Raw genomic sequence first — 72089 nt, 5'->3', positions numbered from 1 at the left:
GTGGGAGAGGCCAGAGGGGCTCTGTTTAGGGCTTGGTAGTTGGGATGAATAGTATCCATGCCCTTGTTTGGTCCTGAGCCTTGTCCTGAGCCTTTGCTCAAATTTCTCTTGGCAATTGTGGACTAGTTGTTGTGCCTCTGCTACTAGGTGTTGCTTTTCAATAGCAGGGTCGGGTATTTGTTATGACCCACTTGGTTTGAGTTTTGCTTGTGCGACTGTAACCCACTTGCATTGCCCTTTTTTGCACGACAAGGGTTGGTAGGATCTAGTACTGATTAGGGTGTCCAAAAGATGTTGAAGTGGATACAATAGCCGTGTCCTCATCAAACCCGCTCTAGATGATAACTTTGTCCAATCCCTTCCCTACTTTAAATGCCCCTATGTGGCCCTTGTGTTTAGACTGGGCTGTGATTGCTTTATCCTTCTTTGCTTGTTTCTGGAGTTTCTGGGCCCATTCAAAGATACCGAGGACACTTGGCCTCTCTCAATGCTCAGTAGATTAATGTTGTTCTTAGCATCCAGGGCCGTCCTAGGAGTTCGTCTCATGGGTCATTCCTTTAGAGGTGGTCTACCCCATAGCCCGAACACAACAGGGCATTCGAGTTAGTAGCGGTTGTTGCAGGTAGGGCCCCTCGATCATTCTTATAGGGATAGTCCTTCAGGAAGTGAGGTCCATTTGGGAACAAATGGGGTCTCAAAAGGGCCTCATAAGGAATGGATTAGGGGAGGATTATGAAACTTAATCTCATCCAACCGTCAAGTGATTTTGCAAAGCTAGAGGTGGTTTTGCAAGGAATAAAGAGGGAGGGGGGGAAAAAACGTCCAGTAGGTTATAAATATATATAAGTGGTTAGCTTATATGTACATATGATAGCTTGGTGGTAAGGGTCCAAGGTGGGGGCTACATGGTGCAGTTTCAAATCTTGTCAGGTGCTTTTACATTTTTTAGAGGGTGGCGGGTCTGGTGGGCCCCTTCCCCACATTTTGAATTTTGGGGACACATGGCAGCACACAATTCTCCCTCCCCACTCTTGGTGGTTTTCTTTCCCAAATCCATGGTATTCTTTCCCCCTTTTTCAAATTGAAACCACCTATGACCTAAGCATAGTAAATGCCACATGCCACCTCAATATACCATTGCCCCACACCTTCCTTTCATTGGTACACCTCAAATCCCTCTCTTATCCCTTGAAATCAGGAAGCACTAATTGGAGGCCCTTTTGAGACCCCAAATCTCCCCTAATGCTTGGTACTTATAGTAAGCTACCGGTTGGTTAATTATCGCCTTGTAGGGACACTCACTAGCTGGGGGTGGACCTTTATACGCTACGGTTCAATGTATTCATGTCCCGAGCTCATTGCATGCTAGGAGCCGTTTGATACACTGAGATGTATTGTTCACCTTGCATGATATAATGACTTATCTAGCTGTGTTGCTACACGAAACTCTTGTATGGTGAGGAATCGGATGTCGGAATGGCATAGTCTGACTCCTCCCACTCCCTGGGCGGCGGCTCCTCAACAATCACTTGGTTTATAGGGGTGATTCGAGGTGGTGGGGGTTGAGGGCCTAACATGAGTGGGGACAATGGGAGGTTCTCATCCCTATATATTCCCTTGGTTGGCCGAGGGGGCTCCTTGTATAGCTAGTTGGCCCTGATTATATTGATTTGGTGGTGCGGGTAAGGTCAAGATCTATCTCTATTGCTACATCCACTAGGTAATAATTGATTTGGTGGTGCGGGTAAGGTCAGGGTCTACGCCTATTGATACATCCACTAGGGAATAATGTTGGGGTACCGGCATTGAGGTCTCTCATGATTTCCCCATCTAGCTCAATGGGCATAGTAGAGTGCCAGCCTAGCCTTAAGGTAGGGACACTCATTTGTTGGGTGGTTGCTCGTACAGAGTCCACACCGCACATTGTCTCTCCTAGGGAACAAGTGAGGATTTCTTGGGCCTTCTATTGTCAATCCTCCCTTAAGTTTTTGGGCCACTTGGTTTAAGAGATCAGTGGCCACCTCATCTAGGTTCGCTCCCTTGACAAGTATAGCTACCTCCTTGGCTTCACCCGTACTAATGGTTGCTTGTATGAGACACATTAGATGGAGCTACCGGTGGATTTTTTTATTAATCCCTGGTTTAAGAGATCAGTGGCCACCTCATCTAGGTTCGCTCCCTTGACAAGTATAGCTGCCTCCTTGGCTTCACCCGTACTAATGGTTGCTTGTATGAGACACATTGGATGGAGCTACTAGTGGATTTTTTTATTGATCCTTGTCCTTCATATTGTCATCTAAGAGTACAACAGTTTTGCTACACAACTCAAACAATGTGGGTTCAAGGTGAAAAGGTGATCATGCAACTTCACATCCCTTAACTTAATGAGGCAATAATCATTCATTTCTCATCCTCTCATGAGGCTCGCAGTAGTGGGTTTTGAAGTGTTTGATCCTTGCGATGGGGTTGGCATAGTGCCATAGTTGGGTGGTTTGGGAGGTTGATTCTAAAAGGCCGTGGGCTGTGTAGGCATTGTATTAGTAAACCCTAGCCCAATTGACCCTAGAGCTAGCATTTGTGGTGGGCTTGGTTGTATGGATGCATTGGTAAGGGCCTAGGCATAGGCATATTCACATTAGGAAGTGGCCCATAGGGTACAGCCATGGGGTAAGGATGCCCTCTGGAGCTTCCACCCAAGCTAGGTACTAAGGGGGTGGAAAGCCATCGTGCACAGAATCATGTTTCTCCTAAAGTCTAGTTGTTTATTTCCCTGCCTTTAGGATTAGTGGGTCAAAATCTAGGTACCTTGGGCTCAAATGTTCAGGTGAAGGATGGTTCTCCTTTATAGAACTGGACATGGGGCCATGAGGTTAGAGAGTGATTTCCTCATCCTCGAGGCTGTGGTTGAGGGTGTGAAGATGTTAAGAGACCACGCTCAACATCATGTGATTACATGTGCATAGCACTAACACATATAGAGTGCTATAAAGGAAAGGGTTAGATGCCCTAACCCTAACCCTAAATGGGTTTGTATATATTCTACATTTTCAACTAAATCTAGTGTACAGTTAGTCATTTGTGGTGTGCTCTCTAGCTGTGCCCTCTCTCCTCATCTCCACTCTTCTCCTCTCCCCTCTTCATATTTTTGTCATGGTATCAGAGCATCTTTGTCTTCCGCTGAGACATGGTGATCCTTGTGTGAGAGAGTGATTGAGAGATTGAAAGCAATTGAGAGTTCTTTCATTCCGTTGATGAAAGAGAATTTCCGTCGATTCTTATGAGAGAAATTTTCGTCCATTTTCCTTAAGAGATTTCCATTCATCTCGTTGTGAGAGAGAGTTCTTTGATTGAAAGCGAGAGAGAATGCTCTTCTTCAAGAGTTTGTGAGAAAGATAGGGAGAGTTCTTCAATGAGAGAAATTTATTGAGTGTGAGAGGTTGAATTTCTGCTCTTTTTGAGGGACCACCTACTTTGCTTCTATCTACATCAAGCTCCTAACAAAAGCAATGGCCAACAACTGTCTACGAGCTATCCAACGCTCCTAGCAATGTGCTATAGCTTCAAAGCCATACGGGTAGCCAACCTCCCAATGCATAGGCTAGTGACCACCTTGCAAGCAACCCACGCTATCCTTCAACTCCAACAAGAGTAGGCTCAAGCCACCCTCCTTGTGTCTGAGAAGGAGCTCCAATAGTCCGGGGCACTACAAGTCACAGCATAAGCAACTAAGGCAGATGGAAGCTCATCTGAATGCGCAACTTGCCCAAGCCGAATAGGGTGCCCTCTGAGCAGAAGGACTAGGTCCAATAGCTTTTCACTTATTCAAGACCTCATGTTGAAGATACATGTGCCCGACGAGCGCTACCACAGTGTCAAGGCCCCGATGATTAGGGGGTTCCCACGAAATCTGCGATCAATTGTTTCCAAGGCTGCAATTCTAATGCCCTTAGCTCCCACGGTGGCTACTGGTAAGCAAGATCGGAATCCATCAACGGGTGCCTCTCCAAGCAACGCCTACTAAGGCCTTCTGCCAAAGCTCGCCTTGCCACCAAGCTCCTTGGACGACATCTGCAGCTTCAACTCTTCAACGACCACTCCACGAATGCCGACCGACTAGACTCCTTCAACACCAAGCCGCCTCACCAACAAAGCTCTTGCACACCCAATAGTCAGCAGCCCTCTATAGTGCAAGCTCCATGCAAGCCAACGCGCAATGCATTGCAACTCCAAACACCTCACATAAAGCGGCTCCTCGGGTGCCAGCCCTCTAACGACCTACACGGATCTGCGGATGGGCCTCCAAGCCTCTCCAAGCCTCTCTAGGCTTACACCATACCGACTCTGCTACCCACGCTTCAACAGTGCCTTCGATGGAAATCCGACCAGATGACAGAATCTAGAGATTTCGAAGCATTGGACAGAATCTTTGGATATTTCGTTGCTCACCTTATCTCCACGAGGTGGTCATACCCTTGACACGTGGCACCTACCACACACTCCCATGTGGCACTCATCCTACCACATAGGCTTATCTGCCACATCAGCAGGGCAAACAAGTCACTTGCCACGTGGGCCTATCCATAATGCAACATTATTAATCCAATCAGAACTGACACCTCACCTACTACATCATCTTGGCCACGTTAGCAACCCACATCATTAAGCCACATCATCAGAGATAACTCATCCGCCACATCACTTGCCACCTATCATTGCCACATCATCAGGGTTGACATGTACCCAGGTTAGGTCAACTTGACCTTGGGTTAGTTAACCTGACCATGGTTAGGTCAACCTAACCCTGGGTTAGGTCAATCAGTGCCACCTCAGCGGTCTAGTCAGCACTGACTCCCTAGAGGCACAGTTATCCCTCTGCAAGTGCACACAGTCACTACGTGTGCACCCAATTGCCACATCATCACTGCTCCACTGGCACATCCCTTGGCAGGCACACCCCTGCATGTGACCTTGAGTGCCACATCATCATTGAGCACTTTGCATCCTTTTTGCCCCTCCACCTAGATCAAGTCATATCTCTTGATCCAGGAAGAATTTGAGGGCGCTCCAAAAAGGAGAATTGTCGATTTTTTGTGCTCTATGCGCTCGTCACATCACGCGCACATTTCGACGCAAGTATCACTCACTTTTGAGCCTCGTCGACAAATCCACTTCCTTCATACACATAAGCCTCACATTGATGCTCTGACCCAACGCATAAAAAGAACCAAAGAAAAGAAATAATTTGTCGTTCTCGACGGTTGGTCTAGATCTAAATCAGAGTAGACTAGATCGCCATAAAGGAGACGCTTTGAATTTCTACAAGTGGCCAATCTAAGCCATGCCCAGAATTCTTGACTAGTTTCTACTCGGAGTCAGTCCCTACGCTCACATACAGTTTCACATCATCACATTACTTGAAACCTGACGTTCATCAGTTCAGTGAGTAGACTTCAGAGTGTTTAGAGGCATTGTCCAACTGATCAGTGGGCAGATAGCACATGATTTGATTTCACACACACATGCTATCATTGTAAAGCCTATTTGGCTATTTCACGACATTGTGCACTTTATTTTAGCCTTGTAAAGCCTCTTGGCTATTCCCGGCATCATTTGCCACAAGCCTTGTAATTCAGATTGGATTATATATTGTAGTTCTACCTTCACCGACAATTCAGATTTCACTTGCCACAGTTAGTGTTTTTGCAGTTGATTTAGACAGTGTTTTTCACGACACTTTAAGTACATTTCTTGCACCATGTCTACGACTAGCAACCTCAATCTAGAGGCATTTGCTGAGCTAGACAACTCCAATTATGGCACATGGAAATATTGAATGGAGACCATTCTTGTACTTCAGGACAAATGGGAGTATGTCGATGGATCTACACCTAGACCATTGGACGATCCAGCCAGCAGTAGCTCTACTCCACCTATTGTCACAGCACCAGCAACAGGATCTACAACAGGATCTCCAACTACATAAACAATTTTCGCACTTGTAGCAGATCCTACCATTGCCCGAGCACAAGCAGAATGGGATAAGAAAGATAAGTATGCATATCATCTGATCAAGCAGAATGTGCAAGATGTTATGCTAGGACGGTTCAATACCATCAAGACATCCAAAGAAGCATGGGATATGTTCGCATCTCTCTACGAGTTCAAGAACACTTCTAGAATTCTCACACTGAAAAACCAAATCAACCAAAGTTTTTGCACAGCAACGAAACCGGTCATGCTTACGTACTCAGGATCAAAGACTACAAAAATCAACTCATAGCAGCAGAAGAGACTATGAATCCCACAAAAATGGTTCAAGTCATCCTGAATGGACTAGGAGAGGGATTCAAGAATCTAGTCTAGAGTATTGCCATTCAGCGGCAACTTTCGAGACTGGAAGAACTTCAGTCAGTTTTACTTGGTGAAGAACTCAGGACTCAAGCCATTCATGCATGCAAAGGTTATTCTTATGATCAGGCATTCACAGCTTTAGACAGAAGCAGAGGCAGAGGCAGAGGTAGAGGTAGATCATTCCAGAGAAGTGGTCATCATCAGCAACAAATTCAGCATCAAAGTCAAAATCAGCATCACCCCATCATCCTCAGCAACATCAAAATCAGCAAAGAGGAAATCATTCTAATTAAGGAATATTCCAAGGACGAGGAAATGCATCCACCAACTTGTCAAACATCCAGTGCAACTATTGTCATAAGTTTGGACACTATGAAAGAGATTGTCGCAAGAAGCAGTACGACCAAGGCGGTCAATCCAAAAGCAATCAAGGGAATTTCCACGAAAGAGGAAATCATCGTGGTGGACATTCTAGTCATAGTCATTTTGCAAATGAACATGGGAATGTGTTTCTTGCAAACGAGAAAATGCAGAAGACTGATACAGTGTATCTGTGTATCTAGACACTGATTGCAGTTCAAAAGAGGATTTTAGTTATCAAGTCGACCAAGCAGACCAGGTGCCCACATACATGATGATCATCGCAAGAAATTGGATGTGAAGTCATGCAAATGCATCATGGTTGGCTATAGTGAAGAAAGCAAAGCATACAAGTTGTATGATTCCATCAACCGCAAGGTCATTATCTCCAGAGATGTAATCTTTGATGAGGAATCAAAATGGAAAACCTCAAATACACAGGAGATAGATGCAATGATTTCACAGTCATCTACAGAAAAGGTTAATGAAGAAGAGCAAGAATTGCCAGATACACCCCAAGCAGAGCCACATCAACTTAGATGCTCTACTAGGTAAGCAGACCTCTAGCCAGATTGACATATGCTTAAATTGGCAAAGCAATTCAGGTTGAAACTACTAACTATGCTCTTATGACTACCATCATGGCTATAGAAGAGCCAGTATACTTCAAAGATGTAGTAGACAAGCCAGAATGGCAAACTGCTATGAATGAAGAAATGGATGCTTTGTACAAGAATAATACTTGGGAATTATGCGACCTTCCACCAGGAAAAAAGGCCATAGCAAACAAATGGGTATACAAAGTGAAGTACAATCTAGATGGAAGTAATCAAAGATACAAAGCCAGACTCATTGCAAAAGGATTTGCACAACTATATAGTCAAGATTATGATGAGACTTATGCTCCAGTAGTAGCAAACATGGATTCCATATGGTTCTCGATATCACGAGCGACACTCAGCAGATGGAATGTGTACCAGCTTGATGTCAAGAATGCATTTCTCAATGGTTACCTAGACGAGGAAGTCTACATGCAACAACCAGCAGATTATGTTGAACTAGGAAAGGAGAATCAGGTTTGCCATCTTAAGAAGAGTATCTACGGCTTAAAGCAAGCACCCAGAAGTTGGTACAACAGTATCAATAAGTATTTTGCTGATTTGCGATACATGAAGTCCAATGCAGATCATACTCTCTACTACAAAGTTCAAGGGGAAGACATTACTATTGCACTTTTGTACATAGATGATCTGATTGTGACCGAAAGCAAGGATAGCTTCATCAAGAAATTGAAACAAGACTTATCTGCAGAGTTTGACATGAAAGATCTTGGACTTATGCACTATTGTCTTAGTATTGAGTTCTGGAGAGATTTAGACAGCACCTTCATGAGTCAGCTCAAATATGTTGACAGTCTCCTGAATAAGTTTCATATGGTAGATTGCAAGATTGCAGCCACTCCCATGGAATAGAGTTTGAAACTTACAAAAGATTCAGAAAAGTCTACAGTCAATGACAGGTCCTAGAGGCAGCTCATCGGATCTCTTATATATTCGACTATTACACGGCCAGATATTTGTTATGCAGTAAGATCACTAGCACTGTTTATGGCAAATCCAAAACAATCTCACTGGAATGCAACCAAAAGAGTCTTGAGATACATCAGAGGTACAAGACAATTTGGGGTAGAATACAGAGGAAGTCATCCACAGTTGCATGGATACTCTGACAGTGACTATGCCGAAGATCATGAGACTAGGAGATCCACACATGGATATGCATTTTTCCTTGGTCAAGATGTTATATCATGGTTGTCAAACAAACAGCCAACAACAATATACTGTGATAATCAAACAAACAACCAACAACAATATGTTATATCTTTGTCTTCAACTAAAGCAGAATATAGAGCACTCACTACAGGTGCATGTGAGGCTATATGGCTTAGAAGACTATTGTCAGAAACAGATTACTTTGATGAGTCAAAGCCAACAACAATATACTGTGATAATCAATCGGCTCAAGCATTGGCCAAGAATCTAGTATATCATTCTAGGACAAAGCACATTGATGTCAGAGAAGAGTGTTACTTGGTGACATCACATTGCAGCATTATGATAGCAAAGAGAATGTTGCATACATCTTTACCAAACCACTCGATAAAAAGCTTTTCGAGAAACACTGACAAGCTCTTGGTTTGACGTAGAGGAAGGACATTCCCATTAAAGGGGTGTGATGGAATGTAATGCTCAGTCCTTCTTCGATTCCTCAAAATCACCCATCCCTGTGTTGAAGCTCATTGTGTCCTCCGAGCTCGAAGAGTCTATGTGTGTGGGACCATGCACTGAATATGAGCTTAAGATTGAGATCCTATATGGAAATGACAATATGATGTTTGATGGACTAGGCAGATTGTTATTAGAGGCATTGTCTTCTAGCTCTGGGTTAAATCCTAGCACTCTATCAGACTTCAGGTGCATGTGTTGATCACTCAACCAAGGTGCTTTAGGTAGAATCAATCATTGTGCATTTTTAGGCTTAAAGCAGCAGTCGTTGTGTTAGCCTTATAGCGATGACTTATGAGTCACTACTACGTTATCAGGTTGTTGCGCTACGTTAGCCTTAAAGCAACGATTGGTTATAGCGATGACTTCTTAATGCAGCGGGTTAGAATAGCATCAACTCAGTGTGGTTGCTACGTTAACCCTTACGCAGCGGGTTGACCTTTGATTTGATGACCATGAGTTTATTTAATGCCATGTGTCAGTTAGGTGAGGTGGGTGAGGTAGGCGACTGACAGTTAGTTAACGCAATCGGTCTCGGTACATTAATGTAGCGACACATAGTCCGACTATGTCATCGATTGGTTTTTGGTGATTCTTGCAAATTTGTGAGTTTTTGTGCAAGGTTTATGAGAGGTGCTATTCTACCTAAGCTACCTTCTCAAATAAAAAGCCCACAAAAAAAAACTTCTTAAAACTGCCAAATGAGAGATTTTTCAAAGAGGTGGCTGGCAACACACTCATGCCGCTTCCCAATCTAATTGAAACTCCATTTCTTGGTGTTTTTAGTGAGATTTGACAATGCACACATGTTATCAATCACTTAGATTAACTACTGTTATGGATAAATTTGACCAAGATAAAAGGCATAAATATATGTGTGTGCTTGTATGTGTGGTAATAGTATAATAAAATATGGTGTGCATAGGGCCCAGGGTTGAGGTGGCAGGGCATGAACATGTGCCACCCTTCCACGTAAGAGGACCCATAAGGTGTGTTGTACATAATCCATGGTAGTAATATTATAAAATGTTAAGGTGGCATGATTCCTCCATGTGCCACCCCTCCACCTAGGCAGTCCCATGCCTACATTTAGTGAGATATGGACCAAGGACCATGGGAGAAGTAATATAAAATAGATGGAGATGGATATTATATTGAATTATTCCCTCCATGTAGGATAGGCCCATGTGGGGGGGGGTGTAGATAGTCAAATAATGCAAGTTAAATAATGGGGAAAGTAGGATGAGGTGGCAAGACTTCTTGTGCCAACCCTCCACTTGTCCTCCTAGATGTTTGAATGAGTTATAAAATTGGGAGGAGACCAAGGGAGTATCTTAGACTTGGGATATGGGGTTTGATTTATGTGGAAAAATGAGGCAAAGGGTTGTCGCACACAATTGAGAGTGCGTACCCACCTAGCCCACATGGGAGACTCTTCCACACACACCATGCATGTGGGAGGATGCATTTATTGGGAGAGACCCCCTCTCTTGGCTATAAAAGGAGAGGGCTATTCCTTAATGTAACACGCTCATTCTTGTAAAGCCACCTACCTAGTACTTTGATTTCCCCCCCCCATCCTTCCTTTCAAATAAATCATGACTCTCTTCCCTTGATGTCTCCATCTCTACCTTCCACCTCCCATCATGTACATACTCCTCTTCCCCCTCTCCCTTCCCCCTTGTGGCATAGTCCCTCTCTTCATTCCCACCCCTCTTAATCCTTTTTTCCCACCTATGTTAATGCTTCTTCCCTTACGTTCCCTTTTCCCCTATGGCCCTTGAGCATCGCCATGCCTCGAATTCTTTTCTAGTTAATAGAATTGGTGTGGCTGCTGGGATCGAAATCTCCATGGCTAGTGGCGTAAAATTCATTACTCCTACGACTGGGTGTAGTTCTGCAACACCTTTCGTGTGCGATTCTTTGCTTCTGCACCTCTAATTTACGTGCCTTCTGCTCGTGGTTCCTGCACATTTGTGTGTATTCTAGCTGGCAAATCTTCTAGTCGTACCAGGCGCATCTGCAAAACTGCAACACCCGCACGTCCCTTGGTTACAGCTGGCACATCTGTGCGTCGCGGATAGACCGCGACTATTTTTTTGAGTTCATGCATCTTTTGGCGCATCTGTGCGTCGCGGAGAGATCGCGATTGTTTTTCTAAGTTCTTGCATCTTCTGGCGCATCTGTGCATCGCAGACAAATCGCGATAGACTTTTTGGGCTTCTGCAAAAGATCTCGCGTCCCTATCCTCTTCTTCTTCTCTTCTCATCTCCTCTCCTCTCCTCTCTTTTTATTAAGGAGTGGGAATTGGATGCAACACCTCCTTGTTCATAAAAGGAAGACTTACCAATGGGCCAACAAATAGAAAGTGATGAAAATGTAATGATATTCTTATATGGTGAAATCTCATGAACTGTAACTCTCTAACCGTAGGGAGTTTCCTTTTGCTGTAAAAAGCAAAAGTACTTCATTTCATGTGCTCTATTCATATCTCATACTAGATCGCAGATTCTGAACTTTTTCAAGTTCACTCCTTGGATGCACGCCACACGAGGAGGGTGGATATTTATGTCACTTCTCGACGAGTTCAAGGATTTGGTGCTTGGTCCTTCGCTCATTACGGCTACCAATTGGTGAGATCTCTTTCTTGATCTTCATGTCGACCTTTAACAACTGATTGTACAATGTATTGCTCAAGGAGACGATGGTGGGATGATACACTGTGGATGATTCAAGGTGAAGAACTAGTGATACAGTGGGAGGACTTTGATTTCAATTCTACTCATTGTGCGGTGATCGAGCTACTTGCTGCATCGGAGGTAATTAAAAGGGTGACATTCTTGGAAGGGTGGGATGTGCCCCAAGCTTGGGGGGAGATTTGGCGCATCTGCTTATTAATTTCTGTGAATAAGCTTGTCTTGAATGATTTCTTCTCGATCTCACTACAAAGGTTTCTAGGGCTCGTGGTAATGTTTCGACCAAGGAATCCCTTTGTACCTAATTAATCCTTTGTGCCTCATTTTGAGCTTCAAGTTGTAATTCTTTTTTGTCTAAAGATAAACTATCAACAAAGGATTGCAAGTTTATTTGGTGCTGAACGTCTTGCTCAAGTATTGAATTCTCCCCACCCTCTCCTTCTACCTATCTTGGACTACTGAGAAACTTGGGATGTCCAGATTTTAGTCTTGGTGTGATGACATCTTGGCTCCTCCAATTTGACGGCGCATACAAACATTCGACCAAGGTTGCCGGTGTGGGTGTGAAGCTCACTTCACCAGGGGGTGAGGTGTATTGTTATAGCAAGTCTGCACCAGCAAAAGTACTTGCAACCAAGCTGAGTACTCGGCACTCATTTTTGGGCTACAAAAGGTGCAAGAACATCGCATCAAGCAACTTGAGGTGTAAGGAGATTCTCAACTCGTGTGTGAACAAGTTAGTGGAAGGTGGAAGGTGCGGAGTGAAGGCTTGGTTCCACGACATCAACAAGCATTGGAACTTTGCCAACAATTTGAAGAGGTAAAAATTCAACATATTCCTCGAGCTCAAAATTTAGTTGCTGATTTCTTCGCACGAGAAGCTTGTACTTTAATCACGCATGAAGTGAGTGGAGGCACCGCCCCAATAAAGCCGCAAGCCACGAATGAGGGTGATCATTTGTAAGGAATGCAAAGGTTGTGGTCATCATGAAACTAAGTGTTGCATATTTGATACGAGTTTACCGACTTTGGAAGATCATCAGAAAGGTCCTCAAGGACATTGCTCAAAAGAAGAATGCCAGACCGCACACCCCTTGAAGAAATAGCATTGCGATTACAAGAACTGAAAGAAGCTGAAGGTGATGTGCAAGCTCTCCAACTGTTGACATTTGTCATGGCATTCTTGTTTGCCTTGATGAACAACCTCATGCAGCGCTGCGTCTCTAACCCTCGCTTGTAAAGATAGATGCAATATCATGAGGGTTGGTCCTTTTAAGATTGTTTATGAGCTATTCTATGCTGAAGATTCTTCCCGTGTAGTATTTCACAATACACCAGTCACACCCTACCCTACCTATGTGTGCTTTGTGGATGTATCTTCACTTGATTTTCAGTTCAAGCTACCTCTTTCCATTGTTTGCCAATAGACAAGTCTCGTTTCAACTCTCTCTTTTCCATTTTCCAAGCATGGCTGACATTCCCATGTTCTATGGTCGGGTTAAGGAAAATCCAAATGAGTATCTTGTGGCCTTCAAGCACCGTTGTGTTTCTCTCAACTTTCTTACTGAAGATAGATGGCTGTTGGTTCTTCCGACATTTCTAGAGGGTTTGGCTCAAGGCAAAAGTCATTAGAAAGAAGATGTTTAGCTTGGATGGCGGTAGATTTATAGTAGTCTACAAAATCGGAGGGGAAGCTGCAAATCAGTGCAAGGGAAGTAACAGAGAAAGGGGCTCTATGGTTTATGACCTCAAAATCCCATAATTTATGTTCTAAACGAATAGAATCCAACTCAAGTTGTCGAGGAGGGAGGAGAGGGATGGCTCCTAAAAAGGCTTGGGAAATACCTTTCTATAATGAAGCAGTAAGTGGTTGGGAAGTCAAAGATGAAAGGGCCTCTTTTTCTTTGTTATCCAAGAGATCAAAATCAACCAAAGGATTAACAATATCAGGTACACTTTTGCTTTCTATAGGGATACAAGGAATGCCATTTAATTGAAAAAGTTTGTTCACAATGGAAGGAAGGGTTGAGAAATAGAAATTGAGGTCACATACATCTTGGTAGTCAACAATAGGAAGGGAAGAAAGTAGTTTCTTGAAAGCTTCTAGAAAATCAGATTGGTTCTTTTTTATGCAACCAATAAAGCAATCCAATCATTGACAGAAGCAATGGTAAAGGCAGAGGGAGTCTTTTCTAGAGAGGCTCTTTTTTCAAAGTCTAATAATTTTTTGTGGAAATCTGTCCCTTTAAAACAAGAGAGGATGCATTGAGTACCAATAGGTGGAATAGGTAAACTGACGTTAGTTGTAGAGTACCCCAACTTAACCAGGGAAGGGATCCAAATAGTCTGCATAGGAAAAGAGGGTTAGTATGATAAAAAGGGGGGAAGCAAGTTTAGGGAGAAAAATTAGTAATTAATTAATATTAATAATTACTTTAGAAATAAATATATGGTAGTAGCCCTCGACCAAGGGCTACTCGGGAAAATAATGTGTGTAAATAATTCAGTATCCCTTCATATAAATGAACCATATATTTATTTCCAAGTAATATTACCAATAATTGAAATAGGAATTTAACTTAAAAAAGAAACATATACTCCAAACATTATATTGATCCTTGCTGAAGTGCAAAAAGAATTTTAAATTGATTTTTTATGAAATCCAAAAGAGATAACAATGTATATTCAAGGGGTAGCCAAGGTAGTCATGTACTTGATAACAATTATTTGAGGACGGAAGAACTATACCTGCCAACCAACCAGGCAATAACCAAAGTTAGAACTTTACTGATTATTGAATGGGTGCAAGGTATCCAAGCATCCTTCCCTCGCTTGTTATTACTGTCACAAATAATAATCATCAAAACTACAAATACCTAGGCTAATAAATGTCATACATATGGGTTTAAAGGGATGGGTTAGAACATATAAGGAGCAAAGAGATAGAGGTCAATTTATTTAACAAAATATATTAATTTCCTAGACTTCCATAAAGGAGGCATGATAAAAGTAAAAAATTTTAAGCCTGCCATATAGGAGGAACAGAAAATAAAGGTTAGTGAAATAAATTCCTAGCCTACCATAAAGGAGGCACTATAGAAATAATGCAATTCCTAGGCCTTCCATAGAGGAGCCAAGTTAGAAAAAGTTAAAGAAATTAGGCATAATAAAATTGAAAAGTAATAGATAACTGGTCAAGGGGAAAAAAGAATTAACATTAACATAAGGTGTTGAGAATAATCAAACAAGAGAATCAAGGTTGAAATTTAATTGACAAGTGCCAAAGCTTGACCCATGCTTGTTATTGTAGTCCTTAAAAACAAATATACAATTTTTCAGGAAAATTTTGAAGAAAAGCTCATAACTGCATATCTACCATTTTTTCAAATGTGACTTGACATTACTAGAAAGATTCATTATCTCGAAGGACTAAGAAGCATGCTGTCCATTATCAATAGATCAATAAGATATAAGTGGCTATACATAGATAGAGATAAATGGGGTTTGTAAAGCCTATAGTTAGTAACTAAAGTATGGTTAGCATTAAATAAAAAAGGTTAGTATCGGGTTAGTGGGTGTAGTAAGTAAGCACTTGAGTATAATGAGAGTATGGATAGAATGTAGCATGTAAGGACATAGTCCATGAGCATCTATGCAGGCATGTGTAGACAGGAACTAAGGACAACGGTTTATGGCCATAATAAGCTTAGATCGCAATGAAAAACACACATACGAACAATGGCATACCACATACCCACCAAATGGACAATAGACAATCAATCTCTTCGTTCATCATGCAACCACATACCCGCATGCAACAACCTAGTAACCAATCTATAGTATACTTCAAAAAATCAAACCTACTTACACAAAGATATGTACACCGCCCATATGCACTATTAGCAATCAAATATGATAGAATGGTAAGAATAGAGGCAAAAAAAAACAAAGCTCTAAAGGCAAGCAACTTAGCTTCAGAGTTACGAAGTGTGAGTGTTGTGCCAAAGCCAAGAACCTAAAGCCAAGAAATCGAAGGTAGTCATACGGTAGATACGATCCCCAAAGCTTCTTGTCAACCGTTCGAAAGAATGCAGAAAAGCTTGCAAACAATAACCGAAGAGATGCTTAATGTGTAAGAATAAGATAAGTAGATATCGAGGGCGAGCAAGAATCAAGAGCACAAGGGCAAAATACCTGAGTCAATGCCATTGCATAAAGGGAGGCTACAATGCTGGTTGTGCATAGAGGGGATGGATTATAGTCCAAGCTTAGGAAGATAGGGACTAAAGGTAGCTAGAGGTAGCAATAGAAGTTGCGACAGGGGAGGATAGAGGCAAGTAGAGGGTATTTGGATAGTTAGCTCGTGAACAAGTAATGGCACGACAAAGCAGTTCCATCAACCTTATCCCATACTTAAAATGAGGGGTTAGATCAATATGAAAGCATATGGTATGTTTAAAGAGCTAAATAGATAGGGTAATTAAAGGTAACCACACTTGCACTAAGAAAACAAAAACTGTAAAGATTAATCTACTAGTAAGGAAAGATTGATCTACTAGTAAGGAAACAAAAACAAGAAGATGATTAGCAGTCTATATAAATTACAAGAAAAGGATTGAAAGGGATTAGTAAGTGAGCTAAATAGATAGGGTAATTAAAGGTAACCACACTTGCACTAAGAAAACAAAAACTGTAAAGATTAATCTACTAGTAAGGAAAGATTGATCTACTAGTAAGGAAACAAAAACAAGAAGATGATTAGCAGTCTATATAAATTACAAGAAAAGGATTGAAAGGGATTAGTAACTGTAAAGATTAATCTACTAGTAAGGAAACAAAAACAAGAAGATGATTAGCAGTCTATATAAATTACAAGAAAAGGATTGAAAGGGATTAGTAAGGGATTAATCTACTAGTAACGAAAGATTGATCTACTAGTAAGGAAACAAAAACAAGAAGATGATTAGCAGTCTATATAAATTACAAGAAAAGGATTGAAAGGGATTAGAGATGTTGACAAGCTTTTAAAATTGAATTATTAAATCATAAAGTCAACCAAAAGGTTGACAAGACCAATGATCCCTAATGAAAGGGTTACGCTATCGTGGAAAAGCAAGTAGTTGAGACGAAAAGAAGCAAAGTGAGTAAGTGAAGTCACTGCCACCTCAATCGATTATCAAAGAGTAGGCTTAACCAGCTAGGGAGCGAGCATGTAAAAAGAAAGAGCAGATAAGAGAAGCACCGGGTTGACTTATATCTCATAAGCCATGCACTATTTTAGCGTGAAAGCAGTGTAGCAGGGCAGCACGACATGCCAGCCATGCATTACGATTAGCCAATTAAGGGCAAAGAAGAAGAGTGAGTCAACCTGCATGAGAATGTTTCGCGGATCTACCAAGCAAACTAGCAAATTGAAAGCTTTATAATGGCTATGAGGAAGAAGGTCAACGACAATCAATAAATGCTACACACGAAGAGTTTTGTGCCCTATATTGTCTGCATGTAGAGACCCCGAAAGAATGCTTGCTTGTATTCAACAAATCGAATCACGTAAAGAGCTGAGAATCAACGGTTTAAGTGCCAACCACATCAACCATTACAAGGACAAAAGTAAGCAAGGATCGAGAAAGGAACCTGAGTGTTGGACATGAGTAAGGTGGAGGCTTTAAGTGCCAACCACAGTAACCATTACAAGGAGAAAAGCAAGCAAGGATCGAGAAAGGGACCTGAGTGTTGGACATGAGTAAGGTGGAGGCGAGGAGCGGAAGCATAGAGGCGGCTTGTCAAGAACACAATAATATAGTCCAAGCAAGATCGATCAACTGGAGATAAGGAAGCAAGGCAAAGCAAAGAGGTAAGAAGGTGGCAAGCGGAGGCAGGCACAAACCCGCCAGGAGTCGTAGTTTCAAACACACAAGCTGGTCGCTGATCGTCGACCAAATAGTAAGAGCACTTGAGTGGACCTGAGTGGCTGTGAATATAAAGGAGGACCGTGAAGCAAGGAGCTGAGAATATATAGAAGGTTAAGGCATTAAGAAAAGGCGACGTGTTGGCGGTGGCAATTAAGCAATCAAAGAATCGGAAGGTCATTTGTTTTAAGAACCACGAAGAAGAAGGAGAATATAACATGCAAAGCGGTAAACCTTGTATTTACTCAATGGCGGTGGAAAATGGCCAATGAGTATAGCTCATGTGTTTGTGCATTTAAACAATTATAATGGGCTGTGCATTAGGTAAGGGCATGTGGGCATGTGTGTGTGTTTCAGCATGTGTAAAAGACAATTAGTGTGCAAGTGTGTGTGTGTGTGTAAGGTTCATAAAAGAAATTTATTAAAAGTAAGCCATTAAGAAGGGAGCCTTTACAAAATTAATGAATCTTAGGTTTTAGTAATAAAAAAGTCTTCCTAGCAACTTTATGAAATTTCCAAGGACTTAGTTAAAAACGTAAGACTTAATAAGTATATTCACACATAGGAGCATTAGAATACAAATAAGGGTTAAGGGTTTAAATGCGGGGTTAGGGGAATTAGAAGGCAAAGTTATTAGAAAAATACAAAGGACAAGTTAAGGGGATTACAAGGGGTTTTTCGGCAAAAAAAAGGGGAAAAGACGATGGACATAAATGGGGGTTTAGCAAATGGGGGAGGCAATAGTAGACTACCACAACTAGATTATCCATAAAAGTTAATTAAAATGTATAGAACCTTGTATAAAATTAACACACAAAGATAAATTGTTAGGCAGTGCAAAAGGGAGGGGGTAGAAATTATTAGGCAGTGCATGAGGGAGGGGGGGGAAAACAAATTATTGTGTATTAGAAAGTAAGTGTGTGTGTGTGTGTGTGTGTGTGTGAGAGAGAGAGAGAGAGAGAGAGAGAGAGAGAGAGAGAGAGAGATCAAGGCATTAAATACTCTCTTTTTGTGAGCTTTTCTCACGAGCTTTTTTTCAATTTTCATGAATTTTGAGAGCTTTTCATTCACCTCAGAAAGAGAGAGAGAGAGAGAGGGGGGGGGGGACATGGAGTGGGGTGGGTTGAAAGTTTGGGTTGTGGTTAGGAGGAGAGAGGGGGGGGGAGGGGGGACCAGGGGAGGGGAGATAATGGAAAGGGGGAGGGACGGGCATGGGGGTAAGGTGGAGATGAAAGAAAGGAGGAGGGACGGGCGCATGGGTAAGGTGGTATGGAGAAGGGAGGGGAGGGGAGTTGGAACATATATTCATTATCATAGTGGAGAATGGAGAGGGGGAACTTATAAGGTATGCAAAGAGGAGGAGAGATAGGATGAGGAATATGAAAGCTATGTTCATCTTCCGAATGCGAAGGGAAAGGGAGAGAATGTGGGAAATTTGTTCTTTTTCAAAGTGTTTAATTTGAAAGTTTTGACCTCATATTTGGATTCCTCATCGAATTCCCGTCGTTTTGAGTACCAACATGACCATATTCCTATAAAAATTGAAAAAAATAGGGCAAAATGACAAAAACACCATTTTTTCAAATTTTATTGAAATATGGTCATGTAGGTACTCAAAATGACCGGAATTCGACAAGGAATCCAAGTATGAGGTCACCATTTTTTCAATTTTTATCGAAATATGGTCATGTAGTACTCAAAATGACCAAAATTCGACAAGGAATCCAAGTATGAGGTCAAAACTTTCAAATTATACACTTTGAAAATGAACACATCTCCCATAGTTCTTCCCTTCTAGTTTGAATATGAACATACCTTCCACAATTTTTTCCCTCCTACTCCCACTCGTATCCCCCCCCTCCTTGTGTATAATATCCACTCTTCCACCCCTCCCACATGCTATGAAAATGAACATATCCACTATCCTCTACCCCTCTTTCTAACCTCCCCATCTTTCTTATAACAAAAACATGTATGGATTTCTAAAAAAAGCTTGCAAAAACAAAGGAAATGGTAAAAAAGCTCACATTAAAAAGCTCACCAAAAGATTTTCCCCATTTATAATATATGCACTATATTTAAAAGATGATATTATAGATTAAAGAAATAAAAAAGTAAAAAAAATTATTGCTTTTTGGTTCATAAAGTTCAAGTACATATAGGGTAAATTTATCAAGAGAATTTTTGATACAAGGATAGAGAACCTAAAGACCGTGAAAGAAATATTCCATGAGATCAAGAAAGAATCATGCTACACCCTTTTTCATGTAAGAGAATCAATAATTGAAATTTATATATATATATATATAAAGCTTATATGATTACAAGAAATATACCAAAGTGCATTACTAAAGTACACAAAGAGGATTAAAGTTCAAATATAATAAATTTTAACAAAAAATAATAGTTAGATCTAGAATAATATGATGAAATGACAAACCCAAGACCATTAACAAATATATATGCTCTTGGGTGGATTATCCATGAGCCTTATAACTAAGTGTACACTTGATTGTATTATGGAAAATGTCTTGCCATATTTCACCAACTTGTAGATATGGTCTCTGGCCATGTAGACTGCAAATACTCCGAGATGGATCCACAAAAATATGTATGCATAATCCATGATAAGATGGACCAAAAAAAGACTGTGATTCCAAGACTTCGGGTGAGGTCCAAGGATAATGACTCTGCATGGCAATTATAGGTTTCACTCATTGGAATGATTACGCATGGGCACAATAGAAACACTTCTTCTTCTGCTTTCTCTTCTTAGGGTATTGTTGGAAATTAAGAGGTCGCCTCCACATTTGAAAGACTCCCTATGAGGAGAGTGTTGGGGGGGGGGGGGGTGAACTTGGGTTCTGAGAGATGGCAACATGGGCAGCATGATGGCTACCATGGGGGTAGAAATCACCATTTGAGTGAGCAGACAACTAAGGATAGACCAACAAATGACTAATGGATGGACTAACAAAAATCCATAGATATTAGCAGCCACCCCTTGGTGATTCCATTGTGTTCTCCAAGTCAATTATATAATAATTGTATATAATAAATGCTTAATGTTTTATCTTCAAATCATTGTGACTTATGGAGAATTGGACCCCCAAATGGCTAGCCCACCAGGAAGTCATCCTTCATGAAAGTGTTAGTAAAGAAGATGAACAATGCATTTTAAAAAAATGCAACTAATTCTTAAAACATAACAAAAGGATTATACATTTCAAACTTCCTCAATCTCACATAGCAACATTTCCTCATTCTCAATTTTTGGAAGTTCTATCTCTGGAATTGTAACATCTTCATGCTCATCAATGTCACCACTATGTTCTCTACTCTCCACATCATTATTTGCATCATTTTCATCTACTTCATCAGCATTATTCTCATTTTCTTCTACATCACCTCCTTGTTGTTGAATGGCATCATTATTGTCAGCCCTTGCGTCATCAAGACCTTGATCATTTATGGTTGTGTCTTCATCCTCATCCATGTATGCACCTTCAAAAATATGTTTCCCATGAGGATTTACATGTACTACATGTAGCAATTTTTTGGTTTTTGCACTACATGTAGCAATTTTTTGGTTTTTGCATCTTTGTGAAAGAATGCCTGTTGACAATGCTTAGGAAACACAGAGGGTTCATCTGATGACCGAAGTACTTTCGTAGAATCAATAGAATAAAAACCATTTTTCTCCCTTCTAATAGTTCCATTGGGACCCCTGTATATCACCCATCATGCTTTGAATAGAACAATTTTGAAAGGTCGATAGTTGACGTCTATTGTTTGCTCCAATACTCCAACATAATTCAACTCATTGCCAATTACATTCATATCTCTAGCACTTGCACGACTTTGTTGTTGAAATGATACAACAAGACCAGAGTCCATGGTTATTTGCCATTGATCAATTCTTTCAATGCAAAAGCGATGCCCAGAGGCCCACATACTACCATACACACACGTGCCTATAATAATATTTTAAGAATGTAAGTCATAACACAAAATATAAATGATCATCTAGATGCAAGTTAAAAGACAGAATGTAAATAGAGAAATGCATGAAGAAAAAATTTGACTTACATCCCAAGGAAATCTCTTGCTCCTCGCAAGTCACATGGGATCCATTAGAGTGTGCCTTGCTTATGGCATCTTGGCACCAATCTAGAGTACACTTTTCTGGAAGTATCTTTAAATTAGAAGGATGTCTAACTTGTCTTCTACCCCTTTTGCTTTATCTGAGCCTTTTTCTCTCTTGTATCATGTTCTCCTTCTCATTTGTGTAGAGGTCCATCCATTTTTGCATATTCTCTTAATTATTTAGTACAAATGTGGAAATTTGCTCTCGAATTTCACGAGACAATTTTATCTCCCTTCCTTTTCCTTGTAACACTTCACCTTCCACCTTCTCATCATCCTCATCATCCCATATTCTTGGAGATTCTCGGTCTACATTTTTCAAATATTCACAAATAGAGATTCATGAGCAAGCCATCCTTGTGCCATAGACGCTTCCGATTGTGCTTTTTGACAAACAAATCCCTTAATGACTTTCATGAATCTCTCAAAAAAAGAACATCCATTGACTAGTGACAACACCTGTAAGAGACATCTCATCCACAAAGGTGCACTAGTATATGCTCTTGTATGTTGAAAAAGCTAGTTGGAAATTCTTTTTCCATTAAACACAAGAGCTCTACACACTCCATCCTCATCCATGGGAACTCCACTGGATTCAATTCTCTTGAAACCGTCCACTTGTACAATGCACATGTTTGCTAATTAATCAAAATATAACATGGTGTAAAATAGATAAACTAGTTTATAGAGGTCATTTACTCATGCTTGCTTACCTCGCGACTGTCCCTAGGCAATAAATGACTTCACGCAAACCTTCAGTCAAGCATCTTGATTGGCCAATGGTAAAACATGCTGCCACATATTTACAACTGGTAAGAAATAGCTGAGATATACTCACTTATAAGGATTACTCAAGAATATTAACATGTTTCATATATTAAAGGACCAACCTATAATAAATTATGCCAGTCGTGGCTCTTTAAGCGAGATAATTGATCCTCATTAGTAAACATGTTCTTAAAAGATGCTCCATATCTAGTAGGTGTCCTGATGGCTACCATTCTTTCCTTGACTAGCTTATACTCATTGTTAGATAAGATCCACGGAGCTGTCTCATATGTGACTTGTTCATTGCTACCCTCTTTTGACCATAAGAAGGGTTTTGTATTAGCTAATTCAAGATCTCTTCTAGATGCTATTGTATTTGTTTCACCGATCATATGTCTCCACAAAGCTTCCCCTATGTTCTTGAACATATGCATGGGATCTATAAGATGAGCAATCTTTAAAGATCTCCAGTATGGCAAGGTATAGAAAATGGACATGTCAGGTTTCATCCCTTTTGGATTTTCTTGTGGATTTTCTTCTCTCTTTTCTTCAAAATTGGCCCACTTCTCAAACCAATATGTAGGATCTCTCCTAGGTGGGCGTTGCCTTGTTTCTCGCTTGCCATCAAAATGCGCCTATCCCTTGAGCAAAAGGGATGGTCCATTGGCAAGAACTTCCTATAATTTGGATCAACCACTTTCCTTAGGTCCTTACTATATCAACTATCCAATTCTTCGTCGCATGTTGGAAATGCATAGTGACCCTTTGTTGAGAGACCTACAAAAGAAGTTTTTCAAACAATTAAAAGGTATGCTTATCAATGGATCAATGTATATTTGCAAAGAACGATGCTACCAATGTAAAATATACCCAAGCATATGAGATAATCATGAATTGTCCATGCTAATATACCATGTAGTGTGAAATTTTGACTAGTGGAGGCTGATATGTCAGTCATATCAACACCATTCCATAGAATTCTCAACTCTTCTATTACTGGCTCCAAGGACACATCCATATTTTTTGGTTGACTTTGTCCTGAGAGCACACATATTAGAAATGAATAAGGTTAGCATCACATGTTGAGCGACGTAGATGCAAACTTATATAAATGTGCAAAAATTTGTTCATACTAGGAATCAATAAGGTTAGCAACAAATGCTCTTTTTTAATCACCATAAATGGTGGAATATTGTAATTAACAAATACAACTAGCCACGTAGACTAGTTTGTTGAGCGTGCTCCAAAAGGGTTAACTCCATCAAGAGCAAGTCCAAGCTTTACATTACGAGGCTCATTTTTGAATATTGGCCATGTTCTTTCAATATATTGAAATGCCTCACAATCAACGGGAATACGCCACATCCCATCCGTACTTCGATTCTTTGCATGCCATCCCATGTATTGTCCCAATGTTCGACATTGAAATATGTGTCGTAATCGTGATATGATTGGAAATTGCCTCAAGACTTTTCTTGGCACATTGGTGGAGCACTAACCATTGCTATCATTTTTGTAGCATGACTCTCCACATTTGGGACAGCTTGTGTTGTTCTTAAAATTTTATCTATATAAAATGCAATCATTGGGACATGCATGATAGATTTTATATTCCATTCCTAATGAAGCCATTAGTGAAGTTGCCTCCATCCTTGATATAGGTAGAGTATTGTTTTGTGGCAATATTTTTGTATGCAATAACCTACCAGATAGAGAAAAACAACTAAGTGAAAGACATAAAATCATAGTCCCTTATGTATGGATTAAGTAGCTTTTGGCTTACTTGAAGAGTGTTGATACAGATGTGCTTGTAGATTCATGATTAGAAGGCTTGCTGAAAGTCTTGATACAATTGCACCTTCATAAATTGGAGTTGTAGCTTCGTTCTTCAACTTCACAATGTCATCCACACCATTGTTTTTATTGGACTTGTAGCTTCGTTCTTCAACTTTGCAATGTCATCCACACCATTGTTTTTATTGGCATCAACATCACCAGTAAACCGATCATCAAACATATCGTTGAGTCCATCGTCATACATTTTCTCTTCTTCATTGTCCAACATTAGTTTAGGATTTATCGCACTCGATGTTAGTGATTGGTATAGTGCAAGCACCTTCTCTTTAATTAACCTAGCATGTTCCCGTGATAATTGAGAAATATGAGGTCCATGGTGAGGACTCGAGATGATATTTGCGTTGCCATCCATCTCATTATCTTCATCCTCAATCTACATATTAAACCAATTAGAAGATCAATAAAAAAGGTGTTCATAAAACCACATGGTTTCTCATATATTATGAAAAACTATGTATCTCATATTTACGTTGCCACACATCTTCTTCATTCTCAATCCACATATTATAAATGATTACCAAAAAATCAAAAATCTATTAGAATCCTATATCATGAAAAACCATCCATCTCATATTTACATTTTCGTCCATCTCATTATCTTTATCCTCAATCTACATATTAAACCTATTAGAAGACCAACCAAAAAAGTATTCATAAAATCTCATGCATACTTATATATCATGAAAAATTATCTATCTCATATTTACGTTGCCACCCATCTCAGTATCTTCATTCTCAATCCACATATTATAAATGATTACAAAACAAATAAAAAATCTATTAGAATCCTATATCATGAAAACCCATCCATCTTATATTTAAATTTCGATCCATCTCATTATTTTCATCCTCAATCTACATATTAAAACCGATCCCAAAACCAAACAAAAAACTACTCTTCTACTTGCTAAATATGTGACAAGTGCTTAAGGCCTTAGCACATGGATGGGGCTAGCATGGGTTTAGGATGGGAATCTTTTTGTCATCATTACTCCCATCTTAGACCAAGTGGTCTAGGATGAATTGGGAGTAGCCACTTTTTCTCCCATCCTAGACAATGGCCTCTAGACCTTGGCAACCAAAATGGGTTCCCCTTTTTTAGGGATTCAAAAACATGGAAGGATGACATGTGTCCTTGTCCCCACTGGTCCCCACCTCTCAAATAATTGAAATGATTCCATGTGTCCTCTTCGACCGAAACCCATCCCTAGTTCTTTTTTTATTAGCACATGATGGGATGGGAATAGGATAGAAATATGCATGGGACCACCTTTTCCCATTCCTATCCTATTTCTTCCCATGTGCTAAGTCCCTTAGTAAACTTATGTTCAAAAATAAAGATAACGAAACTTTAGTAAGGCCAAGCCATGTTCTCAGCATTGATATGTTTGCAGGGTGGCATGGTAGTGTTGATACAGTGGGTGTAGTAGCCATGGAGTTAGACAAATATTTGTAGCCTATTTGCATCAAAACATATGATGACATTTGGTCTAGATTTTCTTTGAGCAAGTTTCAAAGCATTTGTAACGACAATATATTTACTTTGTAGATTGTGGGAAGCCAATAGTATGACAATTTTTGAGTGTCAATGCCCCATTCCCCTTCCAAAGGAATCTGTAGTAAAGTGACCGACACATGGTTAGTTGCTAGGATTGAGCATGTAGCTAGAACTGAGAAACCCATGGACAGAATAGAGCAATACATTCTCAGTCCTTCCCCTCAAGCATTGAACTCATGATTTGTCTAGACACTTCTTAGAGTTCTGATGATTACCCATTTAGTAGCTCGTTGCATGACCAAACTTTATTAAGGCCCTTTACAAACCACCCATGTGTGCGCAAGCACAACGTGATGTAGGGGGATCCCGATGAGAAAAGTTTGGGTGGGGGGTTTCAGACCACCCAACGTCTGTTGTTGCTGCCAACAAAACAATATTAAATAGAAAACTTATAAATAAAAACGAGTGGTGGATAAGTAGGTGCCCAAGCTTGGCTACCCAAGAATTTCATTTTGATGGCCATACACACAGAGTTAGCGTCACATCGGCCAACATTTTTTTTGGGGGGGTTAGGAGTAAGATAAAGCGTCAAGCGATCAACGAAAGAACACCATCGAGAAACGCACCACGTGGGCTCGTTGGAGGCTCTAAGAAAACACTCCGCCAGTCATCCTCCTTCTCATGTGCTCATTGGTTGGACACATTGGTGCCACGTGTAAAGACTCGAATCTGATGTGGCATCGACTCCACCCTTTTGTGCCTCTTGGAGGCGGAGGAACATCTCATCGCTGCCGTGGCTGCCACGTTGCGGCCGGGATGGGGTGGATGAAGTGGCATAGCCTTGTGGCATAATATTCAAACTCCTCTTGCTCTTGGTTGTGGAACAACTTTGATGTCTTTTTTGTATTCCATCTTTGATCTCTTTTGTATACAAAAGGTCTCCTCTTGCCCAGGCATTGTTGAGGTTTACCATCATCGCAAACATGTTCAGGTCAGCAGGCGCGCGTTTGCTCACCTCTCGACCCTCTCCTTCTCTGCGCTCCACAGCCGTCCTGCGTAGATCCATTCACACGTCCACACCCAATGGTAACGCACCCTTTTTCGTCATTGTTAAGTTTGCAGGCGTTTCAAGTCTTACGGTAGGCTTGCCTTACCTTTCCGAAATTAGATCATGGATTGGGACACACAGCAATTCAACCTTCAAATGAACGTGCGGGTCCTCTTTTTTAGTCAGATGATTTTCTTGCGTTGCTCATTCCGACATAATTATGTGCCGTCGACAACACCTCTATTACTAGAATGGGAGAATTGCGATTAGATTGTCGGGCTTTGTGTTTTCGATAACCGGGTAAAATTTTCACAAGAATGTCGTATACGCAGTGGAGCGGGGATAATCTAATTATGGCTATAAGGTAAAAGTGTCGCTTGTTAGTAAGCCCATTGTTTTTTACCCTTAGAGTTAAAGCTAGAATTCAAAGTTGTGAACTTTCTTTCTTGTTGAAGCTTTTTGATGTCTTAACATAAAACGATCTAAAAGAAATTGCAATTGGAATTGGGTAGTACAGAAGTCAACATATTCATTACTGAAAAGGTCTTACTCAATTCTGGTATATTCTTGTCGGGTTAAGGGGTGGAAGCAGTTCACTTGAAGCCAAGAGCCAAGGGACATTTAAAAGGCAGTTACAAAGGCAACTTCGGGCCAGCCAACGAAGGAGAAATCTTCAAGCAACATTTATGAAATTATCATCGCTGGAATAAATTAGGTCATTACGAATATGAATGTCCCAGGAAGCATTGTGATACATAAGAGAATAAAATCACTGCAAGAGAGGAGACTAGTGATGCACAAATGCAACAAGAAAACGAGCTAGTTAAAGCTCTGCAATTGGTTGCAGACGGTTCAAAGCAAAGATGGTGGATCAAAGCATCCGATCATATGGCTTGTCACTTAAATCATTTCGGTGATTACATGGAGGTAGAAGATGGGTCCATACGTCTGAATGGGAGCATGTATTAGAGTCTTCAATCCGAAAGATGACTATGTGGCATGAAATATATGGCTATTTCAGTGTAAAAATCTAAAATTATTAAGCAGTGGGAAGGGTGAGTGGTTTGCCTATATGGTCATGAAGCGGCAGAGTTTGCAATGCATGCATTAGGGGCAAAACAACATAGTTTAAGATCTGATGAGCAGAAGGTGATATGACTAGAAAGCTTATGTTTTTGGTTACCGGAAAAAGGAATATTGAATGAAAGAATTTTTTAAAATCATGGGGTTGCGACCAATAGATCGTGTCAAGGACTATCTCAACCCAAAATGGGTAATTCAAAAGGCTTTCCTGAGGATTAGTACTTAGAGAAACTGCCAAACGTTGATCTGATACCACAGGATCAAGTTATCTGATAGCCTAAACACTAAGCAGAAGTCTTTGCCAGACTCGAGCAACAACCAGGTTCACTTATAGAAGATGTGTGCACAAGTATAACTCAAAGCGAGCACTCAGATTTGAAGAAATATACACCAAATTCCATATTATACTTCACCAACATGGGCCAAACTCTGTACAAAATGGATGCACCCTCCTGAGTGCCAACACCTGCAGCTCGTGCTGCACTTTATGCACCTCAGAGGGCTGCTAATGCTGCACAGGATCTCCGCCTGTCTTGTGCTCTGCCTTCAGTGGCTCTACCGTTTGAAAGGACTAAAGGCTGTGGCCCATTTTTTATAGGTGAGGGGCTGGTCTGGCCCCCACCCTTGGATCTAGCTGAGCCACACTAGAGTAGGGCCGACCAGGGAACTGCTGACCAGTCTAGCGGCCCATGATCTGCTACAGACAGCCGACCCTTCCTTAGGCCCCTGTTTTACTGGCCGACCTGCTGCTGCAGGCTGACCAGATCTAGGACCTATAAAATCATCCACAAGCCTCCTCCATCTGGCCTTTTGCTGGGCACTCTTCCAGCCCCAGCCTACTGGTGGGCAACCTGGGGCCAACCCTAGGTCGGGTTTGACCTGACCAGACTGCTGACCTGGCAGTCTGTCTTTTGCCAACCCCTACCCCTCCCTTTTACCTCATCCGGTCTGAGGAATCTGACCTATAAACAGCCTGTCTGTTATCCACAGACAGTGCTGCCACAGCAGCCTCTCCATCCCTATTTTGCCAGATCTACTGCCACCAAGTCCTCATATGGCGGCTCACAGGTGTGGCTAGCTTGGGCTGTCCAAACCACAGGATGCACCTCTTCACCGAACGGATAGAGCCTTTTCATGAAGAGCCATCTCTCTTCAAACCCCACTGTGAAAGGTCACACCTTTTCTCCCATGGGACACACTTTCATGAAGTTTCACACCTACATTTTCTGGACTTATCCCACGTGATCACACCAACTCGCTCGCGAAAGACAACACACTTTTGAATGGTTGTACCCTTTCATGGTTACATGGAAGAGGTACCTTTGCACCTCTCCTTGCTGCCTAGGAATTTGCACCGTACAGACAACCACTGCTGCCTTACAGCCTGCACAGGCCGTCATACAACACAATTGGCTGTACAACCGTGTCACATGCATCAACCCTGTCATTAGCCCTTTTAAACTGAGGCTCATCTTCTTCCGGTGTGCCATAGAAACTCCATGGATCTTCTCCTTGCTGCACATTTACCTCATCATAGGCACCTCCTCTTTGAATCACCTTGAAATGGGTTTCCCTTGCAAATATGCAGCGTATAGAGGACCTAATACCTCGATACGTGGTAGCCCCTCAATTCAGCATAGAATTCGCACCAACAAGGCCTCTTCCGGCCTCATCTCAAAGGAAAACATGAACAGGACAGGACTTCTTCTCATGGAATGCATTCTGCTTCGAGAGGCACCCAACTTCATTTCTTCCTCTGAGAGTTGAGGTTGTGTTCCATGAGACCAGATGTTACGAGGATTCTCCTCTCGGCACGAGGTACATCCAGTCTGGCCACCTCAAATTTGGGCTGCAGTTCTAGGAGGAGGGAGGTCCAAGTAAGGAGTGCCAGAAAGGCATCACCACAACCACCGGAGGGAGAGACAATTGCATTGTTGCACGAAGGAGAGAACCTGTGTTTGGTGATCGCAACTCAAGCTCACATTTTTGAGATTTACTCAAGCATCAGAAGGACAGATATATTTGCGAGATGGAAGGTGACCTAGATTTAGATAAATGTGCCTTTGTCAAGCAAAGTTTTTATAAGTTGCATCTTTGGTGTTAAGTCTATTCCAAGAATTTCATTCCAATTTCCAATGGCTTCGGGGATGCCGTTTCTAAATTTGGAGAGGGGGGTAAGCGATTGGGGATAATTACCGAATCTAGAAAGTGAAGCTGCGGAGCCACATGGTGGCAAGGAAGGTGTGGAAAGAAAAGACATGAGGGGAGCAGAAACCCCAAGACATAGTGGATGCGACGGGGAAGGTAGTAAAACTTGCAACCCCAATGAGGTGGAAGAGTGGGAGGAAAGGGATGCTGAGGCACTGTCAATGATCATTGGTATGATAGCAGATGTGGCAATCCCACTCTTTCAATTGATGGATATCTCAAAAGAAGCATGGGACATCTTGAAGGACCTGTATGAGATTAACACCTCAACCTCTAGAATCAACTGATCACCATGAGGATGGAGGATGGAGGTGTCATGCATGACTATCACATTAGAGTGAAGGTGTCATGGGTCAATTGTGAAACCTCTCAATGCTCTCTAAAGGGGAAGGGAAAGGTTGCTTTGTATAAGATTGTGGAATATTGCTTTACTCATACATTTACAAGGACGATTTAGTGACATGTACAATATTGTGAGAAGTGCAGCGGAAATGAACAGAAGAGAGAGAGAGAGAGAGAGAGAGAGAGAGAGAGAGAGAGAGAGAGAGAGAGAGAGAGAGAGAGTTTATTAAAGTCTTCGGAAGACCAATGGGTCTATGAGACTGTGAAAAACCTGATACAATGAGCTGTGGTAGTGGAGCTACTAAACGAGCATCCACACCAATGCAAAATGGCAGTACTAAGTCCTAAGTACCGCATAGTCATGTTGGTAGTCGACTATATATCACTCTCAGCATCATCATCCATCATCATCATCATCAACTACAAGACGTCAGGATGGACGAGGCAGTGGAGGCATGAGGTCGGTAATAGAGTGCTGTCGCCCCCTCAAAGGTGTAGTCCTAGCACGTCCCTTGGTCGTAGTTGTATGTCTAACCAGGGCCATTGTGACCCCTGTTGGTCGAGCTCCGACTCTAAACAAGGAGGGGATGTCCCCTAGTGTGATCTGTGTGTCAATCCTCTGTCTGAGCTGTCGGGTCACCGGCTCCGGGTCACGGTCATGTCGAGGCCTCGTCCCGCAGGGGTCTACGTGGTCTGGCTGAAAGAACTCCGTGATAGAGCTCTGAGAGGGGTCAGTCGAGGAAGAAGTCTGCCCCTGGCTTCGTGCTCGGAGTATCCTCTCGCGGTGTCTAAGTGTCTCATGAATGAAACCTGCCAAACATCGCTGGTCTGGGTAGGAGAGGAAACATACCAAAATCCCATAGCTATTTGTGAAGAGGCAGTAGAAACGCCCTCGGATCTCATAGTAAACAAGACACCTGAAGATGACATGCTCCTCTGTCTCAACCTCCTACATGTCACACAATGTGCATATGCGCCTCTCCCTGGGTAGTCACTCTGCTCTGTCGCTCTCGATACAAAGTCTGTGTGAGGAAACCCGGAACTACCCAAGAGAGATCCTCAGCGAGGGGGCTGGGTGAATTGCGAGGGGGGTAGGTGAATCTCCGTGTATCCTGGTGGGTCAATGAAACCCTCCGCTGTGATATATAAGAAGTGATCTCTGTAGAAGCCCAGCTTCACTGGAAGATCACTCGGGCCCAACGAGGTCCGGAATGTGTTTAGCTGTAGTAGATCCTCACGGCTAACCTGGTTGACAACGTGTGATAGGAGGGGAGAAAACGGAGCATCCATACTGTATTGGAATGGAGGTAGTCTGTCCATGTGGAGCCCCAGCCCCCCAAACCATCTCTGTGTGTGTGCATACTAGCACCTCTGGTCTCCCCCTGTTGCAAGTGCCATAGAAGAGGACAGTGCTAGCCATGGTAGCTTGCTACACCCAGAGGTGTAATCCCCATACTCCTTGACTTGGTACAGATACGTGATGACCTGAAATGCAGCATCTAGCTGTAATGGGGGGTGACCCAAACTTTGCCCGAAAGATCTGGTGAGGAACAGATGGCTTACCATGGATCATCCATGATAGCATGAGGACCTGTAGCCGCTCCACCCTGGCCCACTCTGTATCTGATAAGTCTGGCCCCGAACATGGATTGCCATACATCCTTGTTGGGTGGACCAAGGAGTCAAAAAGCAACCCTTTGGTCTGTGGATCCTGAAAGTGAGAGCGGAAGCACTGCCTCTCTAGTCTAGCCAATGAAGCATATCCTCTGCCCAAGCGTGCCTCCATTGTGGGTCTCATAGTGAAGCTGGGTCCGGAAAAGACGACCCCAAGATAAGTGTATGATGCAACTACCTCAACAGGTGACCCATCAAATGTGAACTGCTCCTGGCGCATAACGGGTCGAGATGTAGTATTGAAGATCATAACCTTGGTTTTACCCAGTTTGACCTTCAAATCGTGAGACTCACAAAAGGGTTGTAATGCGTCAAGGTGTCTTTGGAGCCCCTCTGCTGAGGAAGACAAGAGAACCACGTCATCTGCGTAAAGCAATATCCGGATCAGCGTGCCTGCAAGAGAGAAACCTACCTCCCCTTGTGTCTACATCATTGTCTAAAGCTCGTCAATATAGAGGCCAAACAAGGTAGGTGATAATGGGCACCCTTGTTTGACCCCGATAGTGCTCATGATCTCGTCTGTCCACCCGCCGGGACTTTGCCTGAAACTCGCTCATAGAGTGCCATGACAACCCAAATGATCTCCTGGTCGTAACCCAAATCCTGTAGGCGTCATATGAGGCGGGCTCTCGGAACCGTGTCAAATGCCTTGCGAAAATCCACAAAGCAACAATAAACTCTCTGCTTCCGTGCCCTCGCCTCCTCGATGATACATCTGAGCGTGAGAATGTGGTCCATGGTCCCATGATCACGTCTAAATCCGGACTGTCCCGTTGCTCTAAGTCCTTGACACTTTGCAAATCTGTTGACCTCAGAATTAAGCACTGATGCATAAATCTTGGACATGACATGTCCAATCATAATGGTCCTGTAGTTCTCCGGGCTCATGGGATCCCCTGCCTTGTGAATGGATGAGATAGTGTTGATGGTAGAGGTGCGTGGAAACCCCAAACAAACAGCTTCATTAAATAGCTTTGCTAAGATCGGGGCTAGGAGGTTAATTCCATATGCAATGAACTCAATGCATAGTCCCTCATGATCCTTCGCTCGGCCATTATGAAGTTTCATTACGGCATCCTTTACCCCCCCCCTAGTGAAGAGGGTGCAGGATGTGGGGCGTGGCATATGTGAGAGGTTAGGGAATGGTTGATTTGGGGTGTGCGTGCATAATCGAACCACACCTGAGTGTCAGTGAGTGGTGAGGGGGACCGCGCCTCTAGAAATCTCTGCCAAAAGTCCTTAGAGTTGTTACTGAACAGAATGTTCGGTAGCTCCTCCTCATTCCGGCGGACAAAGTCTAGTTTCTTTCTGCGTACTAGTCGATGGTAGTCGTGTAGCGTCTCTAGTTCGCTTGGAAGATTGCTTTTGGTTTCGAATCTGAGCTGAAGGCGTAAAGCCTTACACTCATCATTGTACCAGCTATTACAAGGTACGGAGCTAGGGGGGGTGGGCGGGTGGTGTGGGGGAAAACGTGGAGAGCAGCCTCGTGTAGTGAGCGGGTGACTAGGGCAGCACGGTCCTCTAAAAGGGGTATAAAGTCAATGTAGGCGATGAGTAAGTATAGACGGCCAGAGTGAGTAGGTGAGTGATCGCGATCAAAGCGTAAATCATGGTAGGTGGAGTAAGAGCTAAGCGGGGTGGAGAGTGCTGTGCGACGGGGAGTAGAAATGCTAAAGAAAAGATAGGTGTGATCAGCCCTTGGAGGGAGAGGTGCTACGGTAAAGTCAGTGATGCGAGATGTGAAGGCAGGGGATCCCATGATGTAGTCCATAACACTGGAGCTTCCCCCATTTGGAAAGCACGTGAAACCACCTGATGCGGGCCATCTGTAAAGACCATTATAAATAACGAGATCATGTATCCTCCCGAGGTCTAATAGGGCCTATCCATAGGATGTGAAAAGTCCTCGTCTGTCAGCCGAAACCCGTAGCATACCTGCCTCCTCAAGGTCAATGTTTGGAAGTAGAGTAGAATCATCCCTGAAGTCGAGGAGTGGTGCCTGATGAGCGCCTGTCCTCGTGTTGAAGTCCCCAACTAGGAGGACTTCTCCACGGCTAGAGAAGCTAACAACTGATAAAGAGAAGCAAATGGGGATGTCTCATCCTCACCTCAAATATCTCTGGCAAAGTGGGAGGTCTCAGGGGGGGAAGTAGCAAACGGCAATAAACAGATCCCGGCTATCCATGTGTTGAATCCGGATCCAGAGGAACCTGGAATGTGTATCTCTCTGCTCTACTGAGATGGCCCCCAAAAGTGTGGATCTGTAAAGGACTGCAACTCCTCTTGACCCTCGAACCCCTCTTGTATCCCTCGTCTCATCTCTGTAGGCAAACTCCCATGTATATCCTTCGACTATTGGTAGTGGGCGCTCTAGACTCTGATGTGTCTTTGTATAAAAGACTATGTCGTGACCTGTGTAGGATTTCGAGAAATTCCCTGGTTTTGACCATAAGGTACCATTATAGTTCTAGATGGTGTAGGATAGGGTCTCGGATATCTGAGTCTCATAGACCCTGCCCCCCTATGTGGGAGAGGAGATGGGTGCCCGACAGAGGCTTGTAAGGAGTTGTCCATCTCGTACTATTGCCCACTTCCCTCCTTGCGGGTCTGATCCCGTTGCTGCAACAGGAAGCACCTCTTCTCAACCTGTACGATGCAAAGCTGAGAGTCGTACCTGAGCGTCAGGGAACCGTATGATAAGGGGCTGCTCTCGGTTGGGGTTCCTCCCAACCCGCCATGCTCTCTTAATCCTGTGCTCAGTCGCCCCTAGAGTAGTGGCCACGAAGGCCATTGCATTTGCCATCAGTGTAGCCTCAATGCGTGGGATCCCCCGTACTCTGATGTTGAGAGTCTTACTGGCTTTCTGCTGCTGCTTCAAGAGGGTAGTCGAAACGGTTACCCTTGCAGGTTCCCGTTTGGCTACGTCGACCCATATGGATGTCTCCTCAATGGGAGATTGCATGCTCGCAATTTGTGCCTCCACCACTGGGGTGCTCCCTTGGACTGTGCGTATAGCAGTGACCTCCTGTCGGAGCTGTGAGATCTCCTGTTTGAGTCCTTGAATAAGATCACCCTGGTCTCGGATAGCTTGAGCCTGCTCCTGTATAAGACGCGCCTGCCCTTGGGTGAAGCGTGTGCTCCTGTGCAAAGCGTGACAGCTCCATCTCGCGCTCTTGAATGCTATGTACCTCCATCAGCAAGGTCTCCCAAGCCTCTAATGAGTCAGCTCGTCTGTGTCGTGGAAACTGAAAGGACTGTGGCATGAAAGTGTGGGGATGAGACTAGAGGCTGGGTGATGACTGGGTGAGATGGGTGCGATATGGAGATGATAGTGGCCTGGAGGAGGCGATCCCAGCAGGGTGTGGGAACGTGGGCTGACAGAGAGGAAGAGGGGAGAAAAAGGTTGAGTAGTGCGGAATAGTGTATGACCCCTCCAAAGTAGGTGTCATAATCGGAGAGGAAACTGTAGCGGGAGAAGAAGGGAGAGATGGGAGAGATGGTGCCAGTGACAACCCCTCTATCCTAGGGGAGGGTGGAGCCATCGATATCATGGGTAGGGGTATATCAGTGCTAGTGGCTGTAGCTGCGGATGTAGAGGCTGTGGATGGAAGTGGAGCTGAAACTGAGGCTGACGCTGAAGCTGAAGCTGAGGCTGAGGCTGGTGCTGAAGCTGAGGATAAGAATGTAGCTGAGATGGAAGCTGAGACTAAGGTTGAGGCTGAGGCTGACGCTGAAGCTGAAGCTGAGGCTGAGGTGGACCCCGACTTCGCTTTGCTGTCAACTCCGAGTCCACTGCGGTTGTAGCGTGTGTTCACATCTTCGAGTTTCAGTTGTGTTTGTTTCTTGTTTTTGTTATCGTCTTTCTTGGCGGCTTTATCGGTATCTTTGCCACCTTTCCCCATTTTTCCTGGTTGGTCCTGTGTTCGATGTAGGTCTTGGAGCGGGAGTGGGAGCATGAGCCAGCCCTCCCCCCAATGACGGGAGACACACCCAGTCCGGGGGGCAGAAATGGCGGGGCTGTGAGGCGGAGGGTGGAAGAGGATGGATGGATGAGGGTGGAGAGCGTAGTGGCAAGGGAGGGCTGACAGGAGAGCTGCAAGGCGGGGGAAGGGGAGCTGTGAAGGCGGGAGGGGAGGCAGTGCTGCAGGGCGGCAGCGAGCGGGCGGGCTGGAGCGGAGAGCAGCGATGGTGGGGCTGCAGGGCGGGAGGGAGCTGCACGGGCCGGAGGGGGAGCTGCGCGGGCAGAGAGCGGGGCAGGGCGGAGAAGGAGAGTAGGGTGGAGCAGCAAGGGCGGGGCTGCAGGCAGGAGCGGAGCTGCAGTGGGGGCAGCGTGCAGGAGAGGAGAGGAGGGGGCGGAGCTGCCACGGGTAGAGAGAGAGAGAGAGAGAGAGAGAGAGAGAGAGAGAGAGCACGCCTCACACTGAGAAGGAGAGAAAGGCACAAGAGAACTGCAAGTGATCCCTGGCAAAAGCCCCGCCACAACTGCGGGAAAACTTCTGCACAACAGGCTGCTCGAGAGCTCCACTGGACAGCTCAACAACCTCAACAACAGGAGGCACACAGGGGTGGATGATCTGCTCTACAACCCTGCTCCAGAACTGCTCTATTGGGCTGGCTATCCTGCTCCAGCAAGTGATACAAAACAAGGAGAAAGGGGGGCCTATACATAGGCAGCCCCCCCTCCCTAGTCAGCTGAAATAGAAGGGGGCCGACCCTCTGTAGTAGGGCCGACCAGCCTAGGTGGGCCGACCCACCACTAGGGCTGCCCACCGCCCTATAAAGGCGGCTCATCCCCCAGCCTATGGGGGGCTGCAACCAGCCAAGGTGGCCGACCTGCAGGTCGGCCCCCACCCCCTGCTCCACAGCCCTCATCTAGGGCCTATAAGAGGTGCCTATAAGGGCTGACCTGCGGCAGACAACAGGGCTGACACGCCCTCACATATCCGCACCCCTCTCGGGATCCTCCATGGCCATCGTGGCAACACATGTACCAGCAAGAGGCACTGGGTAGCCACTCAATCCTACTCTCACGGGGGGCGTGGCACACCCACGACCGAGGCCCTCACACATCTACCCTAGCCTCACATTGGGTGGACACACCCACAAGCAAGGCCTCTTTCTCTAGGTGACATCAAGAGATGTTGACCTCCAACACCCCCTCTCAGCTTCTAGATGTAATAGAGACGCCAGGGAGCTTGGTGTGCTGCTGGAACAACTGGAGGAATCCATTGTGTGATACTCTATCGCTGAAGACTGCCAGAGGTATTGTCAAAGAAGCCCCTTTTTGGCGTGAACCACCTCAGCACAATCACTGGAATCCTAGAAATTTGCTCCCAGGCCACAGGCGCTAGGTACACTCCTCAGGTACACTGGGTCATTTGGTGCAACAGTCCAGGTGCTGGTACTGATACATCACTCCAACAGAAGGTACTCCAACAATAATCTAACTGATACTGCCACCGGTGCAAGGTCTGCTTCCTTGCATGGGCGCCTGTATCTCAGAGCTAGGTAGCCCCCTTTGAAGCCCCCTCTCAAGTCCAAACTGGTACGCGATCGCCAGATCGATGAACTTCAGTGCTCCAATGACAACGGGCATATAATAACTCACAAGGATCAATCAACTGTGTCTGGGTTCCTGCATGGCAATCTGCTGACCCATCTAGATCTCCAACAGCATCAGACAATAGCTGTAGCAGAACACTAGGAGACCCCCTTTGGATCTGCCATGTCATAACATCCAAACAAAAGACATACGGGTAACAAGGAACAACTCCTCGTGGCTCGAGGTCCTACCTGAAAGCCTGCCTCGATAAATGACTTCCTTCTAGTTGCACCTGATCGGCAGGTCCCTCTGCCACAAAACAAGCAAGCAATTCTCCATCTGGATCCAGTCAACCTGCTGGCAGGACTTGCCATGTGCTGCTAGAAGGCTGGAGTATAAGTCGTCGCAGCAGTAACACTATTGGCCAACTGGGTACTGGGCCCCTCAGTGTTCCTTTGGGGACATTGCCGCCAATAATGACCTTTCTGGCCACATCGGTTACACGTATGGGATGCCTTGAGTGCTTCTCGTTTGGACCAGCAAGAGGCATTGGATAGCCACTCAGTCCTACTCTCACGGGGGGCGGGCACACCCACAAGACATGCCCTCACTCATCTACCCTAGCCTCACAGTGGGCGGGCACACCCACAAACAAGGCCCTCACTCTCTAGGTGTTATCAGGAGATGTTGACCTCCAACAAATATTGATTGTGAAAAGATGAACACATGATTAAGGGGCTAAGACGCAACAACCCCCCCCCCCCCCCCCCCCCCCCCCCCGCCCCCCCCAAAAAAAAAAAAAGAGGACATGGGAGAGGATGACTTGTAGAAGGGAAGGGCTTGAGACAGGTCCAGATTTGAGAATTCAAGCAGCATGCATGCAGCATGTGAGGCCCTGGAAGATGGCAGAGGTGCTGGCAACAGCAAGAGCATGTGGAGCAGCCTGTTTGGGGCTGCCCAGGCCTTGTAGGTAGAGTAGGACCAACGAAATCAGACAGTGCTCAGTCTACACTGACAACTCTATAGTGCTCGGTCTACGGTGACAACTCTACACGACAATAGAAAGCAACGGCAAGCAGAATGTTTGAGTGACTTTTTAAGCTTTTCTAGACCTCATGAGATCCTATAATCATTGAGGTCGATCGCAACCTAAGCAAGAGGTATGTTATGGAAACTCTATTTGTTGCTTAAGATATTTGATTATAGTCTTGCTCATATGAGACCCGTATATGGGCGATTGTAGCAAAGTACTCCATGAAACCGCACTGGATGTGGTGGGGGTTTTAGAGGTGGCTTTGTGTGATAAAGTTGGGGATGCCTAATCGAGCCTGTGTTTCGCCATGCTAGATGGTTGGAATTGTGAGTGATTCCATGTTATTAGTGATGTTGTGGATGTTATTCGTGTTGTTTGACTATTGTATGTCAAGTGTAACAAGGTTGGGATTGATTGATTCGGTGATTCGTTCAATTGATTGTTACTAATGTGATTGTGCCTGGAGTACATGTGATGGGAGATACGAGGAGGGTTAGAGACCATGCTAGGATAACAGTTGAGGTGTCATAGGAAGCACATGATATGGCCGTGGGCTAGATTTTGTAGTTGCATTTCTATTTATGCAGTGAGCAATATTTTGTTGAGAAGGCCTTGAATGCTTTTGGTAATTTTTTGTTGAGAAGGCCCTTGAATGCCTTTGGTAATCTCAAGCTCCAAGAGCTATGTTTATGGATCCCTTGTATTTGTGGACAGAGGGGTTATTTTGTCATGCTACTTTCACTCTATATATATTAGAAATACTTCACATGGGAAGGTTGAGCCGCCCATCTAGAGGAAGGAGATTGTACCCAGTTTGAGTGGCCATCTTCTTGCTATATTGCTTTGTTCTTCCAAATGGTGCTTTTGTGGAATTCCTTTGGTTTCAGTGTTTACACCCACCATTAGGTGCTGATGACATCTTTAGGGAACTCATGGTAGCTTGTCCCTGCTATGCATGATGGAGAGATGGTTTTGAACTTTGTGGGTCATTGCCACGGAATTAAAACTGCACTGCTCATTTGCTTTTTGAGGATGAGTTTGGCATGCCCCTGGATTCATCTAGATATATATAGACTTATGATGGCTACAGAAGGGTGCTTTGCGTTATCTAGGGCATTTGTGAAACTGGGGTTTAGTATTTCATGTTATAGGCTTTTGTTAATGGTATGAGGTACAGCTTAGTAAAAGCACTATAGAGCTGAGCTTAGTTCAGTCACGTAGGCTTTTGTTAATGGTATGAGGTACAGCTTAGTAAAAGCACTATAGAGCTGAGTATGTCCTGAGTATTACCAAGTTAGGGCCTCACTGGTGATGCATGGTCCCATGCACAGCCACCAGCTAAATGTTGGTTGTAGCTGGTCCTGACCCTGCAAGTTTGTTAAAGTGCGATCATATCAAAGCTTGACCTGATATACTTGTGCAACGGTTGTATACATAAAGTCCTCCCTGTTATTCTGGGAATTTGGAAAAGTTATGGACATAATCTTGCTTAAACTTTTGGGATTGCAGAATAATTTCGGGTGTAGCGTTGAGTTGTTCTTGTTCTGTGTTTCAGGTGCTCCTTCTCCATCACCAATTGAGGAGTATTCAAAAGATTGGAGCACTGGTAGGAAGCTCCTGATTTAATCTGTCATCAAATTTGTGGAACTTTCTTGAGAACAAGTTTCTTAAAATTTCGTAGATACGAGAGAACAAGTTTCTTGACTGTTTCTTGATACATGGTTGTTAATACTTGGTGGTGTTGCAGTTTTGGACAAAAGCATGAATACCCTATTTCTAACTGAGCTGCTTCGGGGCATGTCTCTGACACTGAAGTACTTTTTTGACAAGAAAGTGACGGTTCGTGTTAGCTTTATTTTTAATGTCATTTTCTTGCTAAAGCGTGCCTTCAGCAATTTCTCAGCAATTATTGATCGATGGAAAGCTTTGAAGTGCAGATCAATTACCCATTCGAAAAAGGTCCGCTAAGTCCTAGATTTCGTGGTGAACATGCTCTTCGGAGGTACCCAACTGGCGAAGAGCGTTGCATTGCCTGCAAACTATGTGAAGCGGTTAGTATTTATTGTTCTATTCCTTGTTCTCTACAAAAGTGATCTCAATTAAGGGAGCCGACGACCATGAATTGACTGTGAGAGAACTTTGCATTCATAATTTCTTGAGTGCGTTAGTGCCCTTGTCACTCAAATCATTTGGCTTGTGTCTAAGCACAGCAAGTTGATTTATTGTTTTTTTTGGGTGGGAGTATCAAAGTATTACATAAAATGAATCCTGAACATTAGGTGATGTACACTCAATGTAGCTCTTTACAGCATGTTATGGTCGGATTAAAATCCCAGATGTTCCACTTGTTCTGTAGCTTCCCAAGTGGGTTCTATTTATAGAGCTTCCATGTGCTGGATGAGGCCCTAGATGTGGCAGACCAGGCTGGCCTCATGGCGGCATAGGTGGGGGGCAGTAAGCCCGTTGGTCAGGAAGGCAGGAACCCCCGCGGGGGGGGGGGGGGGGGCAGGCTTGCTTCCTTGGCAATAAAAGGAGTTCTTTAACATGTCTCTGAGCATCCCACTCAAGTCTCTCCAAAGGCATGCATTAGCAGGAGAAGTGGCAGCCTTAGAGCCTACTGTCAATAGGCAGTTGATGATGAGACTAACATCTCAATAGAGTGGTGTTAGAAAGGAATGATGGAGCATATTGTGGGGAAGAACCTTCCACGATGCTTCTAGGTGGAGGCAGTTCACAAGGCTGTTTGTATCTTGTTAGCTTGCATGATTATGAGACTGATATTAGAGCTTCCAAGTCTTTCCTCCCAAACATTGTGAGTGATAGCAATGAGGTTTTGGAGTGATTGTGAGATGCCTGGAGTATTTGTGACTAGGGGTAGCCTCTGCATGCCTTCTCTTCCTGCTTCAACATTTGGGGATTCTAAAGCAAGGCAATTATGGATTCCTTAGAGACTTCAGGTATTGGTAAGGGCCAAGAGTTCTTTGTCCACATGGGGATCCACTACACACATGGAGGTACCATTCACACCATCCAATATGATGATCTACTATGACGGCGATGATGTAAACCATGATGAAGAATCAAGTCCCACAATGAGAGTCTCTCTTCGCATGGGTAACAACAAACCATTCTTTTGAGCCAATGAAACATGACGAAATGTTTTGTCTAGAAACATTTTGGTGAAATGTGTTGTTTGCAGATGAAATGTCTGGGTACCTGTGCACCTAGAAATTACCGCCACACAGGTCTTTTCAATCTCTCTTTTATTCTCAGCCAGCATTGGACTCCTCATTTGTGGACATTGGAGCCCGAAATTGCTCCTAATGGATTGAGTGGATGAGCCCCTTGTGTTCGAGCACACTTCTAATTAGAGGGAAGCCATGGTATGAAGAGTTACCATGCCATTCTCGAGGGGATCTTCTTGGCACATGGAGGTACCCCATCCATCCAGATATGTAGAGATTTGATCCCTCTATCCTCCTACATTGACGGATCAGGTTTGATCCACTGCTCCAAATAAAGTTTTGATTGCATCCAGGGAGTCGCCTCAGCTGCAGCAAACTCTGTACCACGTTTGGGAATCAGCTGAGCTCAATTGGGCCAAAATTGCCCGGTTTATGTGACGTAGGCGGCTAGACTTTTCTGCAGCGATCTGGACATTTATGGCCTCCATTTCTGTTCTGACTGCATATAGTTTGTCGCCTCAGCTGCTGGAATACCTGTACCAGGTTACAGTTCATCTGCCCTCTCTATTGCTTCGAGATTGGTTCTCAGGTGGTGCACTTTGGGTCTTTCTGCTTACAATCCACAAAATTTGAGGCTTCTAATCCCTAATTGCAATTTCTACTCTATTCTAGCCTGCTTATGCAGCATTCATTGAGGATTGAGCCTAATTTAGCCAGCTGTGCTGTGCATTTGCCACGAGGACAATGAATTTGCTGTCTGAGTCCTTTCAAACAGTGATTTTGCAGTGTTCCAACAGTGCTTCTATACAATGTTTTGGCAGAGAATCCACTGTTCTACAGTGTTTCTAAGTTCTAAACAGTGCTTTACACAGTGTACAAGCAGTGCTTCTAAATAGACTGCAGACTCTGTTTTTTTTAAACGGTGTGTTGGCAAGATCACAAACATGCTTGCAAGGAGGCCTGGAGGTCACTCTAGGAAACGACCTATAGGAGATCTTGAGCCTAATCCCAAGGATGATGCTGTGATTGACACTACAAGGGTGGAAGGAACAGCTCCATTCGGCATTGGCTCAATCTGAAGGAGTCCAAGAAGGCACCCTTGATCATCAGGATGTCCTTGGCAGTAGCCAACAGGGGATTACAGATGGCACCTCATTTGTGCAAGCATCTCAAGGCCAGGAGCAGATCAACAGTGGTTATCTAGACCCTATACTGCAGGGGCTCAAAGAGATGACCATGGATTAAGAAGGCAGAACTCCGTCATCACTATGAACAGAAGGCTTGATCAGCTCAGAAGAAACCAGGTTCATGAAGGGCAACAGCCCATGGAACAGGCCAGAGACGATGACTTAGATTCTGATGCTGACATCCTTGTTCAACCACTTGCAGACCCTACTGGTTTTATGTCCTCTGCAAGGAAACTCTACCGTTCTAATGGTGTGACAAATCAAAGAACCAAGAGGCTATGTTCCCAAGGGTACAACTCCTGCACAAAGATCTTATTGAGACGGCTTGGCGAATTTTTGACCACCGCCTATGTGGCTGCTCTGTGCATCCCTTCATTGGCTCCTTCGAGCTTGGTATCCATTGGGAGTGCTGGCTGCGTCTTGCTTTGTCCAGCTTCACTTTGTTCTTTGCCTTGGCCTTTGCATCCTTAGTTGCACTTTGGTTGGTCATTTTTGTAAATAGAGAATAGAACTTTCTATTAATGCTTGAAAAAACCAACCATACAAATCAGCAATAGGTGTGGCCGTGATTGTGGAAGCCAACAAACAGGGTGGGGGACTGTGCATCCAATGAATGCTTTGCTCTGCGAATACATTTACGACACCTGCAGGCCAAGCCTTGTAGAAATGCGCCTACCTCTCAGCAGTTATTCGAGCTACAAATGTGTAGATAATGTCTTGCCAAATGGCAATGAGCTCGGAGGACCTAGTGGCCTCCAATCACCCAGTTGCAATGGCAACCGAAATGTTCCAAAGAGTGATGCTGGACATCGTCTCTGAAATACTATCCTTTGGGGAAGTAACAAGATGCCATCGGGGAGTAGTCGCATCCTGATCCGAAAGACCCTGCAGGCCAAGCCTTGTAGAAACGCGCCTACCTCTTAGCGGTTATTCGAGTTACAAATGTGTAGATAATGTCTTGCCAAATGGCAACGAGCTCGGAGGACCTAGTGGCCTCCAATCACCCAGCTGCAATGGCAACCGAAATGCTCCAAGGAGTGATGCTGGAAATCCTCTCTGAAATACTATCCTTTGGGGAAGAAACAAGATGCCGTCGGGAAGTAGTCGCATCCTGTAGTCGATCCGAAAGACCCTCTATTCTTTGATTTTGTAAGCTGGTGTGTCCAAGATCGTAGTCTGCACATTGGTGGCACCTCCCATTAAGGCGCATTTGCTCACGCCATGGGCCAATAGGTAGACCCCCATGGATAACCATGCAGAAGAAATAAGTAAGCTTTCGAGGCCGACGGCTTGTCCACAAACACGACCAAAATCTGGGGATGTTCTCCTAGGGCACGTGTTGCTTGTTCCAATCTAGTCTCCCGAAGGAGCCCAAGCCGCTGCCTTCAGTTGGGGGCATACAACGAGTGCGTATCGTGCTCAACAACAAAGGCACCTCAACAACCCTCTCCAAGTGCCCTACTCTGAAAGGCCGAAACCTCACCCCCTAATCCCACTGCAGCTTGCAAAGGGACCAGCCCTCCACAACCAAAGGTGCCATTGTGACCTATCCTGCCCCAAAGTGGCTAGCCCTGGGTCGATGGTCAAGTCCTTGCCCAAACAACTCTCTACTCTGATCCTTTGCCGCTCAAGCAAGTATAGGGCCCCAACCCTAGGTCTCCGTCCGTCTTTGGCCTAGAGAAGAACTCCTAGCCCTACTTTGTAAATGCTTGGAGTGGAAGGATCGAAGGGATCGATGCAAATACTAAATCCTCAAGGGCGTTGCTATCTTAGAGAACTGTCGGTACTGTTAGTACCAAAGGGGGGGAGTTGAGACACTGTGTAAACCGTCTTTCTAAGACTGAGGAATGGTGGAGTCTATCTCTATCATTTGGGTGCCTCCCCCCCTCAAGTGAGAGAGGGCTTGTGCACATGTCTTTGTCTTTGTGGGGAGATGACTCCATGCTCCCATTGGGCCACTATCCCACTTCACCCAACCAATGTGTCCCAGCTTGGAGCCTTTTTGATCTTGGGCTAGAGAACTCTCAAACTCCTCATGACACTGAGGGGTGGCCCGAATGAGTCCCCCAGATAGACATTGCTAAACTCTATAAACTCCTCATCAACGGCGGTAAGCTCTCCCAAATGATGGGAGCCTTTGAGAAGATCCACCAATGAGACTGTTGCCACAGACCTCTTGTGCGAGTGGTGTTCTCGAGAAGCCCTCTTTAAAGTAAGAGGTTCAAGGGCTTCGAGCCTTGGGCGAGACCTCGCACTACAAGCTTGCCCAAAAGCGCTTTGCTCTACATCTTTGGGTCTATGATGCCAAGTCCTCCATGGGGCAATATCGCGACTTGCCAGGCGACCTTGCCTCTAGTGTTCGTTGTGCCGTCTGATCCTACCCACATGATGTTACACACTAAGTGTCTAAGCTGCCCCATGCAGCCCCTGTGAAAACTTCAACATGAGACTCACCCTGCGAAGGTGAATTTGGCCGAGCTGCAATACAAAAGCTTGCATCGCACACTCTTGCACAAGGGTAGTCTGCTACTCTTCTAAAATGTGAATGCCTACCTAGTAGACTAAGTACCTTGTTGTCTGACCTCTTGGGATCCAACGAAATCCAAGGGCGCCCCCGGTCCAAGATCTCCTGAACCTCCTCAGTTGCCGTGAAGAAGTTGATTGGTGTGGTTCGGTTGATCCTAGCCGTGGATGCCGTACAACACAACTCAAGGGCTCCTCAAACTCCCTCTAGACTCATTGCCGTGTCCTCCACAAAAATTGCCATGGCATTTGCAAACTCAATCCAGTAGCTCCTCCTCCTAGAGAATCGAGAACCACATCCCTAGTGAGGCGTACCACCTGGAAGTGCAGAAAATAGCCTAGAGCCTCTGCCACAAAAGAAAATGAAAAAGAGCGTTAGGGTAACCTTGCAATATAGAGCGAGAAAGGGAGAAGGCCTTCCCTGTGTGACCCCCAATGTGGCTAGCACTTCTTGTTTACAAGGCATAATCCCTCGGAATCTATTCAAGAAACCGATGCTTAGCTGTCCCAACCACGCTGTCATCTTGAACATCTGCATTCCTCATTAAGTCAAATAGTATGTGGGTCCACTGCACCTTTCACATGGATGCAAAGTTGAAGCCCTCAGAAAGGACAGGAGGGGTTCTCGATTGCACCAATGGAACCCCCCTTCCAAGGCTGTAAAATCAAGACTAGGACAAAAAGACAAGCTGGAGAGAACTCGAAAGATTCACTACAAGAAGGTACATGATTTTCCACAGTATATGGCAATAAATACATGACGTATTAGTACGGTTTGTATACAACCAGATTGTGCAACTTAGCAGAGCTAAGGAATATTAGAATTGACCAGCATTGTTCAAAGCAAATGATATCGAAGGAGCTCCACTCACCTGCATCCATCCACAAAAAAGATATGTCAGAACAAAAACCTTTTGCTGTGCCTTGTGTAGGTGGTAGCATTTTTCAACTTCTTGACAATATGTTGCTCGATCTTGTTGCAAACAAAAGGGACACCTTGCGAGAGCTTGCCTTCACAGTAGTGGTCGAGCCGCCACTCAACGCAACCTCATTCAGGACAATAGAGGGTGGGTCGTGTAGAGAGACCGCCTCGTACACATAGACAACAACACGAAATGCACACACTTGGATGTCACCTTGAAACCTCAAAACTTGTGACAGAACTCGCCTTCGTCCAAGATCTTGAGGATAATCTCCTCTAGCAGGGACTATCGTTACTCTGCGATCACTCGGAGCCGAGGAACCCCATCATCCGCTAGAACCAAAGCCATCGTAGGTGGGGACTGTAGCTTTGTACCATAGCACCCCTGATAGAAGATAAGATTTAACTGTGCTCCTTCGGGAGGCCGGGGAAACGAAGTATCACAGGAAAGAGGGCCTCATGGTGCATCAAATCCATATCAACAGATGTGGGCTGAGGAATATCGGGCTCTACTCTACGGGGACCTGAATTATGTTGGGGGAACTCAGCTAGAGAAGAAAAACTCCTCTCCCGTAGATGGTGACCTCATGAATGTGGTCACCCTCACCCTCTAGCGCCAAATCGCGCCTATATACAATCATGAACCTGACTTTGAGTGGGTGTGAGGCCAACAATGCGGCCCACCAATGCTGTCTTGGAGGGATTGAACAGAAATCTTCACCTCTTGTTTATCCTCCGGGGAAAGTGTACTGCGAATGTTTGGGGCCTCGAGGGAGCTTCCATAAGAGCCCTCTTGCCAGCCCAAAAGGAGGTCACCACCAAAATTGCATCCCTGGTTCCAAAACAAAAGCTGCACTTGCTAGCAGGAGTGAGAGGCATGGGAGCTTCAGTTGGTTGTTGAACACCACCACTTTGGGAGTTCAACAATTACAGATGCAAACGTTTCTAAGAAAGTAGATGCAACATATTTCATTCATAAAAAACTACGAAAAAGAATCTTGTAAAGTTTTCGTTTTGCCTTGTCTAGGTGAAATGTTTTGTCATAGAAACTTTTAGATTTGCTAGCCCTCCATATCGCGTCTATTGCAGCACTGCAATTGCACAAAGATTACACTTTTGGCTGAGCCTCAATGAACAAGCTGAATACATTGGGGCTGCCTCAGTTAAGAAGCTTTTAATATTGACTGTTGGATTGGGGAGGGCTGGTGTTGCGGGCATCCACACGCTAATTTCAAAGCCTGGAGGTTGTTTGACATAAACCTCTTCCAACAAGTCTCCGTTTAGGAAGGCTGTTTTAATGTCCAACTGATGAACATTCCACTCAAAATGTGCAGCCATTGCAATAACAGATCGGATGGTGGTCATCCGGGATGTAGGAGCAAAAGTCTCCTCATAATCTATGCCCTTTTTCTGAGCATAGCCTTTGGCAACCAGCCTTGCCTCGTATCTGTCAATGGGGCCATTTGGCTTCCGTTTCACCTTGAAAACCCATCGTGTACCAATGGCATGTTTACCTGGTGGCAAGTCTACGACATCTAAGTCTGATTTTTCTGAATGGACTGCAATTCATCGTGCATGGCATTCATCCAATGCACATTGTCCTTTGCTTCTTCGAATGTTGCAGGCTCTTCCTCATCGAGAAGAGTACCTGCATATGCTGATTCCACTGAATTAGCACCTTTCATGTGCCTTACTGTACTGCGAGTCCTGCCGGGTAATGGAGCATCAATCTTACTCTCCCTGAGAGTCTGTAACAACTAGTTTGGGACTGTTTTTGCTGCATGTATGTCTGCAATTTCTTGCTGAACCACTTGTTCCACTGCATGTGGAGGTGGCAAGACATCTTGTGGCTGAACTGGAGCATCGGGAGGTGGCTGTAAATTCTGATTTGCATCAGAAATATCAGCAGGGGAACCCAAGACAATGGGTAGCAACCCCTCAAAAACATCCTTTGAAGAAGAAGGCATATGAAATTCAGCCTGAGTGTGAGCTGAATTTTCTGCAAATATCACATCTCTACTGACAATGATCTTTCGTGTAGCAAGATTGTAGAGACGGTACCCCTTGCTTTCTGCTATGTACCCAACAAATATGCACTTAATTGCCTTATCTGACAACTTATGCCGAAATTCAACTGGCACATGAGCATATGCAAGGCATCCAAAGACACGGAATTGATCCACTGAAGGCTTTCTCCCATTCCAGACTTCATAGGGAGTTTTTGTTTTCAAAGCCTTAGTGGGAGCCCGATTTAAGATGTAGTTGGCACACATTAGGCCTTCAAGCCAGAATTTGTGAGGCATGTGTTTGCTTTTCAGCATACATCTGTCCATCTCCATAAGAGTTTTATTTTTCCTCTCAGCTTTGCCATTTTGCTGAGGGGTTAGCCTCACTGTGAGTTGATGCACAATACCCTTGCCTTTCAGAAAAGCATCAAAATCTGTAGACAAGTATTCCCCACCTCTATCTGTGCGCAATGTCTGTATCTTGAGTCCAGTTGCATTTTCAACCATGGCTGAAAAGTGTTTAAACACCATAAACACTTTTGATTTGCGCTTTAGCCCAAAGACCCAAGTGAAATTGGAGTAATCATCAGTAAAAGTAACAAAGTAGAGATGACCACCCAATGATGGAGTCCTCATGGGACCACAGACATCACTGTGTATAAGTGTACGGTTGGTTGGTACGGACTACGAACTGTATGATCACAGGTACGAACGACGAACTGTACGGTCATAGGTACAGACGATGAACTGTACGGCCACATGTATGGACGGCTAACTGTACGGTCGTTTGTACGCAGGAGCTATACGGAAGCAGGTACGACGACCTGCTGTACGGCGAAGTACAGGCGTACGACGCAGATACGTGCGGGCCTTCAGGCTGTACGGTGACGAAGGTGCAATACGTGCTATATGGCGCTGCAGTCTTGCTGTACGGAAGCAGGTACGACGGTCAGTGTAGGTACGGACGATCACGATCAGTACGGATAGCGCAGGTATGGCAGATCAGTACGGACAACGCAGGTACGGCAGATCAGTACGAACAGCGAGCGATTGGAGCAGGGAGATGTTGGTGGGCTGGAGCTGGAGGCAGAGAGCAGGAGTTGAAGGGAGCAGGGAGCACGGAGCTCTTGAACCTGCTCTAATACCAAATGTAAGATTGGGGAGAGAGAGAGCAAGAGAGTGAGTTGAGAGCTGAAAGCTTGAGAGCTTAGTTGCAATAGAAGAGTGTGAGAGTACAAGTGAAAAAGTGAGAGATAAGGTTTTGTCCTAGTGACAAAACCTTAGTAGTCACTAACCATAGTTAGTGGACTAACTGCAGTCAGGGGGAAAAACCTCTTAGAGAGGGAAAAGTGCCCCTAACTAGCTTATTAAATTACATTGGTCACTGCTGAATTATATCTATAATTCTAACAGCAGAGGGTGCTTTCCGTTGGACTATTGTGTAATTCCTTACTTGCCAGGAATGCATCTATCTTGGCATACCATGCACGTGGAGCTTGTTTCAGCCCATATAAAGCTTTGTTAAGCTTGCAAACCTGAAGCGCATTGCCATAAAGTTCAAATCCAGTAGGTTGCTTGACATAAACCTCTTCCTGCAAGTCTCCATTAAGGAAAGCTGTTTTTATGTCCAACCGATGGACATTCCACACAAAATATGCAGCCATTGCAATAACTGACTGTATGGTGGTCATCCGGGATGTAGGAGCAAAAGTCTGCTCATAATCTATGCCCTTCTTCTGTGCATAGCCTTTGGCATCCAGCCTTGCCTTGTACCTGTCAATAGACCCATTTGGCTTCCTTTTTACCTTGAAAACCCACTTGGTACCAATGGCATGCTTACATGGTGGCAAATCCACAACATCCCAAGTCTGATTTTTCTCTATGGACTGCAACTCATTGTGCATGGCATGTATCCAATGCACATTATCCTTTGCTTCTTCAAAAGAGTCAGGCTCCTTTTCATCAAGAAGAGTCCCTGCATAAACTGTCTCAACTGAAAGAGTCCCCCCTATGTGCCTTACTGCACACTGAGTTCTGCCAGGCAATGGAGCCTCAAGCCTACTCTCCTTGAGAGTCTGTAGCAACCAATTCGGGACTGTTTTGGCTGCGTGTATCTCTTGAATCTCTTGCTTGATAACTTCATCCACACCCTGTGTAGGTACAAAATCAGCCGGTGGCTGAATCGGGAATGTGGATCGGGAGGAGGTTGCTGTAAGTTCTGATTTTCAGCGGGGGAACCAAATGCTATAGGAAGCATCCCCTTAAACACATCATCTGAAGAAGCTGGAATCTGAAATTCAGCATGTGTATTTGCTGAATTTTTAGAGAATATAACATCTCTACTAACAAAAATCTTGCGTATAGCAGGATTGTAGAGACGATAGCCTTTGCTTTGTGAACTATATCCCAAAAATGAATGCTTTGTGAACTATATCCCAAAAAAATTCATTTAAGTGCCTTATCTGACAACTTGTGTCGAAATTCCACAGGCACGTGGGTATATGCAACACAACCAAAACCTTTGAAATGGTCCACTGAAGGCTTTCTCCAATGCCATGCCTCATAGAGAGTGATTGTCTTCAAAGCCTTTGTAGGAGCCCAATTCAAAATATAGTTGGCACACATGAGGCTTTCAAGCCAAAATCTGTGAGGCAACTTCTTACTTGTAAGCATGCATCTATCCATCTCCATGGCAATGCGATTCTTCCGCTCAGCTTTGCCATTCTATTGAGGTGTAAGCCTCACTGTAAGCTGATGCGTGATACCTTTCTCCTTCAAAAATGCCTCAAATTCATGAGACATATACTCTCCCTCTCGATTTGTGCGAAGTGTCTGCACCTTGAGTCTTGTCTCATTCTCAACCATAGCCACAAAGTGTTTGAAATGCATAAACACTTCTGATTTTGCCTTGAGACCGTATACCCAAGTGTAGTTGGTGAAGTCATCTATGAATGTAACAAAATAAAGATAACCCCCAAAAGTAGGTGTCCTCATGGGACCGCAGACATCATTGTGAATAAGCTGTAATTTTCATGTAGCTTTTACTGCACCATCCTTCTTGAAAGGAAGTCTATGCATCTTGCCAAGGATGCAACCTTCACATGCATGAGGAGGAGGCGACTCTAAAGGAGGCAATGCATCAACCATATCATGCCTCTGAAGTGTCATTAAGCTGCCATAGCTCATGTGCCCATATCTGGCATGCCATAACTCTGCATTCTACATCGCAGCAGTGGGAGTGCTTACTGATAATGCAAGATCGGATCTTTTTTCATATAAATCAAGCTGAAAAAGACCTCGATACAAAGTGCCAAACAACTGTTGAAAATGGGGAGAGGGTGAGAGACACATGATTGGATACAAGAGCTGAGGCACGAATTGATGTTGATTGATTGATTAATCACAGCAAGTACATAGCCTCTTTTATAGGCTGGGCAAGCCTTATCTTCCCACACAGACACCTCATAGATGAGGTCACACACAAGAGCATCTAGATCCTATAATCTAGGGGGGGAATCACACCTACCACATGAGGTGCCACAAGTGGCCTCAAGACTCTTCACACACACACAACTGTAGGACACTCCTAGGACTCTAGGACCACACACACTAGGACCACACACACTAGGACTCCGATTCCAACAACACCTAACCCCCCTTCGGAGCTAGGGTGAGAAACTATGACATCTTCCAGACTGTGCATCCCAGGCAATTTCAGAGGCTAACAGCTGAGCATAATTCAGAGGTTGAACCAAGCACTCTCATGGCTTAGGTGTCAACGTGATCAGAGACTCAAATCTGAGCATGGATGCATGACCAACTCATAGGTCTAGGGAGTACACCAACATCCTGGAACTCGGCCAGGCCTGATAAAGGAAAGACATAACAACCCCCCTGTCTCCTAACTGGGTACATGGAAATAAGTGGAGTCTTTTATAGGACAAGGCACACAAAATGACAAATTATTACATCATTTTAGGGGGACTACCCAAGGCAGAGTACCTAACACACATGACTCTAGAAAGCCCACTCTTCATCTATCACCTCATGGAGGGATAGACCAGAAACAGCAGCAGTGCAGGCTTGTTCCTCAGGTCCAAAAGGTGTAGCTTCATCGTCTTCGTCCTCGCTCCTGCTCCGCAACCAGATTGGCATGTTCTTTGGCTTGTACCTTTGCCATCTTCTTGAAGCGCCAAGTTTCTGACAGTAATTACATTTAAGAGGTTTGCCTTTCTTCTTGGGCTTATTCTTGAGAAAGAATGCTTTGCCAGATTCGAAGGAAGATTCTGCTTTCTTTGTAAGCCTACGGTCCTCATCAATGAGATGAGCTACTATATCCTTAAAGCTCATATTGTGGCTAACTCTTAGGACAACAAGGATCTCATTGTACTTGGAAATGTCTTCAATACTTGAGAGAAGTACAGCAACTTGATCATCATCTTCAATAATGGCTCGGATGGCAGATAATTGTTGGAGAATTGACCCAAGATTGCTCAAGTGTTCATTGAGGGTTTCAGTTTCCTTCATCTTGAGCTTGAAGAGTTTTTGTTTGAGAAATACTTTGGAATTATTGATCTTATTTCCAAACAAATTCTGTAATTTTTCCCAAACGTCATTTGCAGTCTTATCAAAATCCACAGGGTGGATAAGGTTGTCAGCTAAAGCTAGGTCAATGATAGCCATTGCTTTATCATTTTGGTTCTCCCACCAACTGATTCTAGCATCATCACTTTGGGGTTTTGGCTCCTTGCCATTTGTGATATTCCATATCCCTTCTCGCATAAGAAGAAGCCGGAGTTTCATCTGCCAAGTTGGGAAATTGCTCCTTGAGAATTTCTCGATGAACGAGGAGTTTTTTATGCTATCCATTGGTGGGAAGGTCTTAGCTGTTATTATAGCCAGTGTCTAAATCCCTTACAATGTTTACTCAAATTTAAAAAAAGGCCCAAATTTTACATGGTAGAAGCTTCAATTATGCCAAAGGAAGACAGAGGACAGAAAAGCCCTAAATTTTTGGGTTAGGGTTGCTGCAAAATTAGGGTTTGCAGAAAATTGGGGCTTTTCAAAATTTCCTAGACCATAGTGTTCTAGCAATACTAGGGAAGCTTCAGACCATAAAAGCCCCAACAAATTCACCCAAAATGAGGCAAAATTCTTGAAAAGCGCAATTTAGGGTTTTGGGCTCAGATATGCAGCAGGAAAAGTGTGAGCATGAGAGTAGGCAGAATATCTCAGACGGACGGTTTGCAGAAGATAGCGCACATTTCAAGGCCGGCTGTATGGACAATATTGCAAAAGCGTATGGACAGCAGGCCTGTTTGTACGGCGCAACAGTCAGTACGGTTGTACGGCCTGTTTGCTGGTCAATGGAGAGGCATAGGTCCGGGCTGATACGGGCTCTTGTACATTGATGCTGAGGCTAAAGAGCAGTCGATGATGAGGCTTGGGTAGGAGCTCATGTGGAGAGGCAAACGAAGAAGAGGGAGTGCTTCGAGGAAGGAGAGGAGAACTAGAGTGGCCCAGCGGAGGAGAGAGGTAGCGGGTAGGATTACGAGGGATGCGTGAGCATATTGCGAGGGAGTCGTTTGAAGAAAATCAACAGCGTAGCTCCAAATAGAGAAAGAGGAACGTCATTAGATCAGAATCTAGACTTCAGCTTGCAAATTAGGTAATCACGAACTGGGTAGTTTGCAGAGGAAAGCGTGGGAAGAATGCAAACGTAGAGCAGCCACGTAGAAAACCTTTGCCTATCTCGCTACCTGTACTCAGGAGATCAGCCCAAGAGATACGCGATGAACAGCTGTAGACAAGCGATGCAACTTCAAAGGATATGTCGAGCAGTAACTAGAGATAATGGTGCGCAACATCTTCAGGAAGATAATGGGCAGCACATCCAGCGTGAGTATCAGTAGCACATGTCGATGTAGATCAGCTCCTTCATGCAGCAGTTGTGACAGTATGGCCCATCAGTACGAACGGCAGGCAAGCAGGACAAAACGTACGGCAGTCAAGCCGTATAGGCTATACGGCTGTACGATCTTCTTGTAGGTCGATGAAGAGGCTTCGGAGCTGACCAAAGGATTGGCCGTTGGTGAGGCAAGGCTCAGTCAGGGAAGACCTGCTTTGATACCAACTGTTGAAAATGAGAGACACATGATTGGAGACAAGATCTGAGGCACAAACTGATGTTGATTGATTGATTAATCACAGCAAGTACATAGCCTCTTTTATAGGCTGGGCAAGCCTTATCTTCCCACACAGACACCTCATAGATGAGGTCACACACAAGAGAATCTAGATCCTATAATGTAGGGGAGGAATCACACCTACCACATGAGGTGGCACAAGTGGCCTCAAGACTCTTCACACTCACACAACTGTAGGACACTCCTAGGACTCTAGGACCACACACACTAGGACCATACACACTAGGACTCCGATTCCAACAACAACATCAAAGCATAGTCATTCTCTTTGTCTCTGACTGCGCACTCATCATCATAAAAAACAACCTAAAATCCTTCTCTATTGAGTGAGGACACTGAAAGCAAATTCTTCTTTATGCCTGGCACATAGACAACATCTGAAATTCTGAAATGTGTGCCATCAGTGGATGTGAGAATAATGTCTCCCACTCCACACATTAAATAAGAAGAATTATTTGCACAATGGTATCAGAGCACTTCCTTCCCGGACTTGCTCCTTGCTCCCTGCTTCTTGCTTCCCTCTTTCAGCTCATGCATCTCAGCTCCATCGCCAATCTTCCTGCCTCACGTCCATACAGCTTCATCGCGACCTGCATTCCGTACAGCCCCTCGTACAACTGTACGGATTCCGTACCAGCTGCATGCTCCCATCCGTACACCTACACAGAATTCCGTCCGCACAGTCCGTACGACTGTACGGATTTTCGTACTTGCGTGTCAATTCCGCACGTCCGTACGGCTTGCATCCCGTATAGCTGCACCATCAGTGTCCGTACAGGTTTTCGTATGATGTATGGATTCCGTACATTGTACGGATTCTGTACAGTTTCGTACTAGCAGATTTTTGCAGGTTGAATGTGTCTGGTGTCCGTCATTTTTGGTGGGGTTCATTTGCAGGTTCAGCTGTGCATTCAGCCATTGTTTGGCTTAGCTTTTGGGAGCACATTTGAAGCTTTAACAGACATTACACTTGATCTGCAAGTTTTGGGGAATTTTGGGGCTTTTGGAATTACACTGCAGTTTGGCAGTGAAATTTGGGGCTTTTTCAGGCAGAGTGCAATTTGTGCAACATTTGGGGCTTTCAAAGCATTTGCCCTCTTCTGTATGCAATTTCCCGCAAGAAATTAGGGCTTTTGCATTTGGGTTGCAATTTTGCAGGTTAAAGAGGATTTTGGAAGTTTGCAAGCAGTTTTGGACTTAGTACGAATCAATTTGCAGACTTTTGCCACTTTTTGCAGATTCTATTTGCAGATTTTTGGGCATTAAGCAGAGCATTGTCGTGCATTTTGAGCCTTTGATAGGCTGTGACAGTATTTGTCACTGTGGGCAGATTTTCTTTGTAGATTTTACTTGTGCATTTGACATCCCAAAAAGGGATTTTACTTGGTCAGTTTGCTGTGTTTTTTGAGTTTATATGGCATAAATGGCTTAGAACAACCCCAATAAGGTGTTCGGTGTTCCTGAGTCCTATCTCGGTTTCCACACCTCGTTGAATTTGTCATTGAGGGGGGGCAGCAATCCTCTCTCTTTTCACGAGTTGGTAGGACTTATGTTGCAAGAGGAGCAGACTCGCAGATTTATGGCAACCCGGGCTGGTGAGCATGCCATGCTTTCCAAGTTCAAGCCCAAGGGTAAAGGGCAGCAAAAGCCACATGCCAATCAACCCGCACATCAGTATAAAGCTGATTCAGGACAGCCCTCTTATAAGGCAAAGGGTAAGCAGAAAAAGAAGGGCATTTGTCATTATTGCAAGAAGCCAGGTCATTATATTGGAGAATGCAAGAAGCGCATAGCCAAAGAGAAGAAAAGGGATTCAGGTATGGCTGTGTTAGATGCATCAGCTCCACATTCTCATGATGGGGGAGATGTTGCAGCCAAGTTTGTGGAAGAGCACTATGCCTTTCTGTCTTGCACTTCAAAATTTTCAGTGGGTAGTTTAGATGCTACAGCCACTAATGATGATGACCCTTACGCTTTTTTGACTTGCAGCTATGATCCTTCAAAGGATGCATGCTCTCTCAGTGTCAATGAGACAGTGAATACTTGGTATTTTGATAGCAGTGCTTCAAAGCACATCACTTCCAAGAAGAGTCTTTTTGCATCTCTGTACCCACCACTTACCAAAAAGAAGGTGACTTATGTGAGAAAACAGAATGGAAGCAAGAGTGTGCAAAGAGAGAGTCATCTGAACGAAGTTCACTCCCCAAAGTGTACTGAACTGAAGTACAAAGAAAGAGATGAGGGTTTTGTCTAAGTGACAAAACCCTATCTAATCACTAACCGTAGTAAGAGATTAGACCGTGGTTAGGGGGGGGAAAAACCTCTAAGAGGGAAAAATTGCCCCTAACCCACTTATTACATTACATTGGCCAATGCCTAGAATATAATAGTAATTCTAACACAGATAATATCCGGCAAGGACACCATGAGCACTAGTGAGCAGTCCAATACCGAGGAGGATACCACCACCACCACCCCCACCCCCACTCCCACCCCCACCACATAATCCTGCAGACACTTCCATGTCTGCCATGACAACCATTTTGCAGGCCATGATGCAGATGCAGCAACAACAGTCCGAGGCTCTCTTCATCTGCATGACCTTGCTTCAGAAGATGCGGGAAGATCGTGAGCAGGCCGCCAGAGAGCGTGAAAGGCTAGCTTGGGAAGCAAAAGAAGAACGCGATGAGGCTCGGGAAGCAAAAGAAGAACACAATCGGGAAGCTCGAGAAGCCGAAAGGGTAGCTTGGGAAGTAAAAGACGAACGTGATCGAGAGGCTCGGCAAGCCAAGGAAGTCTGGGACCGCGAGGCCCAAGAGGCCAAGGAGCTCCGAGAACGTACTAATCGAGAAGAGAAGGAAGAACAGGACCTGCAGCTTCTCATTTCTCTACTCCAACCAACGGGGGGAGAAAAGGAGAGACTTCCATCTCCAGCTAAGCCTTCCTTTCCGGGGAAGGTCAACTTCACACGGTACGATGGTAAGCAAGAACCCTTAGTGTTGACTTTGTGGCTCAATCAATTTGAAAGTTATTTTTCAGTGATGCCTATGAAGGACAACGAGCGGTGCATCCCTAGTATCGATGCACCTCAGAGGCGAGGCGGTCACCTGGTGGCTCAAGTGGCAGAAGGACCACTATGATGCAGATGAGGAGACACCTTTCTACAGCTGGACGGTATTTGTGAAAGATCTTCGATCACGGTTCTTGCCACCGCAGTACAGGCTCCAGAGTCAGTTCTACAAGGGGTTCGAGGTTGGCGCCAACAAGACACAGTCTTACAGCAGGATACATTGTTACAGCAGGATATAGTATTACAGCAGGCAACAGGGTTACACAAGACCGGGATGCCTCTCTCAAACACAGTCTTCCTCTGTCCCTATCACCTATATGCACCGAGGAAAACCACAGGGAGCCTCATCCTGGAATATTAACCCACAGCAAATATCCATACCAGAAGCTAGCACCAAATCCAGGCATTCAGTAGTAGCTGCAGATCAGGATTCATGAGTTAAGCAACCATTTTCGGATTCGTGAACCAGGCATTCAGATCAGGATTATTCATCCAGGTATACCACAGACAGTCATCTCCGTCAGCACAATGGGAAGCCCCTTTTATACCCTAGTTCGAATTTCAATAGAAGGGGATGTCACGGGCATCCACACGCCCATGGCCATGCTAGCTAGTGCCAACATAGGCAGCCAGGTCAATGGCCACGTAGGCATCTGTACAGCCATTCAAGCAGCCCTGCACAATCAGCAATCAGCACACAGTTAACGGACAGTCAACGCCATGTCATCGCAGGTCAAAAAAATGTAGAGTTGACTTTTTGGTCAAAAGTCACCGTGTTGACTTTTTGGACAACGTTACTTGTTTGGCCAACCTGGTCAACGGTCGGTGTTGACCAGCCGACCAAGGTCAACGGTCGGCGTTGACAAGTCGGCCTGGTTGACCTATCAGCCTGTAAAAGGGCAGCCTTTGGCCCTCATTCTTCATCCATTCCCCAAGTCTTCAAGCCTTCAGAGTAGCAGAGTCAGGCCCCCTTGCAGCAGAACGGCAGAATAGCCTCAGCCTCTTCAGGGATCTAGTGAGGATTCACCTCCTCTAGGTAGTCTAGTCTTCCAGTTTTGCAGTGAGGGTTTCAACCCCTTCATACAGTTGTGTTCAGCCCTTTAGGCATTTATTATTCAGTTGTATCTATTTTCTTCTTCGGAGGTCCACCACAATCTCTCCCTCTGATTCTCTTCTGATTCTCTTACTCACATCCACAGCATCACTTTGTGTATTGAGTGCATCATTTTGCAGTTGCAGTTAGTATTGAGCAGGAGAGAGAGTGAGGGTAGTCTATCTCCTGCTACAGCTGGAGCCCTCATTTCCCTAAAACATGTCATTCCGTGTTTTCTGAACATCAGAATAGTGCATGTGTTGTCTGGAAGTCTCTTTATTTTATGTGTATTTATCATTTTGGTGTTGGAATTCTAGTAATGGAGAACGTGTTCTCATCTTCACAGGTATGTCCTGCTCAAGCCATAACTATTGAAGCAGAAGAACGAGAGGATGGTAGCCGTCGGACCACAAGGTAACCTTTCATAAAACATAAGAAGAGCTTTGGAATGGTCAAATATAGTGCGCTGTGCCACAATTCTGTGAGCTGCCATGATCAGATTTGAGCCAAGCACTTGCATGTTTTACTGTTTCTACAAACTGTCAGCTCCAGGGAGTACAGTCCCCATCTGGATGACTATTACAATTGTGAAAGACCGCCTGTGTTGGTGTGTATGTATGCACACACATAAGGTTCAAAGAGGGTTTTTCTTTATTTGCTATGTGGCTGAATTTTGTAAAGCTTCTACTGTCTGGTCGCAGGTATGACATTGATATGACCAAGTGCATCTATTGTGGCTTTTGTCAAGAAGCATGCCCAGTGGATGCTATAGTTGAAGGGCCAAACTTTGAGTTTGCCACAGAAACGCATGAGGTATGACCAATTTAAAAACATGAAGCTCTGACTGATTGAGCTGCTATTCTTTGAGGAGTCTTCTTTGCAGCCCTTCTGATTCAGAGCAACTTACTCCATTGCTTTTCAGGAACTTTTGTATGACAAGGAAAAGCTTCTTGAGAATGGAGATAGATGGGAGACAGAAATTGCCGAAAACCTACGTGCTGAGAGCCTTTACCGTTGAGCATCATATGCCCCTGAGTCACAGTAGGCGGCCTCAATCCACGTAGTTTGAGGGTTCTGTTACAACCTGTGTGCCGCTCCTTGCGTCTGTCAAAATAAAGAGAGAACATGAGAAGTGCATAGAACGTTTTTTACAGCCTGCCTGCAGATCTAAAGCACTTGTATTGTGATTGAAGGTTGAAAGCATTGGGGTGACCGGATTTACAGTCGCTGATAGTCTGTAATTTTAAGTAATGGTCTTTGTGTTAATGTTCATGTACTGGAATCTAGGGTTCTTTGAGTTGGTCCTTTCGGACACAATCTTGACAGCTGTGGGTTTTCTCTTAACAGACTCAGGTTATATCTACAATTAATACATCCACCCAATTGCATGTATATCTCAACAATCGTGGGAAATTTAAATTAGAATCTTATGCATACTTTTGGTAGTTGCAGTCACTTTCCATTCTGTAGTATTCACGATGCTCATCTAAACAACCATCATCAACTTGACATTTGCACTTATGTGGGTCAAGTCTTATTCCAAATATGCATACTTTTGTATACAGTTGATCTTCAATAAAGTATAAAAAAGGTGGTTTGAATATTGTGGGGAGTACCAATCCTAGATGTTGGTGATTTGCTACAGGGAGGAGTTATGGAGTGGTTTATGAAGCTGATTTATTGCAGGAATTCTGGTTGCACCTGTGCAGTCCATGTTTTACTAATTTCATACATAGCACTTGTTCCGTCTGATGGATATTAGCCTGATACTTAGAATATAAAGTTCAAATAATGAAAGCCCGAATGTAGTGGGTTGGTTGTTTAATGTGGGAATGCACAGTGTTCTATGGAATTTGATGAAGCTAATGAATCATTCTGGAAAGTTTCTATTCTTAATTGTGCCATTCACTTGCTGTTTGCACTTGCGACCTCCTCTGGTTACTAACGTCATGTATGGCATTTAAAGTTACGTTTGTGCCATGTGAGTTTGTACAAGGCAAGTTAGGCAAAAGGAGAGATCCTAGGGACACACTATGTCTTTTGCTTATCATGTTTTCATGATCGCAAACTTGGAAGATTGAAGTTAGCGTAAGGAGAGATTCTAGGGACACACGCTGTCCTTCGCTTGTCATATGTTTTCATGATCGCAAACTTGGAAGACTATAAACGGACAATTCACAAGGCAATGTTGATGAGTCATTAGATTGTCATCATTGTCTCGCAAGCTGAGTTTATCAATAGGAAGGATCCTTGACCCATCGGTCCTCTCATCATTGGAGGCCATATTTGGTGAACCCAAGTGATATGACTCTAGTATGGAACTGGTTCAATTGCACTTTAGGCCTCCTTGCCAAAATATCATGATTTTAAGAATGTTGGCATTTAGAAGATGTTCTTCTATTGGGATATTTTATTTGAGGTCATCGTTGGTCGGTCAACCTAAGAAGTGATATAACAATCCCTCTAGTGTCACCATTAAGTTCTTGATAAGAATAGAGCATTGATGTGAAGCAAGCAATTTAGAAGGAATTGAACCCTAATTGTGACTTAATTTGCATGACTAGCAAGCCTTGAAATGGCCATGATGCCTCTTCAAGGCCACCTTTATGGAGATAATAAATTGCCTTTTTGTGGGATCATGCAAACTATACCTCTACTCTATGCATTATGTTCATTCTTGGGCAGGGACTAGGCTTGCAGGTGAGCGAGCACCTAGATGGGGTTTTGGACTCAAGTGCCTCACATAATCATGAATACAATGATGGGAAGATTGGAAGCCCAATTTACAAACAAGGAGATTCTTGATGCTTTGTGGGGCTCCTCTAGAGTGAAAACGGGCCCACTCTAGATCTTTTCTACCAATTTTATTCACCATCTTGTTCCCCCTTAGATTGGCCTTTTGGGGGACATTTGATGGCAGCATGCGCTCCTCCCCTTGTTGTGGTTGGATTTGCCTAAGGAGAGAAAGCAGTGGTGCCCATCATCCTCATCAGAGCAAAACGTGCAAGGTCTTAGCAATGTGTTGAGTATTAGGAAATATTCACCTTTTGGGAAGAGCCACTAATTGAGCATTCTTTTAGGAGTAATCTCTTTTGGTCATTTTGTTGGACTTTGAGAAGGCGTACGATCAAATGAATGGGGGATTCTTCAAGGAAATGGTTAGATGGGATCTTTATGCTTTATGCAAGAAGCCCAAGGAAATGCTCATTTTGAGACATGAGAGCATGACTCATCCTCAACCTCTTCCAATGTCAAGGGTCCATTAAGATTGAAAAGAAGTCAGATTCATTATGCCACTTGACATGGACGAAGCTAATGAACATGGACACATGCTTTAAAACATGGAGTGGTACCCTCCACACATAAGGGCATATCATTTGTGAAGAAGATCATAATCATGGAAAATGAATAGATGCGATATTGAGAGGCCAGATGGCATAATCCATTGGTTAGTACGGTCAACATAAAAAATTTAGTATAGCAGCAAGATATCCTAATATGATCAATTATTACAAGCTTATGCACCTACAATAGAAATATCAGAGCTAGAGCATCTTGGCAAACAAAGATCCTCCCCTAGGTTGAAGAGGGATTGGGGTCATTGCCCCAAAGATGCAAGAAAAAGTGCTTATTAGGCAAAGCTTATTGTTTGGGGTTTGACCCTAGGCATAGGTGCCTGGAAGCAATTGTTATAGCATGGTTGCCTTAAATACAGTGTGATGTAGGGCATAAAAAGAGAGAGGGGGGGGGGGGCGGGGGGGGCTCAGTCCCCCTAAAGCCAAGGTTTACACTTGATTGAGAGTTTGATGAGAATGCAATGATGCCTATGCTTAAGTTTCTCTCAAGCTGGCCAATAATACAAAGAGGAGGTTGACCCCTTCTTTGCCAACCACAATCTTTTGGTCAAGAGACAGAGATTTTGAGGGGCTTCCAAACATGCAAGGTCTAGTTTACTTAAATTTGCTGTTTCAGAGTTTAATCAAAAGCTCCTAGTGTTTCTTAAAGAAGAAACAATGAGTAGCGATAGATAATTTGTTGTGAGGGCACAAAGAGACACCAAAGGACAAGCATTTCAGAAATCTACTATGTAAAAAGTGAAAGTATAACATCACATGCAAAATCAAACAAGATCAAAAGGACAAGCATTTTAGAAACCTACTCAGTAAAAAGTGAAAGTATAACATCACATGCAAAATCAAACAAGATCAAAAGGAAGTTCAAAGAGATTGGTTGAAGGAATGAAGATCAAAGGGTCAATGGTGGTCAGACGTGATGATACATCCCAATAATTAGACATGATGGTGGTTAGATGTGATGATACATACCAATAATTAGGCGTGAACACGAATCTATCAATGTTAGAGAATGTATCACTCGTCCTGAATTTAAACACCCAGAATTTAATGCCAAGGACCCTGTGTAGAGTGTCAACAATAATCCATGCTACAACACATCCAAAGCTGCGTGCACTGTGCACTATCATGTTAAGATGTACTTACGAATCATTCCCACGATATGCTACATATGCAAGAAAGCTATGATCTGCATGTAGTGAACTTATTCCTCCTAAAACCCCCATAATTATCGGTACCAAGATGCAACATAAAAATGCCTCGTGGAGATGAAAATCTACACTCTCCACCCTACTATTTTGAGGCTCAAAGTTGTTGAGCAAATGTTTTTGTGACAAGAGCACTGCCTAGCTCTATAAAATGGGCAAGGAGAAACGCCTGCATGCTTGGGTATATTTGCCAATGTAGCATGCCGCAGGAAAGGCCTACAAGGAGTTCATAATGGGCAGATACAATTGGATGTGTCCTATATGCTCACAATACGTCACTGTAATTGAACAAGGCTGGATTCACACCACCCAGGGATGGGCCTGGACATTGATACAAAAGACTTGTGTCTGGCCCATAAAGGTTGTCCACTCCATGGCCAACTCTTCCAACTACTACATGATTGACCCATTCCATCTCCTCCAACTGCTACACCAATCACACATTGGTGACATAAATTAGCCGCGTGCTGGTAGTTGGGTGGTGTGAACCACCACACGCAATGGCCATCCTCCAATTCTATTTCGTCATCGTTGGGAGGTGGATGGTTTGAACCCAACCTAAGTCCCTTCTATATGAAGGTTGATTCAATCTCTTCATCTTCATTGTGAAGTGTTCCTTTTCGTTCACTCAGCACTGCTCTCTCTTAGTTCTCACATGGTATCAAATTCTCCCATAGGTCATCATAGGGCTTGAATTTCATTCATTTCCCATCCACTCTCTACTTCTCTTGCAAGGGCCTCGTCAACCAAGCTGATAAAGTGCATCTACAAAAGTTTTTAAATTGCTAAGGGTGTTTAAACACTATCGTCGCCCAACATGTATTAAATGCAATCTTGCCCGTCCATGAGCCTTTGGCATGCCCACAGGCGGGATAGTCTACAAACTCCCTAATACCTGCCAATGATCCATCAAAATAGAAAGGCTACTTGTTCATTCCGAATTGTGAGAGATTGTAGATGGCTACAGGCATGGGACATTAGCAAATGCCAAGGCGAGATCATTGTGTCATTATCGAGATTGTAGAGATACCCAAACCGAATAGGTTCATTTTTTGAAATTGGCATAGGTGATTTCAGATAGACTTAAGTGGTGACTAGTACTTAACCTGCATGTTTTGCTACAGGATTTAAATAACATTTGTGTGTAAAAGACATGAATTTATTATTAAAGCCTATAATTTATTATTTTAAAAAAGTTCAAAGAAATTGTTAGAATCTGCAAGTTTAATAACTATATCATTGTAAAAACCTTATTATTGTTTGAGGTGGTTGAAGTCCATTTTAGCAATATTTTTATATAGAGGGAGCATTTGGTAGCACATATTGAGGGCATGGGCATCTTATTTCTCTATTTCTAAATGGTTGTGGATTTGTAGATTGAGTAATTTGTGTCCCAAGAAATAGATAGAATCAACAACACTATCACAATGCATATAAAATAAAGAAGAGTAATTTTCAGTAAAAGGCTTTATAACATTAAAAACAAAGTTTGAAAGATTTTAAGAAAAGTTATGGGACAGATATCTACTAAATCCAAAGAAACAATTGAACTCAAAAAATATGGTAGATATAAGACCAAATTGAATTTTGATCAAAATGAAATCATCGTGTTAAGAATTATTTTTTGAGGTGCTTAAAGTCATTCTTAGCAAGCCTTTTTGGAGTGAGTATTGGTAGCATAGATTGATCTGTCTTATCTTGCCTCAACAAACTCTATTATACAAAATTTTTGAAAGACGTGATTAGTGTCCATGGAACATAAATACATATACATACATACATACATACATACTTACTTACTTACTTACTTACTTACTTACTTACATACATATGAGAAATTATGTTCTCACCTCTCGATTGTGCTAGTGGCCTTCTTAAGTTCCTTCCTTTTATATTATGCTGCTTTCTTTTTCTCCATATTGGGCGGTGATAAGATGTGAAAAATAATTCTCCATGCACAGTTATCTACATAAATCTTTTGAATCATTACATTCCTCTTATCCAAACTGATAAAATCCATTAATCTCTATGTGTGTGTGTGTGTGTGTGTGTGTGTATGTAAGTAAGTAAGTAAGTATGTATATATATATATATATACCTACTATCTATTAACGATGAGCAAAAGATGACTCATTGTAGCTTGGAGGAGAGGTAAATAACCACATGTCATGTAATCATGTAATGGCTTGGCTAGAATCAAGATGGCATATCAAATCTATATTTGATGTTTGGATTTCTACATGCTTTCCGTCCTCTTTGTGACACGGCTCACAATGAACAAAATTGTCTCCAAATGTGTCATTTGCTCATGGTTGCCAAAGGTTCAAAAGAAGGTTCAATCATCACCACCAAACTCTCCAAGTACTCACCTCTCTCTCTCTCTCTCTGTATATATATATATATATATATATATATATATAAAACGATGAGCAAAAGAATGACTCGTGGGTTGCTTGGAGGAGAGGTAAATAACCATGTGTCATGTAATCATGTAAAGGCATGGCTAGAATCCAGATGGCATTTCAAATCTATATCTGACGTTTGGATTTCTCCATGCTTTCCATCCTGTTCGTGACAGTGCTCACAATGCAAATTTTCTTCAAATGTGTCACTGCTCATGGTTGCCAAAGCTTCAAAAGAAGGTTCAATCGTCACCACCAAACTCTCCAGGTACTCACATGTCTCTGTGTGTGTGTGTGTCTCTCTCTCTCTCTCTGTCTCTCTCTCTCTCTCTTTCTCTCTCTCTCTGTGTCTCTCTGTGTCTCTCTCTCTCTCTCTCTCTCTCTCTCTCTCACACACACACACACACACACACACACACACACACCCCCGCCCCCCCCCCACACACACCATCATGACAATTAAGGTCAAGATTGGATACACTCTTTACCCAGTTCCAATTAAGTGATTCTTTACATGGCACTAATGAATCAAATAGCTGTGGACCCATATTATAAATTGAGAAAAATGGGGTAAATGCATAATACCCTAGCTTCAAGAAGGAAAAAATGAATTTTTCTTTATCAATGCTTACGTGGTTTGGGGGGTAAGAAAATAGGCTAAGAACCCTTAAAATTTTTGGTCATAAGATTAACATATGTCCCTTTGATTGTAAAAGGGGAATGAAAAGACTAAAGTGACCCTTCATTTTATGAGGGACACACTTCTATAAATACCACTTGTAGTTCAAGAGTGTACAATCAAAAAAAGCGTGTCCACATGATTGGCGTCGAATGAAGTTTGTGGAGGCATGCAGGTGATAAGGTAAGTGACATATGCACCTTACTTCTATCAAGTACTTCTTATGCAGTGACGTGCTGCCATTAAATTTGGCGATCCATTCCATACTACCGTAGGTCACAGTAATGTAGTGGACTACCGCAGTAGCAGGGGACAGCAATCGCAGCATAGTGCTTAGTGTTGATGTGGTCAAAGAGATCTATGTGACTGGATGGCCACATGGACAATGGCTCTCACAATCTAAGCCTACATACAACGGTGCCAATCAATGGCACGGCTACTATAATGGTGCATGGCAGTGCATAATGGCACTACAGGGGCCGAGGTCATCTGAAACATAGGCGGCCCATGGCTGTGCAAGGTTGCTATAATGGTGCAGGGTGGCACTATGATGGCCAAGGTCATATACACATGGACACTTCATTGAAATTTGTGGCATAAAAGAGTCCTTGGTACTAGGCTTCCTATGGCATCGAGTCACGCGATCTATATTAGATACACATGTGGCCTTAGGCCATGCATGAGAAGTCCGTAAAGGCAAATAAAAAGTTTTTAAATTTTGCTTTCTTGATCCTTTTAATTAGGACCCTACGACCTTAGGACCTTATGATTTGTCCTTTGGACCTTAGGGCCTTTTAACTAGACCTTAGGACCTTTGGACAATTTCACCTTTTTCAAGCCCTTTATGCCTTAAGTACCTTGTGGCATGTTCAGGGTTTTTTTGAAACCTTTATATTTAAAAAAATTCTAGTTTTATTAAAAACATTGTCCTAAGGGACTTCAATAACCGTTTCCCCAATCATAGGTTTAATCAAGAATCGTGGTTTCAAGACCCCAATATTATGGATGAAATTAGATATCTCAATAACCACCTTTTCATTTGTGGCTTGGACAAATAAGCCGAAATCCCTACTTTCATCTGTAAGTCTCTCATTAGAATTTTAGCCCTTCAATGACTTAATTCCCTTGAATTTGCTCTTTTCGCTACTAATGAAGGGGAAATTGCTAATCTTGTTACAACATTTTCTCAACCCTTCGATATTAGCATCCCTACTTGCTCTTCTATCCCATACATTATGGGTACTTATAAAATTCATAAAAATTCCTTTAGATGGCTAACTAATGCTCATAATTGCATATTCTCAAACATTACGGATCATATTACCAAACTAAAAGGTTGCACGAAGATTTATATGCCTTTTCACGAGTTAGAACTAATGCATATTGGATTATCAAAAACCAATATGACTTCCTTATAAACTTGCCTAAACACATGTACTCTATTGTTACATTTGACATTACCTCATGTTATGAAGCTATCCCACATCAAGGACCTAATAGTCTTATTGAATCACTCCACAATTTTATTAAAATTACACAAACCCTTGGCTATTGTGGGTTCAAAAAACATAGGAAATCCTTTTTGTTAACCAAAAAAATCAAAGAATGTAGTCTTACTTTCAATAATTTCATTTCTTTAAATACCTTTGGTTTAGATAATTGCTTCTCTAAACATGGGGATAGAATGTATATACAAACTAAGGGTATCCCCATGGGATATTCATGTTCACCCTTGTGGTGTAATCTTTATCTGGCATGGTTTGAATTACAGTTTCTAACCTAAAACAAAGAGATATGCTTAAATCTTTATATTTATCATTTAGGTATATGGATGACCTTGCATTTGTAAACTTGCATTTGTAAACAATGACTTTATCATAAAATGCCTTTCTCATAATAAACCTATTGATCCTAATGATCCGTATTGTATATACCCTTTGGATATTTTAAATATAAAACCCACTTATGACACTTGTTCTACCACTTTTAACACTTCCATTACACTTATCAGACCATGTATTGGTGACTTTGAAACACGCACATGTTGGAAGAAAGATAAATTACCCTGCCCAAATATTTCTTTCATTCATGAAAATAGTAATAGACCTAAAAATTGTGCCTATAAAGTTTGTATTTCACAAGTCTTACCACTTTTATATAATGCATCACATATCACTTGTGCCTATATTGATTCTCAGATTAATTCATCTTTTTGGGAAAAGTGGATTTAAAACATTAATTATTACAAAAAATATTAGATTTAAAAAAAAACACAATAAGTTTCCAGGGCTAAAGTTTTGACATCAATCAACTTATTAAACTCTTAGGTGGGGGATAAGTTCCACATAGTGGGCTTACTCCCCATTACGTGGACCTTCCCTCAGGGATGTGGGTGGCCACACACACACACATATTCACCTAGTAATTGCCCTCAACACACACACAAACACACACACGCACACACTCACACACACACCCCTAGTAATTGCTCGCAACATATACATGCACACACTAACACCCTTTTACTGATACATTGCATTGTTTGATGCAGCTCACCTAGGATTCATCATATGGTCAATGATTTCTATGCAAACATTGCTGTAATGGGCAACTTTTCCAATGTTCCTTGAATTTATTGGTACCTTTTTTGGCTTTGGATGATGTAATATTTTATTGCTACTTTGTGGTATTAACCCAACCCCCCCCCTTTTTTTTTAAAAAAACGTCAAGGTATGATTATATTCACACATATTCTGATACATACTTTCATGATTTGTTTGTAGCACTTTGCAATACTGATTAAGTTATCTTGTTAATGTAACTATTGATTTTTAAGTTAACGTTTATAGTTTCTATTAAATTTTGTGTCCTTTAAACTTTAATTTGATAATAAACTTTCCTAATCAGAATTGCTAAACTTGTTTAATTTTTTAAATAAAATGCCTACGTTGTGATTTTTTGGATAATGGAAGAACAAGTGGCTTACCTACTCTAAGAGGTGCCTTTATTTGTCCTGGTGGCACCGTGCCTATTTTATACTCCCCCTATCCCCCTACCTGATCCCCACTATGTAAGCTTCCTACCACTTCTACGGGTCATCTTCATCTACATCCGCCTTGAGTACTACCTCTATACTCTATGCCCTCTATCCCTAAGCTCTCCCTTTACTCCATCCCCTTCTAAATGCTATGAGCAACCTACGCCATGACAACTATTCAGGTCCATAGGCTTTGCTCTTTCTCTCTCTAGTTGCTCTCTGTAACGACTCGCTATCCTTACATACTCCCTTACAAACTATTTTGATTCGTCATTTTCATGGTTAGGAGCTTTGTTTATCCATAGCAAACCTCTAGAGTACCCTCTGGTTATTGGTTATGGCAATGTGTGTGTTGCTTCGGGTTGTAGCCTTTTTGTTGGTAGCCTTGTTGTTTTATGTGTGAGTCCTTCATAGTTGATTGCCTCGAACTACAAGGAGTTTGCTTACAGTAGTTGCTGCTGTGCACTTGGCTCCAGTTGTGAGCTTAGCTCTTGGTTTTTCTTGAGTGCTTGGGAGGTCCAGCGCCTCACTGCTTCGTCTCGGTGTCCTAGCTATGCTAGCTTGCTTGCTCCGAGGTCATCTGCATGCTGCCTTACAAGGTTGAGTGTTTTATTGCGTACCATTTTTTTCATGTGGTCGTTCATTGTAAGCATGCTTTGTCTAACGTTTCTTGTCTGTGTGGTCTTGGACTAGCATAAGTCGTTAGGCATCAGTTGTTTGCTTGGCGCTTCGCAGTAGCACAGTTTACTATCCTCCCTTTGGCTCTATGCTCGTTGGGCCTATAACTTTTATTGTGATTACATACCAGCTCTCATCTAGCTCTTTTCGAAGCTTTAGGGTGTCGACTTGCCTTTTCTCTAATCTAGTACTTGACTCCCTCCTCCGTGTATGTCTGCTACCTCGTAATAGAAGCTAACCGTGCAGACTGTGGTTCTTCTCTACTTTTGTCTGTTGTGTAGTTATTGTCGGCATTTTTTCGTTGTGCTTTATGCTTGGTAGAACTTGCCCTTTCATGATATAGGGTCGTTGTTGTTTGTGGCAACATCGTGTTTTCCTTTAGTCTAACAAACGATTGTAGGTCGTCGTGTTTTCCCTTTTCTTTACTTATTTCTTTATGTTGTTTCCCTATGCCACATGTCATGCATGCATGCTACTATACTATACCCCTACCTTATATACCTTATACCATAACTTAACCTTCTTTCGTTATTCTTAACCCACTTTTTTACCCCACTTATTAATCGCCCTCTTGTTTACCTTTTGATTTCATTTTGATCTTTTCAAAATACAAGTATGCTTGCTTTGCCATACACATGGATATATGTATAGTTTATTTATTTATTTAAATGTAAGTTAACATTATGACAATATGCTTCTTAGTCATTTCTATTCCGCTGTAGGCCACTCTTTTAATACTAGTCACAATTTCCTAAGCTATGAAGTGTATGTATTCAATTAGAAAGATAGTCTTATTGCTTAGTTTCTGATAGTTGTGATACAGATAAAATCCTTTCCCCCTTTTTTTCAAAAATAAAAATTTAAAATTATTCCTATAACCCTTGATGATTATTTCCAGACAAAGTTGGGACCAAGCACCCTGACATATAAGAAGACTGCTAGAATGTCCCGTATTAGGACCCTATCAAAATAGCCTTCATCAACCAAAAGTTGGAGGAGGCCCAAAAAGAATTTGACAGATGTGGTGGAGTTATTAGGACTAGACCGTATCTTGCTAGAAATGCCAAGACAATTAAAATAATGAGGGATTTGTAGTTATTAGCTCTTCTCCATGGTATTTCCTTGGAACAATTGTACACTTGACAACAATAATAGACATGGGGCCATGCTTCTTTGCTTGTCACCCATGTAATTCTAACTTTATTTATTTTCTTGTTTCATACATAATTCAGTATTAGACGTTGAATAGCACCTAATTAGTTTCATACCCCTGCATCGTACTAACATCTAATGTTACTTCATTTCCTTTCCCCCCGCAATAAGGGGACTATGTTTCCATAACTTTCAAGGTTTATTGTGTCTCCTTAATGGAAGGCTTGTTAACTATCTTCTCTATGTTTTTTCTAACAAGTATTGTACCTCCTCCATCAATGGTTTAGCAACTACTTTAGTTCTCTTAATCTTTTATGCCTCCTTTAAGGCAGGCTAGGAAATTAGTTCACTAACGTTTAATTTATTGTGCCTCCTATATGGTAGGCTTTTTTTGCTTACTTTTATCATGCCTCCTTTATGAAATGCAGGAGATTAATTTATTTCTCTAAAATTGACTTCCTTCTTTTGTATATGCTTGAACCCCCTTTTTTTTCTTATGTATGCCATATATTTGCCTGGGTACTTGTTGTTTTTTATGAGTATTATTCAGGACAGCAATAACAAGCAGGGGAAGGACGCTTGGATATC

General features: G+C 43.3%; 1 protein-coding gene across 1 annotated transcript; it reads left to right on the top strand.

Moving 5' to 3' along the window:
- Nucleotides 1–26741: 26741 nt before the first annotated feature.
- LOC147893711 (uncharacterized) lies at nucleotides 26742–60284 on the top strand. Its single transcript, XM_087385801.1, has 7 exons — nucleotides 26742–26956; nucleotides 40356–40406; nucleotides 40548–40639; nucleotides 40738–40851; nucleotides 59339–59406; nucleotides 59694–59805; nucleotides 59915–60284. Exons 1-7 carry the CDS (start codon nucleotides 26854–26856, stop codon nucleotides 60008–60010), a joined length of 636 nt encoding a protein of 211 aa, XP_087241927.1. The 5' UTR covers nucleotides 26742–26853; the 3' UTR covers nucleotides 60011–60284.
- The last annotated feature ends 11805 nt before the right edge of the window (nucleotides 60285–72089 follow it).

This window comes from Dipteris shenzhenensis, chromosome 15 (genome assembly GCF_047967505.1).
Source record: "Dipteris shenzhenensis isolate YYH24624 ecotype China chromosome 15, Dip_SZ_1.0, whole genome shotgun sequence".
Classification (NCBI taxonomy): domain Eukaryota; kingdom Viridiplantae; phylum Streptophyta; class Polypodiopsida; order Gleicheniales; family Dipteridaceae; genus Dipteris; species Dipteris shenzhenensis.
The sequence above is the reverse complement of the archived record's forward strand: the minus strand, read 5'-3'. Positions and strand labels throughout refer to the sequence as shown.

Coding starts and splice junctions, on each gene's coding strand:
- LOC147893711 (XM_087385801.1), top strand. CDS start 26,854: ATGTTCAGGTCAGCAGGCGCGCGTTTGCTCACCTCTCGACCCTCTCCT. Junction 40,852..59,338: donor CCTGCAAACTATGTGAAGCG/GTTAGTATTTAT, acceptor TCATCTTCACAG/GTATGTCCTGCTCAAGCCAT. Junction 59,806..59,914: donor TTGCCACAGAAACGCATGAG/GTATGACCAATT, acceptor ATTGCTTTTCAG/GAACTTTTGTATGACAAGGA.